We start from the raw sequence: 72,089 nt of genomic DNA, 5'->3' as shown, positions 1-72,089 counted from the left end.
GTGAAGGTGTGTATGGTGAGCTGAGCCATTAAAAAATGGCCTTAAGATTTAAAGATACAAAAATCACCACCATGAATGGAAACTGTCCAGATATTGACCAAGACGTACAACCTAAATAAGCCAGTGTGTGGACCATACACTAATAATGAGTTGAATCCAGCCATTTGGAAATTCTCGCATGTTGTCATATAATTTGCTGGATCCAGCTCGAGTAGGCACAGTGAAATGGTAAGAATACTTAATCCATGGTAATGACGTAACAGTAAACAATTTCTGGCAAGCTTGATTCTTTAAAAATTGTGGAGGGCCTCCCCTGGTGGCGCAGGCGGTTGAGCGCAGCTCTGTGAGGCTGTCCTCAGCCTCCACAGCACCTATTCCATCCTGGCCAGCCAGCAAGGGTCCCACATATTGCCAGAGACCTCTCCTGTCTCGCCTGCTGCTCCCCTCAGCAGTGTATTTCATCAGTCTGCCTGTTCTGTTCCCTGCTCTGTCTCTGGTGAGTCCTCTCACCCTCCCACGCATCTAGCCTATACCCCAGTTCTTGTATAAATAAATAAATCTTTTTAAAAATAAAATAAAAAATAAAAATCGTGGGTCTTGGGCCGCTCTGGTTAAGTCTCAGCACTATCACCGAGAACACCCGCCGCAAAGCCTGAGTGGATCCCCAGCAAGGGAGCTAGCCCACATGGTGCAGCAGACCACTCCTGTTTTTCGCCTACTACTCCCTTTAGCACTGTATTTCAGTAGATCCACCTGTTCTGCTCCCCACTGTCTCTGGTGAATCCTCTCACCCCCTCCCCGGCCCACTCCTCTGGCTTTCACCCCAGTTCTTCTACACAAAAATTTTTTTAAAATCTTTTAAAAAATTGTGGATATTTCATTAGTGAGTTATAAATAACAACTCAGTGTTGCAAAGAGAAAATAAAGGATAAAAGCACCAAGATTTGTTACTATCAGGAGAATAACAGTTTGGATGTGGTGGATATATAAGTGGTGTAAAAAAAATAATCTGCAGCATTGAGTACAAGATCCATCTCAGACCCAGCAAACAGCAGAGGTTGGGGACCCAATGGTGGTGGAGGTGCAGAAGACACAATGGGGGACTCTGAGAAATCAGGTCAGAAGTCCGCAGAGTCAGGCCTTGCCATCAAATGAGTTTGATGCCAAACTAGAGAGGGTCAGCCCACCATCCATTGCTGCCAGGCTAGGAAGCCTGGGCTGCTCGCAGCCCTGGTCAGCAATAGGCACAGCCTGTTAGGGCTCAGGGTTTAGTTTTGAAGTTTGGCTTAATCTGGCCCTTCATCTACTTTCTGTACATGCATATATAAGTATTTCTCTTTTTCCTTTTGACTTATCCCTCTTCCATCCATGTTGCCACAGTGGCATGAGTTATGTTTTCTGACCGTGGATGCTATTTCATTATACAGGGACATACATCACCTGTATATGTACATATATGTATACATGTAATCCCAGCTTCCACTTGATTTGTCACCTGTCTGTGGCATTTAGGTGGTTTCCATAGCTTGGCTACTGTAAATAGTGCTGCAGTGGTGACGGGAGTGCAGGTTTCCATTCAAAGTACAGTATTTTTCCCATGAGTAGATACCGCATTGTGGAATCGCTGGGTCCAATGGCAGAACCACATTTACTCTTTTATTAAAAAAATTTATTTATTTATTTATACAAGATTGGGGTATAGGCCAGAGGTGAGGGAGGGTGAGAGGATTCACCAGAGACAGAGCAGGGAGCAGAACAGGCAGATGTATGGAAAGCACTGCTGAGAAGAGGGCTGTCGTGCCATGTGGGTATCTCCCTGGCTGGCCAGGAATCAAACCCGCACTGCAGAGGCTGCTGACAGCTTCACAGCACTGCGCTCAACCTGCTGCACCTCCGGGGAGGCTCCACATTTACTCTTTTAAGAAACCTCAATACTGTTTCCATAAGGGCCAGTTCAGTCTATATCCAAAAGCAATGCAGGACTGTCCCCTTTTTTCCATATCCTTGCCAGCACTTGAGTTTCTGGTCTTTTGGATATGGGCCATTCTAGCAGGTGTGAAATGATTTATATCAGCATCACAAAGCCACAAAATGTGGGCAAAAGGAAATCCTGTAACACTCAGGCAAATACAAGGCTATCTCACACCATGAAAGAAAATAATCATGAAGAAATTCAGGTGAATTACCTGAGTGTTAACATTATCAATGGTCCACTGCATTCTCAAGATGTCCTCCTGAAAGCATCTCCATCACCTAGTCCCAGCCTCTCTGCCTCAAACCCCAGCAACCACTGCGTCCTCCAGGGTCTCACCTTTACGGTCTTACTTACACTTCAGAGCCCTGGGCACTGCCGCTGCCCAGGGGCGAACACAACAAAATTTGGTCAGAGATGAGGCCACAGGAGGAATTGATGAGGGTGACTCCCCGATGGGCTCCAGCTACACTGTCCCCAGGGGCTCAGGGATCCAATTTGGGATCCACACTTACCTGGAGCCAGAGTGTAGCTTGTCCTTGTCCACCTGTGGGAAGACTCATCATGTACGGCCAGGGAGCAGTCAGGTCAGAAGACCTAAAGGAATGTTTTAATCCAATAGCACAGGGAAGTTTCCAGAACTGTGAGTAAAGACCCAGGTCAGAACTGGGGAAAATGAAGAAAGGACATGAGGGGGAACTGGGCCAAATGCCCTCTGGGCAACACACGTGTGTGGATGGTACTTCCCATTAACCAGGTAGGGCAAGTTCTCCCTGGGACATGAAAACCCCCAGTGGACAAGATCCCCCACTCCCTTCCCCACCTGAGCACTTCCTCCTCCACATCACAGCTGCAGCCACCGCAGCTCCAGTGAGCACAGCTCCAAGGACCAGGCCAGCAATGATGCCCACGGTGGGAATGGAGGAATGAGGAGGGGGCACTGGAAGAGAAGAGGAGATGATGAGCCCCAGGCCTCATCCTGACCCTCTGAAGATCTCCAGAAGGGCTCCTGATTGCTCTGAGCAGAAGCTCAGTGCCCCATGTCCCCTCCTCACCCAATCTCAGAACTTGGGGCTCCAGCAGCCCTTCATGTTGCATGTGGCATGTGTATCTCTGCTCCTCTCCAGAAGGTACCTCCACAGCTGCCCACTTCTGGAAGGTTCCGTCCCCCCCAGGCCTGGTCTCCACCAGCTCTGTGCCCTGGGTCAGGTTCTCCCCATCTCGCTGCCAGGTCAGAGTAATGTCCGCAGGGTAGAAGCCCAGGGCCCAGCACCTCAGGGTGACCTCATGGTCAGAGGTGAGGTGGAGGGTCATGTTTGTTTTTGGGGATCTGAGGAGAAGAGACAAAAAATTTTCCTTCCTGGACACTGAAGAAGCCTCACTCACCATCCCCAGAATGGACACGACAATTGGTTTGGAGGGAAGAAGCACAAAACCCAGAAACCAGCCTTGTCTGGAGAATCTGGGATAATCAGGTGAGAGTCCAGGGTAGGAGGATGCAGGTCTCTAAGGAGAACACAGACTTTTGCTCCTGACCTGGGTGGAGGGTGAATGACACAGAAAGGCAGGAGTCAGGTCTCCAAAAATGTTCTGAGACCAAAAACTAGACCTTGAAAGAGAAACTGATGGTTCCCAGGATGGGTCCCAGGTCAAAAGGATCTGGTGAAGGGAGATTTCAGGGCTGGTCTCCCCTCAGGCTCAGGAGACACTAGATTCCTTAACTGCTCTGAGGAAAAGTGGGGTCCTCTGGGGAGTCAGGAAACCCAGGGGGCTCCTCCTCCTCCCCTGACCAGAGAGGGGGCGTTGCTGTGACCCTGACTCCACCCTCCCCGTGGGCGCCTGCCTGAGGAGGTGGGGAGACCTCGCCGCCCCTCTTACCTGAGCGCTGCAGCTTCTCCTTCCCGCGCTCCAGGTACCTGCGCAGCCACTGCACACACCTGCCCTCCAGGTAGTTCCTATGGTGCTCAGTCACTCCGGCCACCTCCCACTCGCGCCGGGTGATCTGAGCGGCCGTGTCCGCCGCGGTCCAGGAGCGCAGGTCCCCGTTCAGGGCCAGGTAATTGGCGCCGTCGTAGGCGAACTGACGGTACGCGCTGAGGAGGCGCCCGTCGGGCCTCATGTCGCAGCCGTACATGTTCTGGAGGGTGTGAGAGCCTGTCCCGGCCCCGTCACCCCGCTGTCACCCCGCGGTCACTCCGCGCGCCCCCGCCGGGAATAAACCGAAACTGACGCGGGAAACTCGCGGGGAACATCCCGGGGCTCGTCCCGCGTCGAGGGTCCGGCGGGTCCCCCTGCCTCGGGGGACGCTCGGGCCCGGGGTCTGGGGTCCCCGCCCGCCCGCGGGGGTGGGGTCGTGAGCGCCCCGGGCCCGCCCCGCTCATCCGCCGCGCTCTGGTTGTAGAGGCCGCGCGGGGCGCGCAGGTTCTCTCGGAACGTCTGTGCGGTGGCCTTCGCGCTCGGCATCTCCCCCTCCCAGTACTCCGGCCCCTCCTGCTCCATCCAGGGCTCCCGCGGCTCCATCCTCTGGCCCGGGGAGTCGCTGTCGAACCGCACGAACTGCGTGTCGTCCACGTACCCCACGGCGATGAAGCGGGGCTCCCCGGGGCCGGGCCGGGACATCGCGGTGGAGAAAAGCCTCAGGGAGTGGGAGCCTGGGGGCGGGAGGGAGACCCGGGCTGGGGAGACGGGGCGGGAGGGGAGGGGGCGAGGGGGCTCCTGAGATTGAAATGGGGCATCGGAGGAGAAGGCTGGAAACTCAGAGGGGCAAGAGGAGGGAGGCGGGGAGGGACAGAAAGGGGTCAGGGCAGGGTGGGGTCACGGGGGACAGCAGGGTCAGCAGTGGGGGAGACTCGCCATTCCTGGGGCCCCCCCGTCAGGGTTCCTCTAGTTCCCCCCTCCTCAGTGGCCTTTTCCCTTCCAAGCCAGCACTTACCTGCCCAGGGCTCTGCCAGGGCCCGGGCCAGTAAAAGCAGCAGCAGGAGAGTTGGGGGCGTCACCTGTGCCCTGGAGGGAGCTGAGCATTTGAATCTTCGCGGGTCTAGTGGAGACTTTCTTAACTGGGAGCCAGGGTGATGCTGATTGGCTGCTCAGGAAACCTCCAGGCAATGAGGAGTGAGAACTGGGGTGAGTCACCAGTATCCAGGCAGGAGGACCCGACACAGCTTGTGTGAGAGAGAAGAGAAACGCTGGCGGGATGGGGAATCCCCAACAGTGACCTTCCCTGCCCCAGACACAGCCCCGGGTGCTGAGACCCTGAGAACCACACCCGACACCTGGGACTTTGCCGCCCCCTCCTCTCCTGCTCCAAGACCTTTGTCACACTGTGTCCCTTACACAGGCCCAGGGACTGGGTCAGCGATTTTCAAACTTTTTCGTTTCGTTCAGGATCTCCGCACACTTTTACAAATTAGTGAGGACCCCACTATAATTTTAGGAGGTTATAGCTCTCAATATTTACTACATGAGGAATAAAAACACTTTAAAGATATTTTTGTTTCATTTAGAATAATATTAATAACCCAATGTGCGTTCAAAGTGTCTTAAACAAACATGGATATTTAATGAAAATAATCAGGGTCATGCATGGATATTTTACAGCTTACATTTTTACAATTATTTTTCTTCTCTGTCTCACTAGAGGAATGTTGGATAGTCATATTTTCTCCTGCATCTACTCTTCGTTTTGGTTGGTCAATGAAAAGCTATACAGCCTCTCTGAAATATGTGAGAATAGCATTTTAAGTACCTTTCAGATAACTGTGAATATTGAACTTTGTTCCACTTCTACAATAAATTGAAATTATACAAGTGGTGGTTTCTCAAATGTTATTTGCAAAGTGAGTGGTAGAACAATATCATTGAATGTTCTTTATTCTGTTACATTAATTCCATAGGCCTCTATTGATTATTAATCTTGAACTAATACATGATTTTTTTTTTTACTAATACATGATTTTAAAAAGTGATGCATTGTTTTACCAGGTTATATGATCTTTATGATAATTATTCTACAATCAAATTTTGAAAATCATACATGTTTCACATTCCAAAGATCCCCAAAGAAAAGTAAATGGCTACTGGAAGTTGTCAAGTTTATAGCGATGGGACACAATTTGTCATTGTCTGCTTTTCACTTGGAGCTTGTACTTTATCAAGGCAGTTAATTATTATCATTTATCAAGTATCAGTTGACTTTTTAAAAAAAATTTATTTATGTATGCATATAAGAACTGGGTTATAGGACAAAGGTGTGTGTGGGGTGGGGCCAGTGAGAGGATTCACCGGAGACAGAGTGGGGAACAGAATGGGCAGATCTGTGCCCACATTCCCTCCTTACCCCAAGTCAGGACTTGGGGCTCCAGCAGCCCCTCATGCTGCACATAGCATGTGTATCTCTGCTCCTCTCCAGAAGGCACCTCCACAGCCGCCCACTTCTGGAAGGTTCCATGCCCCCAGGCCTGGTCTCCACCAGCTCCATGTCCTGGGTCAGGTCCTCCCAAAGACCTCAAGTGGAAGAGGAGACGGCCTGCAAGGATCAGCCCACGACCTCTGCGGCAGCAGAATCGTCGGGGAAGAAAGGACCACGACTCGGAGCTTGCCCAGTGCTCATGCAGGAGAATACTGATGGACTTGGACTGACAATCCCACCAGAAGGTGGAGGAACTTTGGCAGGGTAATGATCTGTTTGGGGAACCCTGAGGGAGGATGGTATGGTTTGTACACCCCAATCTGGGGTGTACATCAAGGCCAGTGGGTCTTGATGGCAAAAAGCATCCTGTGTACTGCCCAGCAGCTAAGCAGAGGGAAAAAGCCAATTTAGAAAGATAAAAGCTGGTGCTGATATTGGGAAGCCCTAAGTGGCTGCTAAGCAGCCTAAGTATTTTGAAAAAGGCCAGTAAGTCTCTTAAAATCACCTGTGGGTGATGCCTTGCTCATTGTTACGTGAGGGTGAGGAGCTGAGGAGCCCGTCCTTGGGGGACGGTGGGGAACATGGCTTGTGGTGGAGCCCACAGCCAAAGAGGGGACCCAAGAGAGTCGGCATATGGAGCTTGTGTCCACGAATCCCCGACCCATGTGCTTGTGCAATGGGTTGATCTGAGTGCAGGGGCCTGCGTGTCACATTGGTGGCTATGAAAGCCGAGTGTTGGAGCGACCGCAGACAGAAAACCCTGAGGATTGGGCAGTTACCCCCAAAGTACAGAATTGCCAATCCAAGAGTGAGTACATCCTGGGGGTAGATGCGGTGTGAGGCTTGTGGCAGAGACCACAGCCAGATAGGCCCTCCCTTGCATGAGCAGTGCCTTCACAGCAGACATGGTGGATCATCTGCTGGTGCCAACAATTGTCTTTTGCCACTAGGTTGGTACCCTGTCTGGAATTATTTGTGTTCTGTTGTATTTTTTATTTTCTATTGTGGGCCATGGCTGCAGTGTATATATTTGTTAAGGGAAAATTGTATATATGTAGATTGTATGGCAGAAAACCCTGAGGGGGTGCATTGTAGGGTAAATGGTTTTTCAGACTTTTCTCCCCTCCAACCATTAGGATTGCCCAGCCTGATGGAGCACCCGCAGTTATTTCATTGTTGTGTTGTTTACTTCTGTGGGCAATGGGAGGGGTATTGAGAGAGTCACCAAGAGAAGGAGAAGCAAAAGAGAGGCAGGAGAGAGAAGGGGAGAAAAGGAGGCCAGAGAAGCCCAGAGTGAAGCCTGTCGGCCTCCTAGTCCCCTGGCACTCCTGCCTGCCAATGTACCTGGTTGCTGAGATGCATGTGAAGCTCAATAAAAGCCTGAGAAAGCCACTGAGGGCTCCAGGACTCTCCTTTACCTGTCTGCTGGATCATAGGAAACCTGCTCAGTGGCCCTGTCCTGCCACTACACCGTAGTTATGCTGGCGTCCCCATGACACCGCCCTTATAAGCTCAGTCTCTCAGCCTAGGTGTACCCAGTTACGTATGCCCGCACCCCACTCCAGGTACCCACCATTAGACATGCATTCAGGACCTCAGGGATCCATCATCAATCCCAACCATCATTTCCTTACCCTACACACACTAAAGGAATTAAAAGAAACTGGAGATAAATTTACATCTGAAAGAAGTAAATGGCACCAGGTAGTTTTCCTGTTTTGATAAAGTCTTCTGTTTGAAAGTCTTCTAGGCCCTAGTCATAGATTTGTTGGTGATTAAAATTCTAATGGAATATAATTTTATATAGAATATAGTCTTATTAGTTCAGAGAGTCATAGGATACAGTGTAGGGAGACCACACAGCTGCAAAGTGAACAGGGAAATTCTGAGAAGGGAAAGTTTTGGGCAGAGTGGGGAGAGGGGCATTCTGTAGATGTGCTGGCTAGAAACCTCTGGCTGGCCCAGCATGTGTGCTTCTCAATGTGCAGGCAAATGTGATGCTTCTAGAATTTTTGTGGAATTCCTGTAAATATTTGCTTTATGTTTAGATATCATTATAAAATGTTTAGATAGAATGATATGTTACATGGAATCACTTTTAACTTGGTGAGCTTTAGTACTCTGTAGTGCATTAACAGATTTTTGTTTCGTTATTATCATCGTTGTTCATAAAGATGTCCATTTTATAAAAAGAAACTATAAAAAGTCTCCAGCATCAGGGCCTCCCTGGTGATGCAGGGGTTAAGTCTCAGCATTCTCAAGCTATTGCCAGCCACTGTGGCCTGAGTTTGATCCCCAGCCAAGGAGCTAACCCACACTGCAGACCTCTTCTGTCTTACCCTCTGCTCCCCTCAACAGTGTTTTAGTAGATCTGCCTGTTCTGCTCCCCACTCTGTCTCTGATGAATCCTCTTGTATGTATAAATTATATGTATAAATATATAAAAATAAATCTTTAAAAAATATCTCCAGCATGTTTGCAGCTGTCAGCTGACTGTGTTAGGGGAGGTATATTCCCTGCCCCATTTACACACCACCTTGGACTAGGGACCTGGAACGAGGTATGTTGCTGAGTGGTCAGGTGAAGCTATGTAACCCGGACAATCAGGGGGAAGAGGGAAGTTGAATACTTTCTTCTCCAGCTTTGACTTGCACCCAGGACTTGGGGTGATTTGGGGAAGATGCGTGGAGGAGAGACATGTTAGAGACACTTGGAAGAGACAAAGGGATGACAGAACATGGGTATGTTGACAATAGCAGCCATTATCTTGATTCATTTTTTTTTTAATAGAGGCATGTTTTATTTATTTATTTTGTTTGTTTGTTTTTTGTTTATACATGCACTGGGTACAGTCAGAGGCGCGGGAGGGTGAGAGAATTCAACAGAGCCAGAGCGGGGAGCAGAGCAGGCAGAAGGACTGAAGCACACTGCTGAGGGGAGCAGCGGGCCGCAGGAGAGGACTGCGCGCCATGTGGGACCCTCCTCTGGTGGCCGGGGAGCAGCCGGGGATCGAACAGGCGCTGCAGAGGCTGCGGGCAGCTTCGCAACCCAGCGCTCAACTGCTGTGCCACCGGGCAGGCCCTTGATTCATATTTTTATACCTCTCCTTTTGTCCCAGACTGGCCTGGCCGATTTGCCCCTTCTTACTATTCCTTGCCAAAAGGTACCATAGACTTGTAGCAAGCTCTCAGCAGCCCCACTTAGGCCCACCCTATTGGTTGGGCATTTGCCCATGAGGAAATAGGTACTTCAGGGTATTTAATTGGGAAAATTTTATTAGCAATATCCTTTTCTCTCTTCTTTCTCTATGCACACTAACTAAAGATCTTTCACACTAAGAATCTGCTTTCTTTTTTAGGTGGTGGATGGCAGTACCCTGTTTTAGAGAGTGCACCCTTGTGGGTTCAGGTCTCTGGTGCCCCTTGATCACAGACTAACAACTGCAGAGTTGTGTTACATAAAAAGATGGAAAATATTTTATGTTTATTATAAATATTTACTTGAGGAAGCAAGGAATTTGGCAAGCAAACTTGATATTTAAATGACATTTCCTGTGGCATTCCACAAGGGCTCAATAGATAATCTAGAAACTCAATTAACCATTGCAAATTGCTATCAAGAAATACTTAGTGTTCCAGCAATGAAGCACATTATTTAGGACTTGAAGGCTATTTTCTCAGAACAGTACCACACAGTTCTAAAATGCTCATCTCTTAATATACATAGAGAACCCCAAAAACACCACAGAAAAACTAATTCAACTAATCAATCAGTTCAGTAAAGTGGCAGGATACAAAATCAACATGCAAAAGTCAGTAGCCTTCCTATACACAAACAATAAATCTGAAGAAGAAGAAATTTAAAAAAAAAATCCCTTTTATTATTGAAACAAAAAAAATCAAATACTTGGGAATAAATCTAACAAAAGAGGTAAAGGACCTATACAAAGAAAACTAAAAAACACTGTTAAAGAAATAGAAGAAGACACAAAGAAATGGAAAGACATTCCCTGCTCATGGATTGGAAGAATAGACATTATTAAAATGGCCATCCTACCAAAAGCAATATACAGATTCAATGCTATCCCAATCAAAATTGCAATGTCATTCTTCAAAGAAATAGATCAATTATTGATGAAATTCATATGGAATCACCAAAAACCCCAAATAGCCAAAGCTCTCCTGAAAAGAAAAGAAGGGAATGAAGGCATCACACTCCCAGACTTCAAACTATACTACAAAGCCATAATCATCAAAACTGCATAGTATTGGAACAAGAACAGACACACAGACCAATGGAATCAAATAGAAAATACAGAAATAAACCCACAGATTTATGGTCAACTAATCTTCAACAAAGGAGCAAAGAATATGCATTGGAGCAAAGAAAGTTTGTTCGATAAATGGTGCTGAGAAAACTGGGTTGCTACATGCAAAAGAATGAAGCTTGACTACTACCTAACACCACGCACAAAAACCAACTCAAAATGGATTAAAGAACTAGACATAAGACCTGAAACCATAGAATACATAGAAGGAAATATAGGTGAAACACTCCATGATATGCACATCAAAGACATCTTTACAGACACATCACCCAAAGCAGTGATAGTGAAGGCAAAGATCAACAGCTGGGACTACATCAAATTAAAGAGCTTCTGCACAGCAAAAGAGACAATCACAAAAACAAAGAGAAACCCCACCGACTGGGAGAACATTTTTGCACACAACACTAATGATAAAGGACTGATGACAAAAATCTACGAAGAGCTGATGAGACTCAACAAAAACAAAGAAAATAATCCAGTCCAAAAATGGGCAGAAGAGCTAAAAAGAAACTTCTCTGAAGAGGAAATGCAAATGGCCAACAGGCATATGAAAAAATGTTCAACATCACTTGTAATCAGGGAAATGCAAATCAAAACCACCATGAGATACCATCTTACACCAGTGAGAACGGCACATATTAAAAAAACTAGCAACAACAAATGTTGGCGAGGGTGTGGAGAAAAAGGAACTCTCCTGCACTGTTGGTGGGAGTGCAAACTGGTCCAACCATTGTGGAGAGCTGTGTGGAGATTTCTGGACCTACTAAACATAGAGCTTCCATATGATCCAGCAATTCCACTCCTAGGTATTTACCCAAAGGACACAGAAACATCAATTCCAAAGAGCACATGCACGCCTACGTTTATAGCAGCACTATTTGCAATAGCTAAGCTTTGGAAACAACCCAAATGCCCAAAAATAGATGACTGGATCAAGAAGATGTGGTACATATACACCATGGAATATTACTCAGCATTCAAAAAAGATAAACACATGCAATTTGTAGCAACATGGATGGCACTGGAAGGGATCATGCTCAGCAAAATAAGCCAGAAAGAAAAAGAAAAATACCAGATGGTCTCACTCATAGCAGGAATCTAGAAAACTTAAATAAGGGACCAGGAAAAAGAATAACTATAAGAAAGAAAAAAATCAAAATAAACAAACAACTATGAACCAGAGACACTCTAATGGGGGGAGGGAGGAGGGGAAAGGAGGACTTGGGGTCAAAATAAGGGGGTTGTAATTGTATGGGGAATATAAAAAATAAAATTTAAATTAAAAATATTAATTTATTCCTTTCAAATGTTTCTGAGCATCATTTTTAGTTTAACTTTGAATTTTTATGTACAATATTTAAATATGCTTAAATAGAAAGTAAGTTTCTGAAATATGCAATAAAAAATGAAATGCTCATCTCTGGTACCCTGTCATAGAACAGCTGACATGTAAAACCATGCTAACATCGGCCAAAGAGAATTATCCAATCACAACACACTCTTTGCTAATCTTTGCTATTGGAAATTTAAGCCAGAATGCAAAGGGATAGACATAGAGCTCCCTTCCAGCATGTAGAAGACCCCTCTCCCAACACAGCTCGTTTGTTTCATTTCAAGTAAAGGTTTTGTTCTTCCTTTTTTCAGATGACAGCTCTGAAATTGCATTAAAATATCTTAAGTATAATTATGAAATATTTCAAGAGACCAAAGGTCAAATAACTTTGCTTAACACAAATCTTGATATAAAAGATGACAGACATTCTGCAGGGGTGCAGGAGGAAGAGGATCAAAACAGGGCGGGACTAACACCAGGGACTATGGTGCTCAGGTGAATTGGTGGGAATTTTTACGGGGACTGCACCTGAGAGAAGAAAGCACACATTGTACAAAAAAGAGCAATGATGCAATATATATATATATATATATATATATATATATAATATATATGAAAAAGATGATCTTAATTTAATGGTTGATACATATATCAAACTATACATTGAAGCCAGAATTTTTTAAAAGTACTTCAGAAACAACCAAAATACTTAGGAGAAGGTTTGGGAATAGTTTTTATGCTTCTATTGGATATTTGGAGGGAAAACTGTAGATATCTATGGATATAGGCCACCTAATCATCAAATACTGGCTCATTCTAGTTAATATATTTAACATTGAAAAATCTGCCTATTAAATGTTTGATTTACCTACCTACTATAAGGTCACTGAATTTTTCTCTTTGAAGACATTACCTTTCTGAAGACAGTATTGAAAGAACATTTCATTTCCATGGGATTTTTGTGGGTGGCACTCTGGAGATTTTTAGATATCATTTTGAGCATAATATTCTTATTGCATAATATTCTAATTATCAGGTGTTACTAGTTCTTTGAAGAAGTAAATGTTGGGGAGGTGTGGGAGAATAAATATATCTTCTAAAATATTACAATAAAGTTCAGGACAGACCACCGACTAGAAGGTGTTTCTGTATGTTGTGAAACTGTGAGTTCACAAAAGAGATTTCAGTATTGATTTTGTCTCCATTAAGTAAATATAGAAAGAAAATTGAAGTTTGAATAGAAAGCAATTCACGAGTGTTCCATATCTGATTATTATTTACATTCACTTGCTGAATTCACACCTAACCCAACCATACACGTCTAGCAGGTGTGTATTGAACACTTATATTTCATGGTCAAAACAGAATCAGAAGCCAAGGCTACTGACCATCTATTTGAATGAATCTATATCTATTGCCTTGTTTTGATTTATAAGAATTATCTGGGATAGATAGGAACTTTGCTGTTTATATAGTAATACTATTGTAGTTATAGCTGTTATTTTGGTGAGAAAAATTAATTTCCTCTAGTAAAATGTGAATTTAATTTTTTAAAAAGAAAATTACAAATAACTATTCATAATCATAGATACAAAAATCCTTAGTTAAATATAGGCAAATTCAATGCAAAAATTTATTTGCAGACTGATATATATATCATGATAAAACAGAGTTTATCCCAGAAATGCAAGGTTGGTTTTGCATTCAGCAGTTGAACAATATTTGTGATTATATTAACAGAATAAAGAAACAAAATCATAGGGTCTTTTCAGAATATAAATGAAAAAGCACACCACAAAATTAAAAATCCAGGGCCTCCCCTGGTGGCGCTGCGGTTGAACACCTGTTCGATCCCTGGCCGCTAAGGAGGGTCCCACATGGTGTGACAGACCTACCTCGCCCACTGCTCCCCTCAGCATTATTTCGTCAGCCTGCCTGCTCTGCTCCCCGCTCTGGCTCTGGTGAATTCTCTCACCTTCCCGTGTTTCTGATTGTACCCAGTGCTTGTATAAATAAATAAATCTTTAAAAAAAAAAAAAAGTAAAAATCCATTCATGACAAAAAAAAAAAACCTCTAAGAAAACTAGGAATCAAAGAGGAATTTCCTCTATCTGATAAAGGGTATTAATAAAAATCTTACAGTTGATATAATGCTCAAGGATACAGTAGAGTTTTCCCTCTAAAATTGAGTACAGGGCCAAGATAACCTCTCTTAAAGTGGCGTCCCTCACCCATGGAATAGAGCAAGAAAATGAAGTAAAGAGGATAATAATTACCTGCATAGAAAATTCTAAGGAATTCACAAGCAATTACTAGAGATAACATAGATATTTGAAAATTTGCAGGATTATGACCATATGCTAAGATCAGTTGGTCTTTTATGTACTAGCTGCAAAACAACTGCTTATAATGAAATCTTAGAAAACCATTTATAGGGTTAGGTGGAAGAGTATTGGTTGTTTGGTATACATTTGTAGAGGTGTGAGCCTATATTCCAAAAGTATGCAAAAGTGTTATATCCAAAAGTGTTATAAATTAATGTTACCGCAATAAGCATAATTAAAAAATAAAAAAAACATTTCAAGAACAATTAGAAAAATCAACATTCTCAGAAATAAATTAAACACAAATATAAATGACCTCCACACTAAAAGTATTAAACGCTGCTGAGAGAAGTTAAGGAAACACAAACAAATGGGCATATATACCTTTTCCTTTTAAAAAAGAACAAATTGAAAAATTTACCTGAATTCAAAATCTACTAAAGCTGCATTAATAAAGACAGTGTGATACTGCCATAAGTACTGGCAATTACCAGCAAAACAGATTAGAGTGTCCAGAAATAGATACAGATAGGCAATCACTTAATTTTTAACAAACACAGCAAAGTAATGCATAGGGGTCAACGAAAACCTTTTCAATGAAAGGTACAGGAACAATTGGGTATTCAATTGGAAAGTTTATTTAAAAGGAACCTGAGGGCCTCCCCAGTGGCGCAGCGGTTGAGCACTGGGTTGCCAAGCTGCCCGCAGCCTCTGCAGCGCCGGTTCAATCCCCGGACACCAGGTGAGGGTACCACATGGCGCACAGACCTCTTCTGAGGCCCACTGCTCCCCTCAGCAGTGTATTTCGTCAGTCTGCCTGCTCTGCTCTCCGCTCTGACTCTGGTGAATTCTCTCACCCTCCCTCGCTTCTGATTGTACCCAGTGCTTGTATAAATAAATAAATAAATCTTAAAAAAAAAAATAAAAGAAACCTGAATGTTCTTCACCATTGCTTTTATCCAGCACCACACTCTGCTTTTACCCTTTTCTAGTGACATGTTAGTAACGTATCACTGCTGATTAGTGTCAGCAATCACTATTCCTGTGCTAGTCTTACTACATGGATAGCACCTTATCTTTATAAAAATAACCTTTTTAAATTATTAAAATAACAGTAGTCATTAATAACATTTCCAGCATTAAAGTAAAAAGTACGTGGTAACTCTCCATTATCATACAACCCAGGAATCACTGAAATTGAGATCATATTTTTAAGCTTCTACAAATGATATAATAAAATTTGTATAGTGCGTTTTTTTTTTACCTAATACTACTTTGCATGTACTTCTCTTTTTTATGATTCCTTGCAATTTTATTATTTTTGTTTGAATGTAATGTGACAATATTAGTTCTCATTTCAACTTATTCTCATGACATTTGTATGTCATTTTCATGACATTTCACTTCCCAAAGAAATAAATTTTAACTGCAAGCTATGTCGAAATTCCATATCTAATAAACAACTATTTCTAGAGTATCTAACAAACTCATGACTCTTCTGTGGAAATTGCCCATTTCACAATCCTCTATCAAAAATGTAATTTGACTGTTGACCAAGCAAGGAAGTAAGGGTGGAACAATTTTTTGGTCTTTTTTTGTTATGTTAGACATACTTTGTTTTGTATACCTAGTTATCACATTGACTGTGAGGAAATTTAGGTCAGGTTTCAAAACGGAGCATTTCAAAATTATATTTAAGCATCCTGTTACAAGAAAAACCACAGAAGAGTCTCCAGGCAGTAAAATGGATGACAAGTAAGATGGTCCATGGCCACTGTTGATTGTTGAAGTTCTGGCAACATGAACTAACTGGTCAACTATGGTCTCATCCAGGAATTTCAAAAGTATGTACAAGAATAAAGTTTGCCTCTTCATGTGGTCTTCAACTATAGCCCACTTTGTGAAGTGAAGACCAGAGAGAGGCAAGCTTCAGGGAGAAAGAAGACAGGAGGAAGTGCAAAAAGGAGAAGCATATATGGACCAAGAGCACTTCCTAGAATCTGTCGACTTAGTTGCAGATTTCACATCATATGAGAACACCAGTGCATTCCTGCTTTTGAATTTGGTGAACCTTCTCAATCATTGCAATACCCAGCTCCCAACTTACTTTATGTCAGATCAAGTTTCTGTTAAAGAGGCCCATATAATACAAAAAGAATATTACTTGTGGGACATATTCTCTCATCAGCAACCAACCCTCCTCATGTTTAGTATACTCTTTGACTTTGCCCTTAGAGAGATTTAGTCCTTCAATCTAAGAGTCCCTGTGATCTATAAGCTTAGTGTTTCCAGCTCACTTACTGAGGTGCTGATAGAATTACCCATTTCATCTGTGCTCTCCTGAAGTCTCAGTGTCAAATCTGCATGCATATTTTCCTGGCTTGAGAGGATTTCTTGTCAGAATGCACAGGATTCAATAATCAGTGACTCCTTCAAGTAGTTTAATTCTAGTCCCTTTCTAATCTTAGAAATGAAATACATTTAATTTGCTCTATTATTGTTCCCAATGTAGTCAATAATTTTAATACTCTGAGAAGGAAGTAACTGAGGATTTTTGAATGTCAATCTTCTCAAAAATTTTTTGTTGGGCAAAACATAAATTTACATGGCATATTATCAGTGACTACAACAAAAGGAATGCCATTCACTAACAATGTTAAAATATTTCAGTATTACTAATACAATTTTTATTGGTCCATATTGCTGAAGGGTATGTCTAGAAAGCCAATAAAATCACAAAGATATGTCTAAAATTAACACAACTCTAAAATATCCTGATAGGATTTTTTCTCTCACATGACCAAGAAAATTATCTTTACAATTCATTTGGCAATTCTGTCTACTTTGTATGAGATATTTTTGACTTAGAAAACCAGTTTATGGATATATTAGGTTTTAGACACTTCATTTCTCTGTACTTCTGTAAAACACCTACTCTTAAACTATTGTGAACATTTACTAAAACAAGTAACTCAAGCAAATATTGTTCATTAAATATTCAACACTCCTCTAGTTGCTATGGGTGATAACAGGAAAAAAAAAGGTGAGATGTGTTCTTTGTCCTCCTTTACCTGGTAAAGTAGCTGGGGGAATATATAAAGTAGCTGGGGGAATATATTATCCTGATAACACGGGACAATATAGAGTGAGGTGTGCTGACTTTCTTTTTTAAGTTATGAGCTGAGGAGACAGAAACAAACAAAAAAAGGAAACAGAAGCGAAGAACAATACATGAACAAAACTACACCTTTCACTTCTGGCAACTTTTCTGTTCTTCCCTTTTTGGGGCGCCACTGGAATGAATCCAAGCTGAAGTGGTTAGAGACAACTTCCTAGAGAGGTGGATTTGACTTGGGGAATGAAGGTAAACATATATCTTGAAGGGAAAAATGACTAAATACAACCTAAGTCAAAGTATGTTGTCAGTCACCATAATTATGTCGGCCAATTCCTTATAATACTTATAAGAAATTTACACACACACACACACACACACACAATCTATAGGACTATTTGTCTGGACAACTCTTAATACATCTACCCTTTCATTTTTAACTAAACTGCTGTGTACAGTTGGGCATCAGTGGCGCCCTCTTTTCCACCAATATTTCTGTATCTATCCCATGTTGGGGACAGGGCAGGGCTCTGTGTTTAATGGTCATTTTCATTAAACTCGTTTTTCTCCTGTTCTCAATCTCCTCTTAGTTCTCTTTTCTGAAACTACGTTTCTTCTCTCCTGTGTTAAACTCCTCCTCTGTGCCCAGCATTCTCCCCACACTGTCATCAAAAGAAACATAAGGTGCTGATGGTGCAAGAAAAGCAGCAACTCACTGGCAACACGGATTTTAGGACATCGTCATCCATCTTCCCGTCACAGGGACCTTCTCACTGGCCATTTCTCTTCTTGGGCCCTGTCTGTCGCCATTGTGCTTAACTCCCCTCTATTTTTAAAACTTGCTCCCAATCTCTTCACTCTTAGAGGAGCTCCACTTTGCTGACCTGTCTCCCCAAAAGGGTTGGGTGAGCTTTGAAACGTTCGGCGAGGTAAAGAAAAGGAGAGCCAGGCTAAATTTCTCAAAGGAAGGGAAAGTTTATTGCACCCCGGGTGGACCTACGCACCCAAGGTGGAGGGGTCAGTGAAGCCACGCACATTGTCAGGGGGAAGCAGGGTTTTATAGGGTGAGGAGCAATCAGGTGGGAAACTGGGCTCCTAGGGCAGGAAAAAGTTTGTAGGGGGGGGGAAAGGTTCGTGGGGCAGGTAGAGGTTCTTTGTCTGAGAAGAGACTCGTAGGGGGAGAGGGGAGGCTCATTGTCTGAGTCCTCCAGGCATGTTTCCGCATTCTTGCCCCCCAGGTGGGCTTCCTGGTAGACTTTTGCATTCCGGCCTCCTGCATGGACCTTTCAGGCTTCTCCCCACATGCCCAGGGAGGGTCTCCTCCAGGGATGTCACCAGCGTGGAGACCCTGTGCCTAAGGAAGCTGTTACTGTCACTGCAATATTGCAGAATATTTTAAATAGTCATGAAGGACTTAGGAGCTTTTTGTCCTTTTCCCTCTACCTGAAAAGAAGTGATCACGGTTCCCCTTTTTAGAGCCCACAAGAATGTGTCAGTAGTTTGGAGGGAACCATCCTGGTCATGTGTATAGTGACCATGTCAGCTCCCCAGAGAATCTCATCTTTACTCTCAGAGAGAAGATGAGTCTCCCCCTTCACATGCATGGGATGTCTCTCCCACTCTGGGTGATGCCTCGGGGCCCGAAACACAGAGTAAACATCACAGGTTCACACCATTATTCTTTACAATTCATAAGCATGTAATTCTCCATACATATGCTATTAAATTTTTGTCTGTTTGCCAACAAATTTAGTCATCCATTTAGTCTTAGAAGAACCCAGATGGTGTCGGGGGAATTTTCCCTTGCCCCAACACAACTCCCTCATCTGGAAAAAGCCTCATTTCTGTTACCTTAGTGGGCCAAGGAATTTATCTCTTTTGTCTAAACCTCTATCATCAAAAGTTATCACTTTAATAAATAACAAAAGATGTGAATTTTAATCACCTCATTAAAATAGCTTTTTGTCTATTAGTTTTCGGGGTACCAGTGAGATGACAGTAATTTATTCAAGAGTTTTTGATATACGCTTTGCCAGGCATGGCCATAGGTGCTAGGGATAAACCAATCAGGCAGTCCCTGCTCCCATGAGGAAAGTGGCAGACCCTAATGTTTGCCTGTCACAAAAACCATTCAACCCTCTTTCAACAAACAACTATGTACCAGAGACACTCTATGGAGGGTGGGGGGTGGGGAGGGGAGGGATTGGGGTCAAAATAAGGGGGTCGCAATTGTATGGGGAATATAAAAATAAAATTTATAATAAATAAATAAATAAATAAATAAATAAATAAATAAATAAAAATAAAGATGCTAATTTTATTTGGATCCAATATGCCCATGTGTAGGGTAAATGGTTTTTCAGGCTTTTCTGCCCTCCCACCATTAGGATGGCCCTGCCTGATGGGGGTGCCTGCACTTGTTACATTGTTGCAAACTTTCTTCTGTACTTCTGAGGACCGGGAAGGGTATTGAGAGAGTCACCAAGAAAAGCAGAAGCTGCAGAAGAGGCAGGAGAGAGAAGGGGAGAAAGAAGAAGCCAGAGAAGCCCAGAGTGAAGACTTGCTGTAGGTCTGGAGGCCAGTAGGAACCCCTGCCTGCCGTGTACCTGGTTGCTGCTCTATATGTATAAACAGCTCAATAAAAGCCTGAGGAAGCCAATGAGGGCTCCGAGACTCTCCTTTACCTGTCTGCTGGATCATAGATAATCTGCTTAGTGGCCCATCCTGCTCCTACACCATGTTTTTTCAAAGTCACATTTCCCAGTTCCCTATGTACTTATAACAGACCACATGACATTATTTTGATGTGAAATATAGGTGAAAAATGTATATTCTGAGTTAGCATTGGTCAAATTTAAGGAGAATTAGTGAGTGGGCAATTAGTGTGGCCCTCTAGGAGTGGAGTGTTCAAGAGAAGATCAGTGATTGCAAGAGTCCTGGGAAGGACCATGTCTGGAGGGTCCCAGGGAGAGTAAGAATGGCAGTGCTGCTGGAATGCAGATGTTGGGGAAGATACGAATCTTTGTCCATCCTTGTAAGTCCCCATGACAGGAAACTTATTAAGCAGCCACAAGATAGAATAGCAGTGCTGCTGGAATGCAGATGTTGGGGAAGATACGAATCTTTGTCCATCCTTGTAAGTCCCCATGACAGGAAACTTATTAAGCAGCCACAAGATAGAATAGCACAAGAAAAGATACATCTTAGGGCCTCCCCTGATGGCGCAGGTGGTTGACAAACACAGCGCTGTGAAGCTGTCCGCAGCCTCTGCAGCGCGAGTTCAATCAGGCCGGCCAGCGAGAATCCCACATGGTGCAGCAGACCTCTCCTGCCTCGCCCGCCTCTCCCCTCAGCAGTGCTTTTGGTCCCTCTGCCTGTTCTGCTCCCCACTCTGTCTCTGGTGAACCCTCTCAGCCTCCCACGCATCTGGCCTGTACCCAGGTTCTTGTATCCATGAATAAATAAATCTTAAAAAAAAAAAAAAAAGAAAAGACATCTTAAGCACATGGGCCCATGTGGCCACACATGTGGCCCACAGAGGCCCACACATGGCTAGTGGAACTTCTTGGTCAGTCCAGTGAGGTTATGTAGAAATAAAACTTGAAAGGAAAGAGATCTTGGATCTTCTGTACTTCAATTTTCTTCACCTCAAAATAATCACCTCAACACTTTAGCACAACCTGGGGCAGCCTGGATGGTCTTGAGAAGCTGGCAAAGAGGGCAAGGTGGAGAGTTCAGATAATGAAGGGTAAACAGATAATGCAGGGTTTTCCAGGCCCTGGTAATATAGACTCTAAAGACTATAGAACTCTAAAAAACTGATATCAGAGATGCAGAGATATGAGAGTTTAAAGAATAGTTGTCCAGAGAACAGAAGGAGAGGACATATTACCTGGCAAAACATGGCACATAATAAGAGAAGTCCACACTGAAGAGCCAGTGGGGTGGCATAAAGGATAATGGGCTCTTCTGCAAACATAGGAAAGGACATGAGGACATGATCACCGTCCTTAATTAATGTGTAAATAAACTGAACTGATGTATACAGCCAAAAAGTATTAAGTAGAAATGATAGCTAAAGAAGACAGACAAAATCCAATATAGGGCCTCCCTGGTGGCGCAGGGGTTGAGGACAGTGCTATCAAGCTACTGCCAGCCACTGCAGCAAGAGTTTGATCCCCAGCTGGCCAGGGAGCAGCCTACATTTTGCAGCAGACCTGTATCACTTGCTGCTCCCCTCAGCAATGTTTTTCAGCCGATCTCCCTGTTCTGTTCCCCACTCTCCCTGGTGAATCCTCTCACCTCCTGCACCTCTGGCTTGCACCCCAGTTCTTGTATGCATAAATAAATACATCTTTTAAAAAACCAATATATACCTACTATTTCTGAAGAAGAGAACAAACCAAGTACAAGGGGAAATTATTCAAAAGAATGATTTAATAAACTACCTTCAGAGGAAATGAAGGAGATTTATCACTGTAACATGTTTTAGGGAATTGTTGATACAAAATGATCACCTCTCAAATGCGTCTTTGGGCATCCAGGCAAAAATTTCAAATACCGTAAAGACAAAAAAAAAAAAACAAAAACAAAACAGGCTACTCTCAGCCACACTCAATTCCTGAATAGTGCAGAAATACCTGGAACTCCTCATTAAAGAAAATGTGACTAATTTTTTAAAATTCTGTATTGAGGTTAACTAAAATAGAGCTTTTTGATGTATAGTTTATGAATTCTAATGCTGGTATTTATTTATTTCATTTATTTATTTATTTATAAAATTTAAATAGTTTATTTTATATAATTCTTACATCTTTTTTCATCTTTGCACAATGCATGCATTTTCATTTTGGTTATATTCCCCATACAATTGCACCCCCCCTTATTTTGACTCTAGTCCTTCCTTTCCCTGCCCCTCCCTCCCCCCCCAGTTGATTTACATACAATAAAATTACAGAGCAACCAAAACAATTCCCTTCTGTTAAATCTTTTGTCACATGCTCCTTCACTGCAAAATATAAGAACTGAGCAATTTTCAGTTGCTACCATTTTGTCTGGAAGAAGGGGTCATACAAATGGAATCATGAAACAGGCAACATTTTGAGACAGACTTTTTTTCCCCTCTGCATGTCGCCTTTAAGCTTTGTCTTAAAGCTTAAAGGTTGTTGAGTGCATCAATAGGTTTTTATCTATTTACTACCGAGTAGTATTTGGATGGATTGTATGCATTTTTCATCCATTTACACATTGAAGGATACTGTGTTGTTTCCAGTTTTTGTGCTTGTGAATAAATCTACCATAAGCTTTATATAATCAAGCCCATTCAGTGAGCTTTTAATTTTAATTATATATTTTTTGATATATATTTAAATATCCTTTATTTTGATAGCAGTTTTAGGTTCATATCAAAAGTGAGCAGAAAGCACAGAGTCTCCACATACTCTGCCCCCCAACACGGCAGCTCTCCCTACTCTCAACATCCTGCACTGGAGCGGCACACTTTCATACAGCCAACCAATGTTACCGTATTTTCAGTTCTAAAATTTTCATTTGTATCTTTTTTATATCTTTTATTCTCTCATTGAGATTGTCTGCAATTACTGGTTTGAGCATTTTCATAAGGGCTACTTTAAAGTTTTCAGATGATTCCAAATTCCACGTGTAGGGTAAGTGAAATAATCAGGCCCTTTTATGCCCTCCCGCCTGCATGGATGCCCAGGCCAATGGGTGTGGGCAGGGCATGCACGCCTTTGGTTATGGACACCTGGGCCTGGGAGCACAGGGTATGCATGTATAAGCACTACAGGGCAGCGACACTACAACCACCACTCAGTTTGGGGGACCACTTTGAGGCAAGGCCACGAGATGACAGGAGACTGAGAATGCCAGAGAACACCAAAGAGAGGTCAGAGAAAGAGAGCAAAAAGTTGCCAGGAGCTGTGAGGCTTGTCAGCCTCCAGTTCCCCGGGGCCCCCTGCCTGGCCCATGCCTGCCTCCTTGCATGCCAGCCTTCCTGCCTGGTGTACCTGTGACATGGTTCCCCGAGAGAGCATTAAAACCTGTAAAATCCACTGAGGGCTCTGGGACTCTTGTGACTCGTCTGCCTGAATCCACAGTGAACCAGCCCTGTGCGTGTTTGCACTAGACCATGCCCTCCTGGAGTTGACATCTGTTGATTGTCTCTCCCATGAGAACTGAAATTTTCCTGCCAATTCACATGTTTTCCAGTAATTTTGGATTACTATTCAGATTACTTGGCTATTTTGATTAGACTCTGCACCTTGTTTAAATTTTATGGAGAATATTGACTTTTTTTTTAAAGTCGGAAATCGGTGTGGTTAAGTTATAACTATAAATTCAGACCAGTTTTCTGTGGATTATGTTGTCAAAGGCTTTGCAGCACTAGTTGGACCTATCCCCCATGTTATCACTGCTGGCAGCCTGTCTGGTATTTAGGTGGTGATTTCTTTTAGTCAGCCCATCCTGCTATAACAAATTCCATAGACTGGGTGCTTAAACAACAAATGTTTATTTCTGACTGTTCTGGAGGCCAGGATGTCCAAGATCAATTCACATTGGTGAGGGGCCTTTTAGATAGCTATCCTCTTGCTATATCCTCACCCGTCAGAGGGAGATCATCTGTGGCAAGTCTCTTCTCATAAGGGCACTAATCCAATTCTTTTTTAAATAATATTTATTTATTTTTGCATACAAGAACTGTGGTACAGGCCAGAAGTATGGGGGTGGTGGTGAGAGGATTCACCAGAGACAGAGCAGGGAGCAGAACAGGCAGAGTGAAAATACACTGCTGAAGGGAGCAGTGGGCAAGGCAGGAGAGGTCTGCTGGGCCATGTGGGTTAGCTCCTTGGCTGGGGATCAAACTCATGTTGCAGTGGCTGCTGATTGCTTCATAGTGCTGCACTTAACCCCTTGTGCCACCAGGGAGGCCCACATACTAATAAAATTCTTTTTTTATTCTTTTTTTTTTTTTAAAGATTTATTTATTCATGCATACAAGAACTGGGGTATAGGCCAGATGCGCGGGAGGGTGAGAGGATTCACCAGAGACAGAGCAGGGTACAGAACAGGCAGACTGACTGAAATACACTGCTGAGGGGAGCGGGGGGTGAGACAGGAGAGGTCTGCCGTGCCTTGTGTGATTCTCTCCAGCCGGCTGGGATTGAACCCATGCTGCCGAGGCTGCAGACAGCTTCACAGTGCTGTGCTCAACTGCCTGCGCCACCAGAAGAGGCCCCTCATGGAGAATAATCTTAGTGTCTCAATATTAGCAGACTTCAGAGATTTTTATTTTCAAGGAAATACTGGAAGAGAGCTGTATTTAAAATTATTCTAGACCCAAATATGAATCCTTCATTCATTGAATATTTACTGTACATTAGACACAAAATATGACTGTGAAACCTCCTGTGCTCAATTTGATTTAAGTATATGCCTGCCTGGAGTAAAACAAATATGCAAAACAAATGTTTTCAGTGCTTTAGGGGAGTATGATCAAAGAGTCCCCATGTAACTCCTTTTGAGTAAAGACTTACTCCCTTAATCTCTTTTTTTTTTATTTTAAATTTAAATTTTATTTTTATATTCCCCATACAATTACAACCCCCTTATTTTGACCCCAAGTCCTCCTTTCCCCACCCCCACCCCCCATAGAGTGTCTCTTGTTCATAGTTATTTGTTGATTTTGATATTTTCTTTCTTATAGTTATTCTTTTTCCTGGTCCCTTATTTAAGTTTTCTAGATTCCTGCTATGAGTGAGACCATCCGGTGTTTTTCTTTTTCTTTCTGGCTTATTTTGCTGAGCATGATCCTTCCAGTGCCATCCATGTTGCTGCAAATTGCATGTGTTTATCTTTTTTGAATGCTGAGTAATATTCCATGGTGTATATGTACCACATCTACTAATACAATTCTTGAGGGCTCTGCTCTCATTACTTAACTATCTCCCAAAGGTTTCATCTTCAAATACCATCACATTGGGGATAAGATCTTCAACATCTGAAATTGAAGGGGGGAGGATGAGAAATACCACACCATAGAATGCATATTCTAGCCCCTAGTTCAGTTTTCCAAGTCTACTGCATACTGTTTAAGGTTAGATCCACGTATGCACAACTCAGCAGTAAGTCAAGTCCAGAAGTTTACTAATGTTATGGCGTTGTTTACATGAGCTCCTTCTCCACTATCTCCCCAATAATTTCTGACTTCCCTGGACTTCCCTTTTCAAGCTTACAGCCAAAGCATGAAGTTTATTTATCCTGTTTTGCAGTATACTTCCTGTTGAAGCCAGATTTCTACTCATAGACTGGGGTGGAACTGGCTACTTCCGGCCACCTGGGTGGTGGAATGTGCTGGCTTTTTGTTGATGTCTCCCCATCCCCTCAACCCCAGCAGGAATAGTCAGAGGCCTAGCCAGTGGAAGTGACTGAAGGTGGCTGGCTGGCATCAGGAGTGACATTTTCCAGCCTGGTTGCACCATGCTAAAAGCAGCAGCTGCAGACTCCCACCCACCAGCAGATCATGCTGCCTTCAGGCAGTCCCTCCTCCCGTGCTGGTTGGGTTGGGTGTTGGAGTCTGTAAGGCTGCAAGGGAAGCAGTAAGAGTTCATGCTGGCTGCCGGGAATAGATGTCTCCACAGCACTTAGGCTGCCCAGCAGCAGGAGGTCTGCAGAATTGCTACATGGAGGCCCACCACAACGTGTCAGATTTGATGGCCACCCCAGCTAATCAGATTTGAGCATAAGGGCCTAACGCCCCCCTTCAGGGTTCTAGCCCCAGAAGTGTGCTACAGGCAGTGCAGGCTGCAGTGGGCAGCAGAGAGTGACAGGTATTTTACCACCTGCCACCTGCGGTTCAGTCTGCTGGCAAAGCCCAGCAGTCATAGCAGCCACTAGCCCCAATGGAGCTGCAGTGGCAAGGTTGCTCCAATATAGAAGGCAACAGCAACACTGGTTCAGGGGTGCAGGGAGGAACCTGGGGACCCACTGGGTCAGCTCCAGTGCTGCGGCTTGCTGGAGGCACAGATAGAGAGGCCCAGAACTCCATCAACTTTTGAGACCCCCGTAGACCTCTGTAGAATTCCACCAACCTCTATATCTGATCTCCACTTCAAACTGCAGCCTGACCACTGCTCCTGCTTTTGGCCCTTCCTCCAATATTACCTCCTGACCAATAATGTGGTACATATTACTGGTCATCAGGAACTACCTTGAAAAGTGCTATCTGCCACTGCTTTGTATCTGACATTTTTAAGAGCCATCACACTGGGGATAGGTGCCTCTAGCACCACTGCCTGCTGACTAGTGTTGACTGGCACTGCTGACCTGTACTGGCCATCTCTTAAATGTTGTCCACAGCTTCTGATCCTCTGGCACCATGCCTGACTGCTGCTCCTCCCTCTGGCTCGAACAGCACACCTACTGGTGCCATTGCCTCCAGCGCTATGTCCAGTCTGGTCTTTGGATTTCTACTGCACTGCTATGGTGCCGTCTCACCAGAAACACCTGTGACTACTTCCTGTGTTTTGGATCCTGGTCCAGCACTTAGTGATGTGCTACCAGGTTCAGGCTCTCATCAAGTAAACAGCACCATCTCAGTGAGAGCCTTTTCTTTGGGCTATTAGACACTGCAGACACTATCTAGGGTAAGACTGTTGGCCTTTTGTGATCTTTGATACTCTTTGCTTCCTCCCAACTTATCTCTTTCATATTTTGTTAAGGAACTTCATCATTATCGTATCCTGAGCCCGAGTCCTGTCTTGCAGTTGTGAACACACAAGTGAAGACCACCAACTATAACATTAGCCCCTCACCTGCTAATTGTCACAGGAGGCCCCAAACAGTGAACTTTTGTCTCAAGACTCTTGTCAATCCATCTAGAAGTTTCTGAATAAATGAAATAAGTGCAAACAACTTCCTGACTCTGTAAAATTCCCCCTATGCCCTGACCTTGGTGGAACACCCCTTGGCACTGCCCCTTGGTTGTGGACCCAGATAATGCTTCCCATTGTTCAATAAAAACTTTCCTATTTAGCCTGATTATTTTTCTTTTCTTTTCTTTCTTTTTTTTTTTTTTCTGTACAGGAAGTCGGATTATACATTTTAGTAACTGGCGAGAGAAATGAGGCAGGGGCAACAGTGCAGGGGCCACAGGGAGAATAAGAGATCGAGAGCTAGGGTTTGGCGTAAATCTTACAAAGTGTATAAAGAATCTGTGTTTCTCTACAATAACAAAAAAACAAAGGCTACAAGAGCAGTTATATATACAAAACACGGAGATATTGCTTCACTTGCAAACGGGTTCCTGACCAGACAGGGAGACAAGACAGAGAGGAGGGCACAGGGAGAGTGGAGAGCGCGCCACGTGCAGAGGAGGGGAGGTGGGGGGAGGGTTTCTCCCAGCTGAAATCTACAGGCAGGAGCAGTCGAAGGCGTGCCGCTGCTGGCTGCGTTGGGGGGGCGGGGGGAATAGGGGTGCCGAGGCTCAGAGTGTCCACCTGCCCGGCCCCCTGGTGCCTTGCTCTTCGGGCTTCAGCCTGGAGGAGGGTTCTGGGTGGGGGCTGGGGGCCAGCTGGGCCAACTGGCCAGAGAGGGAGAGAGGCAATCACTCCCTGGAGTCTGCCGTGGGAAGCTGGAGGAGCCTGCTCAGTGTGCCCGACTCCTTGCTTCTGGTCGGCCCTGTCCATCCTGCCACCCTCCCTGCCCTGCTGATATGCCCACTGGGACCCAAGAAGAGCAGGTGCAGCAGCCATAGCCTGATTATTTTTCTATCAACTCTGGTATAAAGAAGGAACTCTGTGTTGATTATTGATATTAAAGAACACCAAAAATTGTAAAGAGATACTATTATTATTCTGATTTTAAAGCTGGTAAGTGTTCAAACATATTTTCCAGACAACATATCTAATGAACCCACCCTACCACTCAGAGTTTAGAATTACTGAAGTGTGCAGTAAGATGAATCAGATTACCTGTGCAATGTGACTGTAATATAGCAAGCAGGAAAGAAGATAATAAAATGGAAAAAAATGTTCTCCATAGTTAATGCTTTCCTCAAAACGATCAATATCACTTTAAATTCTAATTGATTTAAAAAGCTTTCTTCTGGGCCCTCTCTAGACAATTAATAGGATGCTGTAAACTTCTGGGTGTTTCCTCTCTTGTGTGTGAGATAAACCAGGAACTTATAAATTATTGCTTATTTCGCTCTCAAGGGCACCTGGTTGAAAATCACTCTAGGATTCATTTAGGATGTTCCCTAATTTCTGCAGGAATTTTACTAAACCAACCCTTGACTGGTGTAACAAAATCTTCCAGGAAAATCTTCAAGGAAAAAAAATCTTCAAGGAAAAAAATCTATACAACTTTTATTTGCATTAACTCAGTTTTGGGTTTAGCCAGTTAGGCTATTAGGAAAGTGTCCATTTTCCTTAAGAATACCTGTAAGTTTCCAACATAATAGAAGTTTTAGGAAAGTGGCACAAGTGAAATACAATGAGTTAGCCAAGAGATCAGAGATCTTTCTGATTTTCAAAAGGTACAGGTAATGCCTAGTGTAGTAAATTACAAATAGGAGAGAACAACAACAACAACCAAAAAAACTCATTAAATTAAATGGTTCCTTCCATTTTGAGCACATAAGGCTTCAGTGCCAGGTTACTAGGAAACAAGTATCCCGAGCCACCCTAAATCAGTTCCTAAGTTGTGCCCTACAAAAGAATTGCAGAGTTTCCTAGCTGTCTGAGACACATTCAAGTTTATGACTGTATGTGGGTCTTTGCATATTTCAAACATGATTATTCACAGAATTTTGTAATAATTTTACTGAGCCAAAATTGTCAAGAACCACTGCTCAGGGAACCCCATAGGAAGTTCCTGGACAGTTTTTATGATATGTAGTGTTCCCAGGAAGAGAGTGTAGAGCCCCAACAAAAATTTTTTTTAAAGATTTATTTATTTATGCATACAAGAGCTGGGGTGTAGGCCGGAAGTGCAGGGGATGAGAAGATTCATCAGAGACAGTGGGGAGCAGAACAGGCAGACTCACTGAAATACACTGCTGAGGGGAGCAGTGGGCAAGACAGGAGAAGTCTGCTGTACCATCTGGGTCACCTTCCTGGCTGGGGATTGAACTCCTGTCACAGTAGGCACTGACTGCTTCATAGTGCTGATGCTTAACTCTTTGTGCCACCAGGGAGGCCCCCACATAAATTTTTATTTATTTATTTAAGTAATTTAAAAAAAGATTTATTTATTTATACACGGATTGATTGATTGATTGATTGATTTATACAAGCACTGGGTACAGTCAGAAGCGCGGGAGGGTGAGAGAATTCACCAGAGCCAGAGCAGGGAGCAGAGTAGCCAGAAGGACCGAAGTACACTGCTGAGGGGAGCAGTGGGCGGCAGGAGAGGTCTGCGCACCATGTGGGACCCTCCTCTGGTGGCTGGGGAGCAGTAGGGGATCGAACCGGCGCTGCAGATGCTGAGGGCAGCTTCGCATGCCAACGCTCAACCGCTGCACCACCAGGGAGGTCCCACATAAATTTTTTAAATGCTAAAAAAAAAAATTGAATAGAACTGAAAAGCAGGGGATAAAGTTGTGTTATGAAAGCCATTATCAACTAAGGGCTTCATGACTATGTCTTACTCATTTCCTGAAATCAACACTTGGATTCCATTTAAAAAGATTTATGTGAAACAAGAAAAATGCTGACTTTTCTATGAGGTTTATTCAATTATTCATTTAGTGATTAAGTGAACATAATGTGCTATGCACTGTATGCTATTATTTTAAATAATAGTGTGTAATAATGTGAACACTAATTGATACCATGTAAAATAAACTAAACATTCTAGAGATGAGAGTTTAACTTACTGCTCCTCAGAGAGTTTGCTTTAAGTCCTTCACTGAGTGTAGTGATAATAATACCACCCAACATATAATGATCAATCTCTTACTCTACCACTAGGTGCCCTGCACCTCCCCATCCAGGATCTAAAAGTTATGGAACTAATAGTGAGTTAATAAATATAGTGTAGTTGCTAGAAAGAATTAAAAGACTAGGAATGCAGAAATTGGTTTCTGAAGTGATGTCAACTGTTAAGTCACTTAACTGCAGAATCAATTTCCCTATCTGCAAAATAAAGTGAATTAGAAAAATGTTAAAGCCTCTTTTAAGTGTGATATTCTGTAATCTTAAATTAACAGCTCTAATTCTAAATTCTAGAAGGAAAATAAAGTTTACTTTAGTAGTTCTTATCAATGCCTATTAATGATGCAAAAATCTCCCATTACTGTCTTGTGACATTGAATCCACTATACATTAAATTATATATCTATAAATTAATTTTCATGCAAATCTGTAACTATTCACCATCTCTGTAGCTACACAATGTGTAAAGTGGTTGCTAAGAAATTCAGTTGCTCTGCTTTGCCAGATAGTCTTCATTTAGGTACAGCATAAACTCTTTTCAGATGGCAAAGGAGGTGAAAAAGGATGGGGTTTCATGTGTGGAGAGTGGGGTAGGGTGGCTAGTGTATATGTATTTATTGCCCAAAACAATTTTAATTTTTCAAGTTAAAAGGTTTTGTTTGCGGTAGTTGGATTTTAGATAGTTCCTCAGGAAAACGTTGAACATGATGAAAAGCAGCCAGCAAAGAGGATGGGGGTGAGGGGCAGTTTTATCACAATTTAGATAAAAATATTGCAACAACAACAAAAAAAGAGATAGACCTGGGATGGCATCAAGGATTAGGACGCCTGTCCAGAGCCAGGTCTTGGTCTCCTAATGTCACAGGGGGCCCAAGTTTTTACTTCAGAAAGGACTGGGGAAATGAGAAAACGGGTTAATTTCTGTTTTAACAGCTTTAAGATATATTGCAGGTACTGAATTATCCAGGTAACCTGATTCAGGGGAAAAAAAAAAAAACCTCTCAAATTAACAAAACTATAATGTTTAAATACTTAAAACGCCTAAAATTAAAAAAAAAGGTTGCATACAAACATCTTTATCAATAGCATTTCGTCGGAAGCCAAAGCTCTCAACTTGCACTCCCATGCAGTTTAACTGTCACGCAGCTTAACGCCCCTCGCTCCCTCTGTGGGTCTCAGGCAGCGACAGCCCCGCACCCCGGCGCCGACCTCCCTCCCGCCAGAGCCGCCACACCTCCCGCGGCGCGCCTCGGTCTGGCGTCTGGGGACGGGAACTGGGGGCTGGCAGCTGCAGACCGGGAAGGCGTGGACGTGGTTCCCTAGGAGCAGCCAATCAGCAGCAAAGCCCGGCGGTGGCGCTAGTGACGTAGCCACGCTTTCCTCCGCCCACTGCGGGGCTGACGCTCTGCGCCGTCGGCCACACCAGCTCTAGCGCCGGGCAGCTGGCGAGGGAGGAGGGCTGTGGGGACCAAACGGCTGTCGGGAAGGGGAGAGTGAGCATGCGCAGCAACTCCGGGGCGGGCAGCGGAGGTGGGGCCTCTGCGCACGCGCTCTGGAGGCCCGCCGGCGGCCGCGGGCGGAGGGGGCGGTTCCTCGAGTGTCGGCGGCCGTCAGGGCGGACAGGCTGGCGGCAGGTGCCGCCGCGGCCGGCGCCGCAGCCTCTTCCCGGTCCCGGGTGCCCTCGTCCTCCTGCGGTGATGCGCTGGGCCCCGCCGGGGCCTGCACCTGCTGGCTGCCCATCATCCCGGGCCTCCCGGCGTGACCTGGGCCTCCTCGCGTGCCGGGCGCCCGCGGCGCGGCGCTGCCCCTGAGGGAGCTCGCGGCCTCCTCGCCCTGAGTCCGCCGCGCTCGGGGGCCGCGCGGGGAGAGCGCCCGGCCCCTCCCCCCCGCCGTCCTCAATGTCTCCCCGGCGGGGAGGGGGCTGCCTGGGAGACGCGCTGAGCGGCCCCCCCCGGAGGCCCGTCGGCGTCGACAGCAGCGCCCAGTCGGGCGCCCCGCAGCCTCCCCCGGCGGCGGCGGCTTGGAGGAGCCGCGCACCCGCCGCCGCCCCCGGAGCACCTCAGCCGCCGCCGCCTGGCGCCCGAGGAGAGGGCGGCGGGCGCCCCCCGGGGAAGATGAAGGCGGAGGGAGGCGACCACTCCATGATCAACCTGTCCGTGCAGCAGGTTCTGAGCCTCTGGGCCCACGGGACGGTGCTGAGGAACCTCACGGGTAATTGCTGCGCCCGGCGTGGGGAGGGGGTGCGGAGCCGCCCTGGCCTCCCCCCGCGGAGGCAGCGCGCCCGGGGAGCTGGCGGCGGGGCCCGGCCCGGAGGGTGTGAAGCGCAGCCTCGGCGCCTGCGCTCCGGGGCGCGGGGGTCCAGGGGGTGTCCGCGCCCCGCGCCCCCTGCCCGGCCCCGCGCTGTAGTGCGCCCCGGATCGGGTCGGTGAGCAGAAGCGCAGCCTGCCGTAGCCCCACGCTCCCGCGCGCCGCTCGCTGTTTAGGGCTATTTTATTTTATTTTTTTCCTGGTTTAGCTTTTCTGCTCTCTGGCGAATCGCAAAGGAATGCAAGACTTAAACTCTCTGCTCCTAATTACCTATTTGTCAACTGTTAATTTTTCTCACTATAGAAACTAATTAATCGATTATAGTGGTTGGGGCTGGGTCAAGGTCTAGTGCGTTCTTGAGCATTTTAGCTGTAACCGCTATAGCTTTTCCCTCTCCCATTTCGTGATGTCTCTCTGGCCTCAGGCGGCCTCTTCTCTGTCATTTGATATTTTTGTGTATTTCCTTTTATTCTCCAAGGCTATCCGAAGGGGAGTGGACTTAACTACATTATAATAATTAATAGCAATTTCTAGTTGTAAAAGTGAGCAGTAGTACTCATGTTTTTATAGAGTCTGTTTGCTTTGTGAAAAACTCCTCGTTAATTGGAAATGCTTCGGAGTTCTGAAAAGGGTAGTGGTTACAAAAGATTCAGTTGCAATTTGGTGACTCCTTATTACCTGTTTCTGAAGAGAAAAAAACTTTGGCGCTTACTCATGATGTAACAGAATGTTACTATTTCAAAATGCATTATGTCAAGTTGGTTAAGAACGTATTTTATAAATACAACCTGTCTTGACAGGACACACATATGTGTGTGTATATACGATATAGCTACATATCTGTGTATTTGTTATATAAAAGCTGGCATGTTATGGAATTCAGATATTCATAATGAAAAAATGGATGAAATTACATACCATAAGGATGACTTTAAAGATATCCCTTTCCTTGAATGTGGAAACTATCAAAATCAACATAGATTCTGGATTGATTCATGTTATCCTCATTTTTAATCTGTGGTTATTTAACTGACCTTACATGATGGTGGTTGCAGGTTAGGAAAATGTTTTTGGTGTTGAGAAACTGCAAGAGACCATGATTCATTTGAATTTAGAGATAGATTATCTTATGACTTTGCTTGTATTTATCTGCTCTTTTAGTTCATATTATTATGAATTGTTTATTGGAGTGAAGTGAAAAGTAAGGATTCAAGAATGTGTATTTGTATATGTCAATGATCTACTTAACTCATTATTGAATATTTCCAAATACTAGCTTTAGGAGACAGAGTAAATGTAATTTACCTCTTGGCAAGATTTAACAATATTTTTAAAAGACTCTGAGTATGCAAAATTCTGTTTGTCATTGTGAAAATGGAGAAGAAATAGATTAGAAATCTGCTGCACTGGGAGGTGAGTGTACAAATATTAGCAACCATATTCTTTTAAAAAGTGGATCAAAAAGGTGGTGACATTCTGATGTGGTTCATTATGTTCCTCTTCAGGTGGTGACATTAGTGATCCCTTTTGTAGTTTATTCATTAGCCAAGAGATGCTGCCTACTGTGGTATTTAGAATTTTGTCTAACAAGTTCTAAAACAAGACAGCTGTTAGTTGAGTACTTGCAACATGTCGAACATGTTCCATATATTATTTCTAAGCTTCAGGATAATCTCTAAAGAAGATTTACAAAGAATCTCAGAGAGGTAAATTAAGTTGTCCCAAATCATGTAACCATTAAGTGACTTGGGCTTAAAGCCTTAATACCAAGTATTTGCCTGGAGAACTACTCTTTTCCCTTTTACCAGACCTTTAGCACCTTCTTTACCCTCTTACTTGCTTCATCTTTTTACTGCTCCTTGTACATGCTTCAGTTACATTATAATCTTTATTTGTTTCTTCTAGATGTGAGCTGTTTGAGGATGGGTCATTTTCTTAATATTGAATTTTGGAACTCTGTCTTTATAGTACTTGGTACATAGTAGATGATCAATACATCTTGATTGAGTTGAATTGTTAAAAATACTTAGCAGTTGTTGGTTTAAATATTTAGTTGTGTTATTTTCATTTCCATCTGTTGGAGTGAATATGCTATTTGTTAGGGAGTGAGTTGTTTAACTTTTACAGATAATTGTCTACCTTTAAAGCACAGAATTGTTTTTGCTTTATTGAATGCTCATTTTTTCATGCTAATTACCATGCTGTCATGTATTTTATTTAATATTTTCAACAGTCATGAAAGAGATTATTATTTATCCTTACATTACAGATTATGTTATTGAAGTAAGGAGAAAATTAAATATGATAATAAGTGAAAACTATCTTTTTCAGATTGTGATAACACACGAAAGTCGGAAGGCATTTTTGGACGTGAAAGAAGTAATAGAAAGGACCATAGTGTAGAATCAGACTGACTTGGTCATAAAAATGACTCTGAAGGAGTTGCAGAATCTGGCTAATAGGAATTCTAGTTAATTAAAAAACAAAAGGGTAATGCACTGTCATCTTTCATTTTCTTTCATACAAACTTAAGATTTTTTTCTTCTCTTTGTGTCTTATCCTGTGGGTGAAGCAGGAACATTTTTATATTGACCTTTTTATCTTACAGACCCGCCTTACATTTTTTAAAAGTGGGGAGAACTAGAAATTAAGACTTGATTAACATTTTAGAGGTAGAAGTCATGTAGTTTGACTCCATTCTAGAAATATGAAAATACATAATTGAAGTGATATGGCTTGGGTCATATAGTGATAAGGACAAAGATAAGACTAGAAGTAACCTTCCCTGACTATCAGTTCTGTGTCTTTTCCACGCCCCCCCCCAATAACTTCTTAACTCAGTTGGTCTGGTAGATGATAAATCTTAAAATGCTTAAGATTGACCTGCTAAGTATTTGCTCCACTGAGCCCAAGACCATGTGAATGACATTAATATTTGTCCAGCAAATAAAAGATAGTGGAGAATACAAGATGCTATTGAATAATAACGCTTTATAAAATTTTAAATTGCCTTTGCCAAGTAAAAGTTATGTGATGTATTTATGATATATCTAGTTTGGTCTGCTCTTTATTTTTCCTCCTTCCTAGAAGACCTTAGTATGGGGATTTCATATAGAGTAGATTAATATCTGGAGACCCCACCTCTGTCACTTATTAACAATCCCCAAACTTCTCTCTCACTTTCCAAAGTATGTAATTCACAGGATTCCTAAATTGTTCATTGTGTGTAGGTGATATGCTGCTTCTGTTTTACTAAAGTAGAAAAATAAAGGGCTTTTTTTCTTTCTCAATTTTTTCCCCTTATGAATATGTTCTCCTAGCCCCATCTACAATTAGAGTCAGTATATATCAGTTTTATGGGTAACAAAGTTTAAAAAATACTACAAGTAACTATTCTTTCGCTTTGCTTCTATTTGCTTCAACTACTTCAGGCTCCCAGTTTTGTGTTCTGACCCAAATTTGGTTGCCAAGAGCATAGAGAAGAATTTCTTACTTAGAAAAGGCAGGATCCCTAGACCCCTGGATAAACACAGAGCAGGCATGGGGTTGGGGAAGGGATAATTGGTCCCTGGGAAAAGAGGCAAAGGGTGACTTCACGCTCATCTCTTGCAGAATTAGCAGCAAATGTGGGAGCAGGTGCTCTCCTCTTTCTATTGGCAATTAACTTTGGCAAACTGAGACTTCAGGCTGCAATGAAGGTCAGATAGGTGTGTGTATAAAATATATATATGTGTCTATTTTTATGATATGCATACACTATTGTAATTCCCCTTTTCACTTTACAGTTTCTAAGAAACTTTAGTGCTGATATTGATTGTCAGCAAAAATAAAAGGAAAATGTTATTTACTATATCTATATAGGATTGTTTACACCTCACACTGGTATGACTGTTAGCTTTTAGCAGTGCTCCTAAGTTGTATGCTTCACTTAATGTTACACCGTATATTCTTATTTCCTATTAGTTTAGGTTCTTCTTAACCTATTCGATGCTCTGGTACAGGCTGTGAGTCTAGACAGAGAAAGTTATTTGAAATGTCCACTCACAATATTTAGGTTTTGTAAATGTAGCCCAGAAGACAATATGCTACTTTTCAGGCCTTAAAATTTACTTTTTCTGAAGTATATGTGAAAAATTCCTTATTCTTTTCTGTTGCAGGGCCAGTTAATAAGTACTGCAATGATTTATAGGAGTTTGCTTTTAGGGAGGCTTACATGTATATCTTGTTGAGAATGGAACTACTGTAATATTTCAAAAATCAGAATTATCACTGTAAGATTTTTACTTTTTTAGCTGCCATCTCATTATATTTGAATTGTATATTCTTATCCTATAGCAATACCAGGTTCACGGTCCAGATGACATTTTTTAAACTCAAAACAATTTCCAGTTAAGTCTTAGTTCTGCATTAGTGATTGAAAGGAAGGGTCAGGAAGGTAAGCTGTTCATAAAGAGTCAGAATAACTAAGGATATTTTTTCCTGTAGAATGGAAACCTAAACAGAAGAGGAAGTGGAAGGAAAGGATGGGAAGGAGGAATTGGGGCCAGGGAAGGAAATTGGAATGAAGAATGTCAGATATAAGAAGGGAGCCAGAGTATGGAGCATGTTGAATTTACTTTAGTATCAGGTGAGGATTTCTAATAATGGCCTTATTTATTGAGTACTCCCTGAATGGCAGGTACTGTGCAAAACATTTTATATGCAGCTTCCTATATTCGAAGTGGCTGTGTAAGCTTTTATTTTAGTAAGTTTGTAATCACAAACTGAGATGTGCTACTTATTTTTTAATAACTGTTTTATCAATTAAAATAAATTACAGAATAAGCAGTGACAGTAGTAACACATTTGAAAGAGTTCTCATTAGACCATCAAATTCCAGTTACTTTAAGTAGATTAAACTTTTAAAGAAAAAGATTTTTCACTAAACCTTATGCAAATAGGTAGAAACAAACTTTTACCTGTCCAATTGCTTGTGTTCTTTAATGTCCATTTTGGAATATAATCTAGGAGCATATGTGTACTTTTTGAGTATAATTAGAAAATTAAAATAGCTTTGAAGAATGTGGATTGCTAGAGCTATAAGATTCAAGTGTTGCCTCTTATTTGATATGTGATGTGTTTGAAATTAGTTTTAAAAAAGTAGTTAATTTTCTAAATTTTCATAATCCTGACATGGCTTATAAATAATTCTTACAATAAAGAAATTCATATTCAGGATTTCAATACTAAGGAAAGAGCATCAGTTTACTTTTTTAGAAATTTTGCTTTTAGTAATTAATGGCAATTTAACACTTTTTAGTGTGCTAGGCATTGTTCTAAGAATATTACATGTTTTATTTTATTTGAACCTCACAATAATCCCATGAGTGTTAGGGATGATTATTAATTCCGTTTACGGTCACTAACAGTTTTTGAAGGGAAAGAAACAGTCATAGACAATAACTTGTCCTACTTACAAAGTGTAAGTGAGAACTTGAAATATCATCAGTCCAATTCAGCAAATATTTGAGTAATTATAATGGACACGAAGATACAAAGACAACACATGATGACTGTTTTGAAGAAGCATGTTCTAGTGAGTATTAACTTGCAGCTCTTTGACTAGTTATTTATTGCCAGATAAATTATTCCCAAATTCAGCAGCTTAAAATGAGACACATTAATTTTTTTCATGGTTTCTGATAGTTAGGGATTTGGGAATGTTATTGCTCGTTCTGACTCGGGGTCCTACAGTATTAACAGTTAAGCTGTCAGCCAATGCTGCAGTCTCTGCAAACTGGGATTCTCTGAACTGGGATTCTGCTGACTCCAAGTGCATTCATGTATCTTTTGGTGGGAGACACTAATCCTAGATGTGTGGGCCATTCCATGGGGCTGCTCACAGTGTGGCTTTACCCATAGCCAGAGAGAGAGCTAGAGGAACACAGAAGCGATCTTAGAAAAGATGCATCACTTCTGGAGCTGTTGGCCACACAGACCAACTCTTGTCAATTATTGGAGGAAACTACAAACTGTCAAGTTGAAAAAAATTACTGCTTGTATAAACTTGTTTCATTAAAATTAAGAAACTGTAAGTAGGGCTTCTTTAGACCTTTAATATGCTAATTTGTAGGGTGAGGTGTCCACAAAGAAAATGTTCTTTGAACACTTTTTAATAGCTCTTAGAATTAGGACCTCTTAAAACTTGTTTAGGGAATTGGATTAATATATGGAGATCTCTTTCACTTCTGAATTCATCTGTTTTCATGCTAGTGCAACATAACTGCTTCCTGTGGGACTGTTGGGTTGCCTCCTAGAAACTAGCTACCTCAAACCTAAAGGGCAGTATGGGGAGAAGGGAACGAGGCCCTTACAAGGAAGACTAGGGGCAACATGGTGAGGGGATGAAGTATCTGTAAGAGAAACAATGGTTAGAAACAGGCAGTTACCATCTTGATTCATAGAAGAATTATACTAAACAGCAGTGGCTAGGGTTTTCAAGAGTAAATCTTGGTGACTGTTTCTTAATCATAAGTCATGTCTCTGTGGTAAACACTGATAAACAAAGATGAAAATATCAGCAATGTCCATAAGGTATCCTTGGATACCTAATATCTAGCAAAGATGTTTTTGTCAATAATGTGAAACTGGTTTTCATTAAAAAATTCACTCCTCTTGTATTAGAATTTATCTTGTAAAAATAACTTAGTTATAGAGAATAATTCCTGGTAAATGATGCTGTTTTAAAATTTATAGAGCGTCTATAATATTAAAACTGAGTATATAAGAGAATTAAACATTAGCAATGTTTATGTAAATATTTACATAATAACAATTGTTGGAATTGTCCTCCCTGGATAACATAGATTTCTGTTTGCTAAGAGACTAGGAAGCAGTAGTAGAATCCTTGAATTTATGAATCAAGAAACTGAGTTTCTTATCTGCTAATTAACTTCTGTACTATGGACGAGCCTCTTATTTCCCAGGCCTCATTTACCCATTCATAATATAATCTCGTGCCAACGGGTTTTATAATGATGCTAAGGGAAAGCTCATCTAGAAAGTAATGAATTAAGAAAAAAAGTTCAGATATCTTACTGTCAAGTTGAAAAAAATTACTGCTTGTATAAACTTGTTTCATTAAAATTAAGAAAACTGTAAGTAGGGCTTCTTTAGACCTTTAATATGCTAATTTGTAGGGTGAGGTGTCCACAAAGAAAATGTTCTTTGAACACTTTTTAATAGCTCTTAGAATTAGGACCTCTTAAAACTTGTTTAGGGAATTGGATTAATATATGGAGATCTCTTTCACTTCTGAATTCATCTGTTTTCATGCTAGTGCAGCATAACTGCTTCCTGTGGATCACTGCCAGTAATACGGAAGGCACTGACTGCTCAGACTAAGCGTGTGCATTACTGGCATCCTGGTTGTGCTTTTATTTTCTGATCTGTCTTTCATTTGGTCTCTTATTTGGATACGATTTTAGGCATTTGTTATCTTGAAAGTGTCATTGTAAGTTACACTCATTGATAGAAAAAATTCATCTTTTGATAGTTAGTGTAAATATCCTTTGGGAATATTGTATTGTGATATGCGAAAACATTTTATCAATTCCTAAGAAAATAAGTCAGTGTCTGAATCAAGCAAACATGTTGTTAACTACTTTCTGGTATAATCTGAGATGCTTGGGGCATACAAGTAACAAAACTACTGTGTAACTTTTTTATAATTTGATAATAGATTCAGGTTCAGACCTTTAATATTTTATAACTGAGTAGCTAATCAGTTAAGAGGAAGAGCAAATTAAATCACACCTTTTAGAAAGATAGTGCTGTGGCTTAAATATAGAACATTTTTGAACTATTTAAATAACCTTAATCTGATTATTTTAAGGGAAGTGCTATTCTGATTGTTTCAAATTAAAACCTTGTTTTTCTGAGATTTTTTTTAACTGTTCAATGATGAGTACTGTTATTTACAGTTTGAAATTATGTAATTAGTTAGCAAAAGGGTAATTTAGTTTAAGTGGCTAATAAATAGTACTGCCATAAGCTTTAAGAGAGGCAGTATATTAAAGCTGTTCTTGAATGTGTCACAATAAATTTAAAAACTAGTGTTTTTACTCTTTTAAGAAGACGCAGCAGACAACTGTTTAAATAACTATAATAGTTTTAACTTCTGTGCTAAATGAGGTTTCAAGTGGAGAAATACAGAAATTTATTTTTAAATACGGTTAAAATATTAGAGTAATTAAAAACAAGAAAAACAGTCTCATATTTGCCATCATTTTACCTTCTTTGTTGCTCATTTCTTTATTTAGAGTTATGTTTCCAAATACTAGTCCATCTCCTTTTTGAAGAGCTTCCTTTTGATATGTCTTCTTGAACAGGTTGACTGACAGTGAACGACTCAGTATTTTTCTGAAAAAAGTCTTTATTTCACCCTCATTTGTGAAGGATATTTCTCCTGAATATACATTTCTTACTTTGTGGTTTCTTCCCTTTCAGTCTTTAAAATGTTAATCTATATAAAAAAAAAATAATAAAATAAAATGTTAATCTATATCTTCCAGTTTGATAGTTTCTGATAAAAAGTTTGCTGTATTTTTGACCTTTGTTGTTCTGTATGAAATAATGTCTTTTTTCCTTTTAACTACCTTCAGTAATTTCCTTGTATCTTTCATTTTCAGTCATTTCACCATGATGTATCTGGTATAAATTATTTTTGTTTTACTACGTTTCTTTTGAGGGGGAGCTTTATCTTGTTGAATTCTCTGAGCATCTAGATTTGTGGTTTGATATATTTCATTATTTTTAGAAAAATTTTAGCCACTTCCAAGTATTTTTTATTCCATTCTGTTACTTCTGGGACTCCAGTTACTGTTTGAGATTAAACCATTTGAAATTGTGTTTTGTAGCTGTTAGACGGTACCTCATTTTTTTCCTCCTCCCTTTCCCCACTCTTTCATCTCTTGTGTTTTAGTTTGAGTCATTTCTGTTGGTCCATATTTAAATTCACTGATTCTTAGCTTAACTCTCCATTAAAGAAATTCTTTGTCTCTGATTTTTTTTTTGTTTATTTTGTTGTTTCAATTTCTAGCATTTCCACTTGAATTTTTCTTGGAGTTACATTCCTCTGCTAAAATTCCCCATTCCTTGAAATCTTTGCATTTCAGGTTACTTTGTTGCCTTGTAACCTCACCTCACAGATGGGCTAAAGAAAAGTTGTGATTTTGTATTTTGTATTTTTCCTCATTGTTAGGAGGAGAGTGAACTTTCTTTACAGCTTCCTTATATCATATCTTATTACAAAAATTTAAATCTAATGATAATTATTTTAGTAATCATAGGTTTTAAATTTGATAAAATCAATCATGAATTAAGGAAAAAAATTGGAGGTATTACAGACTTGAGGTTTACTTTTTTTTCTAACATGGGCTGTAAGTGTCTAATAATAATATAAGTGTCTAATAAGCACCCATGTGGGACATGTCCCCAAAATGAGAAGTCACTAAAGGAGAGTAATTTCTACACTCAGGTGTGCTGGAATTAAAAAAAGCTTGAGGTACTAGATTATTTATGGTTCTTTACTCCTTGCTTGTCACCAACATTTGAACAATTTTGCAGCTATACTAAACATACTATTCATGCTTTCAAACCTATCACATTGTTATCTGTTCATCTGCCTGCGTTAGAAGTCTGAGGCAGGCCAGACCTCATATGTCTCTTAACTGCCTTATCCAGGCCATCAGCACATGGTAAATATTTCTCAAACTCTTCTAACCTAAGGCCTGTGCCTAAATCCAGGGCTTCATTTTACTTTACTCTGACAGTCTCTCAACTCTTTTCAAACTCAACTTTCCCATATCAACCAGGGTAATCAATCTTTAAAAAGGTGAATTTTATTGAATCATTTCCTTAATGATGTCTCAATGACTCCTTTTGATTTCAACCTTCATGATAAAGTCCACGTCTTTGGAATTTATAAACAATATCTCTCATTTCACCCAAGAGCTACTCAGACTTCTATAACTAAATCCTCATCTTTGTGTTTCTCATCTTTGTCTCTCCATTTTTCTTAGCTTTAGCCGAATCAGAGGCCAAAGTTCTTAAAATTTCATTTTCCATTATGCATAATTCTATGTTTGATCGTTATGTCTTAGAGCAGTTGTTTTTCATTTTTGGCTGTGGGTGAATGGGAAACTTTATTTCTGACACCCAGTTAAATCAGAATTTCAGGGGTTGGTGTTTCTTTTAGTTTCTCTTAAGTGACTCAAACACCATACAGCTGAGGATGAGAATTATTAGCTTAATGTAAACCTTTCCCCTCATTCCATTTTCAATGTTTATCATTTGATTAAATCCTGTTTATTTTTTTTTTAATTCAGCCATTGCAATGAATTCTCTTGGGATCTTTTTGACATTCATCCCCCTTGTTCAGAGTTATGTACCATACAGTGTCAGCTGCATATTGTGCTCTGAAGAACCTGAGATAACGGAACAGATGCCATTGAAGTGTCTTTAATTAAACACACAAAGTGTTAATTGTTGATAATATATGAAAGTATTGCGACTGTAATTTTCAGTGAGGCACACCTCAGGCACAACACAGGGCCCCCTAGACATGTATGAAAATCTTGTAGACCTGGAGTCAGCAGGCTTTTTCTGTAAAGGGCCAATGCTTAGTACACTCAACATGGAGTAACTGCAGTGAGTGTTTTTGGTTTTGTGGGCTGTGTGGTTTCTATCATAATCACTCAGCTGTGAAAATGGAGCGTGAAAGTAGCTATAGATGAACAAATATGATTGTTCCTATTAAATTTTATGGACACTGAAATTTGAGCCCATATAATTTTTACATGTCATGAAATACTGTTTTGCTGTTTTTCAGCCATTTCAAAATGTTAAGACCATTCTGAGCTCACAGACTGTACAGAAACAGGTGGTAGGCCAGATAAAGTTCATCGGCCCTACTCTGCTGACCATTAAAATAGAAAACTTTTTCAAATTATAAATGTATTGTCTCCCTGAGTATTGAATAAGCCCCCATGTGGGACATGTCCTCAAAATGAGAAGTCATTAAAGGAGAGTGATTTCCAAACTTCAGGTGTGCTGGAATTAAAAAAAGCTTGAGATAACAGATAATTTAAACATATAATGGGAACCGTTTTTATGAAGAAAATGGAAAATTGTGAACAGTCTCAAAATACAGTCTTATTGATACGATATTTTTTAGCTTCAAGATTATAGAGTTGAGTACTATCATGTTTTTAGTGTCTAATTACTAATGATATTAATAGGAAGGTAATGTAATTCTATAGAAGATTAAAAATATATGTAGTTGTCTAATAAGATAGGTTTTGTTTTTATGACTCATAATTTTTAAATAAATACCTCTTATGTAACTTTAGCCGAGAGGAGTGATTTCCATCTCAGTTGCATGTCATGGTTATTTGGTAGAATTGGTAAATACAGATTTTTAGTCCCCACCTCCAGAGATTGTTTTAGTTGCTCTCAATTGTTGTGAGCAAGCTGGTGGAGAATCATTGACCTAGCAGAGCGTCTTTTCCTTTGATGAATTCTGGAGTGAAAAACTATTTTTAAAGACAGTCTATTTGCAATATAAAGTTTTAAAAAATCAGGCAAGATTGCTAAAAATAAACAGTAAAGAATGTATGAAAAGAAACATTCATTTCCTATATTTAAGATAGCCATTGTAAGTCTTCTAGTTATGTATTTTCCATACATGTAACAAATAACTTTTTTTTAAAATTTATGCATGTAAGAGCTGGGGTACAGACCATAGGTATGGGGGGTGAGAGGATTCACCAGAGACAGAGTGGGGAACAGAACAGGCAGACTGACTGAAATACACCGCTGAGGGGAGCAGCAGGCGAGACAGGAGAGGTCTGCCTTGCCATGTGGGTTTCTCCTTGGCCAGCCGGGGATCGAACTCATGCTGCAGAGGCTGTGGATTGCTTCATAGTGTGGTGCTTAACCCCTTGCGCGACCAGGGAGGCCCTAACAAATAACTCTTAAACAGATGAAATCATATGATATGTACCATTCTTTGACTTGTTTTTACTTAGTTAATATTATCTAGATACGTAGAGAAATCCACTTCTCATAAATAATTTTGTCTAAAGATTACAAACAAAAACAAAGATAATTTTTGAGTGACTTGGCAACCAGAACTGATGAGATACAGATTGGGAGCAGTATTATTTCTGGTATTGTTTGGAGAATGGAATCATAGCACAGCCCTTCTGCCTCTTATCTCACTTTAAAGTAAACAAGCACACTACAATAATCCAGGCAAAACTAATTTAAAATGAAGCTTATGGGCAGCCTTGAATAGGGAAGAATTTTGAAAGTGTTTTATAAAATTGCCCAGGAAGAAGGGGTGTCTTTTGCCAGTGAAGTTGGGTGATTGTACGGATGGTATGCTTCAGTGTTTGTTTTTTTCACATTATATTTTTGAAATTTTGTACTTTGTTTAGCAAGAGCAAAGTCTCCCTTTGGCTTCCGCCTTTTATTGTTGCTCAGTTGTTAGATGCTTCTATTAGATAGGATGTTAGTGGGCCTCTAGGTATTCACATAGCTGTACAGCCCAGTCAGCTTAAGTAAAAAGGTGGTGCTGTTCCACTTCTGTCCTCATTAGTAGCCTGTTTTTCATCTAGGGCTCTTGAGCATCTGTTCTTGCTTTAACTGTTCCCACAGTTCTCTTCACCTGAACCTAAGCCAGTGGGTTTTCTGTGTTTGCCAGTAATGAGTAGGATCTTGTGCGGATCTGTTTACCCAAAGTAGACCAAGATCTTCTGACGCCACATTCACTGACAGGGATACTGATCTATTAGGTAGTCCTAAATAATAAGGATAACATGAAACCTAAAGTAATTGTAGATATTCTAATCAGAATTCAGTATTTTTTTCCATGAGAAGTAGAATGACATTTTTAAAACACAAACACATAAGTTTGAGTTTGGGTAGTTGTTTTTGCTTAGTCTACCTAAATGATAATTGTAGAGTGGTCATTAAAAGACCATTTGAGATTCTATTTTAATTATATATATTTTTAAAATATCTTGGAGCTTTATAACATTAAATTTCCAATTTACTTTTCTTATTTATAAGTCATGCAAGTCAGTAGTGATGATAGTTGTTGAAATTTACTTAGTATTGCTATGTGTCAGGTACTGAGTTTGATATTTTTATATCATACCATTTAAACTTCCCTCAAAGCGTGAATGGTCACTGTTAAACTGAATTTTCTGGGATGTGCTTCAACAGAATTATTAACACTTTGCTTTTCTTTTCAGAGATGTGGTACTGGATCTTTCTCTGGGCTCTCTTCTCCTCTCTGTTTGTCCATGGTGCTGCAGGAGTGTTGATGTTTGTGATGCTGCAGAGACATAGGCAGGGAAGAGTAATCTCTGTGATTGCAGTCAGCATCGGATTTCTGGCTTCTATCACTGGAGCAATGATTACTAGTAAGTTGATTTTGATTTTGTTCAAGGACTTAATTTTATATACACTTATGGTTTGGGTAGCTTTATTTTTATAACTATTTTGTAGAGTATTTTTCAGAGAAATCATATTTCACCTATGTTAATTGGGAAAAAAAAAATCTCAGGGATACTTTGACAAAGGATGTATTAGATAAAGTATGGATTCAAACGGGGAAGCATCCCAAACCTTGCTCTGTGATAGCTGTTTGACCATATCCAAATCTAGCTTATTAGCCAGAAGTAGTTATCGGCACCAAAAATGTAACAATTTTTGAAAGGAGCGGCTTCCACCTCTAAATTGTCCTGAACCAAAGATACGCTAATGCTCGAGGAAGGCAAGAAGGATCCAATCTTCACCCCTTGGAAGATTTGTAAAAGCTAGGAGCCCATTGTTAGATATTTTTGTGTTTTTTTTCTGAGCAGACTGACTTACACCTTCAGGCAAAGTAAATTTTTGTAAGAATAAAAGATGAAAACTGGGGCCTCCCTGGTGTTGCAAGGGTTAAGACGCAACTTATGAAGCAATCCGCAGCTACTGCAGCATGAGTTCAGGTCAGGGAGCTACCCACATGGTGCAGCAGACCTCTCCTGACTTGCCTGCTGCTCTCCTCAGCAGTGTACTTCTCTTAATCTGCCTGTTTTGTTCCCCACTGTCTCTGGTGAATCCTCTCACCCCCCCACACCTCTGGCCTGTACTCCACCCAGCACTTGTATGCATAAATAAATAAATCTTAAAAAAAAAAAAAAAAGATGAAAACTGAAGATGGCTTATTACTTTGCTCACCACACTAGAGCTGGGTTCCCAGAAAATTTTACCCATGTTTATATTCACCCCTTTTTTGGTCAGAATTAATCTTTGTTATATTCTTGAATAATATATTTTCTGTCAAAAGTCAAAGTCACTCTTAAAATCTACTTCTACTCACCTAAAGAGGTTTGTCAGTTCATTGTTTACCTTCTTAACTATTATGACTAGTAGCCTTTAACCCTTTGTTGCCCTCTTGGCACCATAGAGTCTGCATAGAAACACTATGGCTTACATTCTAGTTCTTGTATGTATAAATAAATAAATCTTTTTCTTAAAAAAAGAAACATTTATTGGGAGATTTTAATTTAATCTTCCAATTGTTAGAGCATGACTGAGGGGCAACCAGGGACCCCAATTTGTTAAAGGCTGTTTGTTCTAAAGGGATCTGGCTATCCCTGAGCACAAAGACAAAGAAAGCATGCTTTTTTTTTGGCTTAGAAGAACTGGGGTATAGGCAGAGGTGCGTGGGGGTGGAGGGGCATGAGGATTCACCAGAGACAGAGTGGGGAGAAGAGCAGGCGGATCTACTGAAATACACTGCTGAGGGGAGCAGTGGGTGAGACGAGAGAGGTCTGTGCTATATGTGTGTTAACTCCCTGGCTGAGGATGGAACTCAGGCCACAGCAGTGATAGTGCTGAGACTTAACCCTTATGCCACTACGAAGGCCCAGAAAGCATACTCTTTTTTTTTTTTTTTTAAATTCTTTCTTTTTTTTTTTTTTTTTTAAAGATTTATCTATTCATACAAGCACTGGGTACAGTCAGAAGTGCAGGAGGGTGAGAGAATTCACCAGAGCCAGATCAGGTTGCAGAACAGGCAGACTGACGAAGTACACTGCTGAGGGGAGCAGCGGGCAGCAGGAGAGATCTGCGCGCCATGTGGGACCATCCTCAGGTGGCCGGGGAGCAGCCAGAGATCGAACCGATGCTGCAGAGGCTGCGGGCAGCCTTGCAACCCAGCGCTCAACCGCTGCGCCACCGGGGAGGCCCAGAAAGCATACTCTTAATGTGATAGATCTATAATAGAATTGATGTGCTTAAGAGATGAAAGGATATTTCTAACAAAACTCTGAAAATTACACATCCCCATGTACACAAATGCCTAGCCAAACACAGTTGGCTTGTGGAAGGCCTGCTGAGGCCTGAAAGCCTGCCACAAGTTCTTAGATGACCACCTTGCTGGTGGGGAACAGCAAGAAAGAAGGCAGGTCTAGGACAGAAGGAAAAATACAAACATACAAATCAAAATAACAGCTGCCATTGTGTCTGCCTCCCCACATGTCTCTTACTTATGTCTCGCTCTTTTTTTTTTAAGATTTATTTATTTATGCATATAAGACCTGGGGTGCAAGCCAGAGGTACGGAGGTGAGAGGATTCACCAGAGACAGAGTGGGGAACAAAACAGGCAGATTGACTGAAATATACTGCTGAGGGGAGCAGTGGGTGAGACAGGAGAGGTCTGCTCTGCCATGTGGGTTAGCTCCCTGGCTGGGCATTGAACTCATGCTGCCATGGCTGTGGATAGCTTCATAGTGCTGCATCTATGCGCCACCAGAGAGACCCTTACCTATTTGTCTCTTCCAAGTTTCCTACATGTCTCTCCTCCTATGTCTCTTCCAAAGCTCCTTTTCAGCAATACCAGGGTATAAGGTTGCAGAAGCAAAAGCCTCTGAGCCTGCATTATTTTTATATATATGCACACCCCACATACACACACATACATACACACACACACGCATAAAGCATAGTTTTATATATACTTTCTGGGCCTCCCTGGTGGCTTAGGGGTTAAGTCTCAGTGCTATTGCTGCTGTGGCCTGAGTTCCATCCCCGGCCATGGAGTTAACCCACATATGGCACAGAGACCTCTCTTGTCTCACTCAATGCTCTCCTCAGCAGTGTATTTGGATTTAAGTGGAGCTACTTAACTCCACTTCCAGTTCCCAGTAGCTCCTCCAATCAAGAAGTGTGGTTCATGGCCTACAGGGCCTTGTAGTCCAAGGTGGCTGCATGTAAATCGGGGAGAGGAAAATAGCACTTCCCAATACTTTTATTCATTGTGCCTTTGTTAGATGGTTCAGAGTGCAATTAAACAGTTGTGTTTAATTTCTGGCAAGCAAAAAATCAAAGTCAGTTATAAGGAAATGAGAAGAACAAAAGTTATAGATTGAAGCAAACCCCAGTTCAATTGGCAGGAGTGCAGGCAGCAGCATGAAACATGAGAAGACTTGTAGATGTCAGGCTAGAAGCATCTTCAGCTATTGTGAGGAAAGGCAGTGGTATCCTCCTTTGCAATCTGATCTCATCAGATAGTCAGGAAAACAGTAACTGTTATGTTTAGGCACACCATCTTGGTAATTTTTCTGAAGTTGACAAATTTTCTATCTCCATTTTCAGAACAGGTAGTTCAGTTTCAACCCATCCAAGTCAAAAAGATTGGGAGGAAAAAAGTTGGAAACCTTAGTTTGGAATATCAGAACTGGATATTAGAAAAATTTAGGATCCATTCAGTTTGCTGGTAGGAATGCAAACACTGAAAAATAATTAAGAGGATCAGAAAGTGATGTTCAAAACCAGATATGTTGTTGAATCAGTTTTTTTTTCCTTCAACTCTCCAATTCTACCAAATACAGTAAAATTTTGTTTTACTGTTAAGTCTAGTTCTAATAAACTTGGCCATTTCTTTTGCATAAGCACAGTACGAACAAAATGTAATCATGCACTTTCTTAAAATCTATCTTGTTGGAACTTCTCATAAGAAATCTTTTTTTTAAATATTTATTTATTTATACATACAAGAACTGGGGTACAGGCCAGAGGTGCCAGGGGTGAGAGGATTCACCAGAGTGGGGAACAGAGCAGGCAGACTGGCTGAAATACACTGCTGAAGGGAGCAGTGGGGAGTCAGTAGAGGCCTGCTGAGCCAAGTGGGGAGCTCCCTGGTCACTGGGGGATCAAACTTGTGCTGCAGAGGCTGTGGATAGCTTCATAGTGCTGTATTTAGCCCCTTGCACCACCAGGGAGGCCCTCTCATAAGGAATCTTTAGTTAAACTCTTAATGACCTCTCAGAGTTCAGGACCATGCCAAGGTCTCACCATCACTCCTTGCTTGTCTGTGTCTTTCAGTAAGTTCCTTTCTTCTTGAGTCCCCCACCCCCACAAAATGTGCTGAGATTTCTGAGTCTACCAAGTGGTGATCCCTGAAAGCAAGATATCAGCCTGTCTTTTCTTTAAAGACTGAAGTCAGCCTAGACTCACTCCTGAAAGCAGATTGGTATATTCTAGCCAAACCCCCAGGAATACAAACATGTTTTCCAATAGCTTATTAGGGTAAAAAAAAGCATTTTATTGGATTTATGCAAATATATTGCCATTACAAATGTAAACTTAAGGAAAGTTTACATTTTTGGGGTATCAGGGGAAAAAGCACACCTTTCAGTTCTGCTCACAAAAAGACTGAATTTGCCATTGCTGCAGATCATGACTCAGCTCAACAAAAATAAATTTTCTGGAGAAAGCAAAACAAAAAACTACTATTTCAAATAGTCATGAGAAATATTAGTTCATAGTTTATTCATTCCCATGTAGGAGATCTTGATATTAAGTTTTTTAAGTCCAGTTTTCTCCTGTAAATTCTTTAATTCTTTCCTTAGTTTCATGATAAACTGTATTTCCAAAGTATCTATCAGAGTCCTTTTCCTGTGAATTTCTCCAAATACAAGCAGAATAAGTAACTTCTGTGAATGGCAAAAGACTTTAAAATAACCATATAAAATTTGATGATACTGCGGTTGACAAGGAAGTTTGCCTAATTTTGTGACACACAGTATTTCAGAATAACCAGAACTAACCAGTAACATTTCATCAGAACAGACTTTAAGAAATTTCACTTAATTTTAGAATAATCTTATTTATTTAAATACATGCCAAAATACCCAGGTTGGACCAATTTGTTTAATATTTCTCTTTCACAAGGACAGTTTTATGGGTGTCTTAGGAGCCCTTCTATGATCTTCCATATATTTTTTTCTTTCAATTAATTACTATTTGAGAGTTTTGATATCAGGAAGGTTCTGTCATGGACTTAACATACTTGCAGAGACTTTGTAAAGTAAGGGTAAGTGACTTACCCTTATATTGACAAAGATTTAAGAGCAAAATATATCTCAGACAAGACTCAGTAATGCTAACTATCAATACATTTCTTTCTAGCTAACCTGAGGCCTTAAAGTACCAAAGTGTAAATTATTTAACAGTTCACTAAAAAGATGACAACGGTTAAAAATTTTTTGTTCCTTAAGCAGATAAAAAAATTAAAGTTTGGTTTTCGGTTTCACATAAGTACACTACTGATATTAAAGCTTAGGTAAACAAACAAACAAAAAAAAACCCTGTGAACAGGTCATTTTTATCCAGCTTGGCCATATAAAGGTCATTTTTTTAAAGATACCTCTCTTAGATCATCAATACTTTCTTTGGCTTTTCCATCTTTGATGCCATTCTAAAAACCATTTTCATCTTGACATGCAAAAAGTATCACTGTTCTTTATGCCTTTAAAAACATACATTCTGTCTCCTCACCTAGTTATTTCCATTAGCTTTAATTTTATATATTAATTAACCTCCTAACCCTTACAACCTTTGTTTCCTAATTTCTAGTTTATAAGCATTTGTAAAACATAACCTGTTTACATCATTGTCCCTTTACATTGAAAGACTTAGATTTAATTTTTAGACATGATTCAGTTTTTTTAAAGGTGACTTAAGACATTTTTACTCAGACATTAAATTCTTTAGTTCTCTTACATAAGGGCTTGAAAGTAAATCTAAAGTTCAGTTATTATTATTCAGTGAACTCCCATTGTCAAAATAAAACCTCAATTACCATAAGAGATTTGAGAAATTACTTAAATAACAGTGAAGAACAGGTTTAAATGGAACTACTAATTGCAAAGTTATAGAGACAAGTTTACCTTTCAGCTGACATTTCTAACTTCAGGATGCCATTGCTAACTTAAGGTAATTTTGATGTAAACATAGCATAAAAGTATAACATCCAGTATTATGGTTTGAAGGCATGTATGCTTCAAATTAACCCATTAAATCTTGAATAGTTCTCATCAAAAAATCCTCAAATTGTAATTTTTTAAAAACTATTTTGGACAGTTTGTACTATATTTCAGGGTTTAGAATTTATATAGGCATCATTTAGAAACCAGTTGTAAAATTTTAATAGTACCATTGAGAGGTAAAAGGCATGAAAGAAAAAAAAAATAGATATATGAATAAAATGTGGGCCAGGAGAAAGCAGAGGCAGAACCATAGGGTGGAAGTGGATCCCTGCAAACCTCTGTCATTAGCCATCAGCAGAAACTACAGTCTGAAGCCTTGGTCCTAGAGAGCCCCATAGACAAAAATGGGATTTTTCTTTTGTAAAATCTTTAATCTCCTAGATTCTTGTAACTTTCTCACATGCACATTACCTCTCAGAGAGCAAAAGTTAGGTATGCACATTGTCTTATCTGTGAATTGACAGATGTGCCCCCAAAATGATGCCATGGAAAATAAGTTCCTTATTTCTGCCTTGTGCTTATCTCAATGTACCCTCTTTTCCTTGCTGCTTTCCCTTTCTTCCCCCTTCACACATTATAAATTGCACTCCTAAGAATGACTCTTGGACTCCAAAGAAGGTAGGGGCCAAAAACTTGCATTACAGTTTCCTAAGGGCAGGGTTATTTTTTTCTCTTTCCTTACCACAGTTATATATTTTTTAAGACTACATTTGGGGCCTCCCTGGTGGCGCAGGCAGTTGAGCGCAGCGCTGTGAAGCTGTTCACAGCCTCTGCAGTGCCGGTTCAATCCCTGCTGGCCTCGGAGCAACCCACACAGCGAGCAGACCTCTCCTGTCTCACCCACTGCTCCCCTCAGCAGTGTAGTTTGTCAGTCTGCTTGTTCTGTTCCCTGCTTTTATCTCTGGTGAATCCTCTCACCCTCCTGTGCCTCTGGCCTGTACCCTGGCTCTTGTATAAATAAAAAAAAAAAAACTTAAAAAAAAAAAAAAAGACTGCATTTGTAAGGCAAAGATACCCTATCCCCCCAAGAACTTGGGGTGAAGTGTAGATATTCTTTATTCATTGAACTGCAGTTTTCTCTAGGGAGATGTCCTATGAAAGATGGAAACTAAGAATTATTTTAATATATACTAGCATAGTATATGCATTTAAATCTTTAAATATGCATTTAAACCTTTAAGACCTCTAGGGACTAAAAATAGAACCATTTTAAAGGTAAGCAAAGAAAAGTCAGATAGTCTTCCCAAGGATTGGCAAGAGACATTGGATAAAGTAAAGTTCTTATTTCTGGTCAGTCATATTGAGACAAAGTGTGGTTCTCTGAAAGGTAAGGTAAGAGCCAAGGAATACCTTATCCAACCCTGTTATTTTACTTATGAAGAACACAAAAAGTAGATCTGTGGTAATGGCCCATGAGGACGATAGGGGGAGAGTTCTCATTTGTGTTCTGCAATTCCAATTAGCTCTTTCAAAAAAAAACCCAAAACAGGAGAGGTCTGTTGTGCCATGTGGGTAGCTCTCTGGTCGGCCGGGCATCAAACTCAAGCTGCCTTTAAACTTGAGGTTTTGAATTTAGCCTGCAAAAAGACACGTTTTGTAAACAAAAAAAGAGAGTCTCTTGAAGCCAATTGACAAGAATTTGTAAAAGCAAGGCCATGATCTTTGTTAAGACCTGATTTTACGTCAGGTTCCTGTACTTTACTTAAAATTTCCTAAGGTTAGCCAAAAAACATTTCTACTTTTCTGCAGTTCTCTTTTCTTTATTAATTCAATTTTTCCAATAAGAAATTTAGATTGAGAACCCTCTGAATTTCCACAAGTTCAGTTAGCAAATTAAAAGTTTTTTTCAACCAACCAATTTTAGGGGATATTGATGGTGCTGATTACCTCAGTTCATGACCAACGTATACCTTACATGGGAGACATCTGTTTTTTTGTTTTTTTTTTTAAGATTTATTTATTATGCTGGGTAAAGGTCAGAGATGCGGAGGGTGAGAGGATTCACCAGAGACAGAGTGGGGAACAGAACAGGCAGATTGACTGAAGTACACCGCTGAGGGGAGCAGTGGGTGAGTCAGGAGAGGTCTGCTGCGCCATGTGGGTTTCTCCCTGGCCAGCCGGGGATGGAACTCATGCTGCAGAGGCTGCGGATTGCTTCATAGTATGGTGTTTAACCCCTTGCGCCACCAGGGAGGCCCTTGGGAGACATCTTTTGAGTTGGAAAGTGTTCTAATAGCTTTTAAATGCTTGACCCATGCCCACAAGAGTTTGTGGCTTTGACTTCCAAGATTTCCTAAGCAATAGCTGTTAACTCAGTGCATATTCTTCTTTTAACACAGAAGACAGTGTCTAAAGATGGTGATTCCGTTTACCCAAACCTCAAGATTAAAAACAAACAAACAAACAAACAAACAAAAAAACCAAGCAAGCATGGTGAGTAGGGCAAGATTTGGAACCCAAATGTCCTACCCACAAAATAGCTCAGAACAGTTATCTAATCTCAAATCAAATTTAACAATTGATCAAACAGCATACAACACATAACATGAACAAAGCATGGCCCACGGGAATACGAAAACAGTATGTGGATCATTTAGTAAAAGTCTGAGAAGCCAGAATTCATGAGACTGTATCCTCTGACTAATTAGGGTCCTTTTTTTTTTTTTTAAGATTGATTTATTTATGCATACAAGAACTGGGGTGCAGGCCAGAGCTGCAGGGACCGAAAGGATTCACCAGAGACAGAGTGGGGAACAGAACAGGCAGACTGACTGAAATACACTGCTGAGGGGAGCAGCAGGCAAGACAGGAGAGGTCTGCTGTGCCATGTGGGTAGCTCCCTGGCTGGCTGGGGATCGAACTTGAGCTGCAGAAGCTGTGAATAGCTTCATAGTGCTGTGCTTGACCCCTTGCACCACCAAGGATGCCCTAATTAGGGTCCTTTAGTTTTAAGTATTCAAGTTAGTTTTGAGATAGTCACAGTCATTCCATTTTTTTTTTTATTTCCCTTGAGCCTGCTTTTCTATATTGCATACACAAATATATTAGAGTGAGATCTCTTTAGTAATGTCCTCCCATTTAGGGAACCACTTGCAAGTCCAGGGTGCGCCTGAGTTAATTTGAGCTGTAAAATACTCCCTTAACCTAAGCACTAGCCTGGAATTCCATACCTCCTCTGGGAGAGCAGAGGGTACCTGCCTTACCTGAACAACGTGAAACAATTTTACAATAAACTCAAGAACCATTGACCATGAACTTGGAGGTCTGAGATCCAATAAGAACTCGCCTTCACCCAGGCTGGACTCAGCCACCACCCTGAGGGAGCTGGATGGGCTTTCAAAAAGCCCACAGGTAATTAGGTATATACTTTCAGTCCTCTTACTGCTCCAGGTGGTCTCAGGCAGACCTTTGGGTCCCAGTTGTGGTTGCCAAACTGATAACTGAGAAACGAAATCTCAAGAACACTTAGTTTATTAGATGATCAAAGTGAAAACCAAACCTGGGAAGCAGCCCAAACAAACTTTATTCTGTGAGAACTGTTCTGTCAAACACAAACTCAAATGTAACTTATGTAGCCAGAAATAGTGAGTTATCATCACCAAGAATGTAACTATTGAAAGGAGGGGCTTCCAGCTCTAAATTGTCCTGAGCCAAAAAGATGCTGATGCTAGAGAAAGACAATATAGTATCTAATCTTCTCCCTTTGGAAGTGATGTAAAGGTTGGACCCTCATTAAATCCTATCTTTTGTTTTTAATCTGAAAAAGACTGACATCTTAAGGAAAAGTAGATTTCTACATAAAAGATGGACATTGTGAAAATGGCATGTTAGGTTGTCCACTAGACCCAGGGTTGGGTCCCTTCAAAATTTAACATTATGTTTATACCTAAAAGATTAAAATCAGTTCATTTATTCATTGAATAAATAATTTGTGTACCATGTGATGACTCGTTATGAAAGATTTTGTGGGGAAAAAACAAAACCTTGTAAAAATTGGCAAGGGTAAAGCACCTCATGAATATAGGTTCTGCTGTACAGGAGTTCACTCTTATCTAGTTAGGGGGAAATGTAGGTGCACAAATGATAGTGATAGTTCTCATTTTAAAAAGTGAAAATACCGCCAATTGGTCCTTAATAGTGTGTGCATATACAACAAAACATTGATAAAATTGCTCTTCCTTATATACAAATCATGACACATATCTACCCTGGTCACTCTGGAGTATGGAGCTCTTTGCAGGTTTTCGACAATGCTGTATTATATGCATTTCTTTCAAGGCTTCAGGTTCATTCCCTCTGGTCTGCTCAACGTTGTACTCAGGTCACAACTCCGGCTTTGGGTTCAAGAGTTAATTCTGGTTTCTGCTGTGTTTCTTGAGCCAGAGCTTAGTCGTATCCTGTTGAGACTGGAGGGTGCCACACCTGCTCTCTTAGTTTTTGTTTTGCCTGCAGCTGACTGCTTCTCTAGGCTACTGTTGGTTCTCTAACTGCCAGTTAAGAGTAGATGCTTACATTACCAATTCTGGTCTATTTTCATATGTCTGTGGCCCACGATTATCCCTAAATTTGTTTGGAGACTCTCGAAGAAGCTCTTCCTTTCTAGGTGGTCTTCAGCCCCAGGATCAGATGAAGACCTCTGTGAGTTGAAAGACCTCCCTTTTGTGTCCAACAGTCACCTTTTCCCAGACTGATTGATATTCCTTGCCTTGAGAGGCAAGCCCAATTCCATATCACGAGGCATAGTTGTGGCAGGTATTGAATAGTCTATTTATTATTTGGTTTTTCTATGTTATCTTTTTAGGTTTTTATTGTTGCTTTTGTTGCTACAGTTAGTCTGTAAGTTTATCAGATGATATCCATTTTGCTATAGATAAGGTTCAAAACAAGTACTCAGATTTACCTGAAGTACAGAATAAGTAAGCATAGTGGAGGAGTAGTAGATTCAGGTGGAAATATAGAATGGACATTATAGAAGATCTTGGAAGACAAACCTGAAAGTCTGAACTTTATTCTGCAGGCCATGGCAACCAAGTAGATATTTTTGAATGAGGTTGGCAAGGGGCAAAGCAGTTCAATGACAAAATTTATTTTATAACTGGATATAGCATATATGTGAAGAAGCAAGAGAAAACTCAAAGAACTGGGACTTTGTTTTTATCACTGCTGTATTCCCCTACAGTAAAACTTAATGCTCAAAATGCTGGTTAAATGGATGAATGCAGTGAAGGAGGGGGAGAGGAAGAAAGGACAGAAGAAAGTGGGGAGGCAAGAAGGGAAAGGCAGACTAAGGCATGAACTATAATCTGAATTTGAGGGCAGATCTGAACTAGAGTAGTGACAGGGATTGAAAAAAGAGTTGATAAAAGGACTATGCAGAGAAAAAAGACCCAAATTAGTTACTCATCATGTTGTCATACAGAGAGGCAGGAATGGGACTGCATATTGCATTTAATAAGGATCTGTTTTAACTGTGGCACCATGAACAGAGGCGGAGTGAAGAAGGAAGATCTCATTCAGAAGCCCTAAGTTGTATGTGTATATGTGTATTTATTGGCATGAATTCTTGTAAAACTTAGAGTGCTTGAGAAATACAATTTTACTTTCATTTCTCTCTAATAATGTGTGTGTATATAGCTACTTTAAATTCAATCAAGAATAAAATAAACCAGTGATTTTAAAATCCATGATGAGATTTGGAAACAACCCAAATGCCCAAAAATAGATGACTGGATCAAGAAGATGTGGTACATATACACCATGGAATATTGCTCAGCGTTCAAAAAAGATAAACACATGCAATTTGCAGCAACATGGATGGCGCTGGAAGGGATCATGCTCAGCGAAATAAGCCAGAAAGAAAAAGAAAAATACCGGATGGTCTCACTCATAGCAGGAATCTAGAAAACTTAAATAAGGGACCAGGAAAAAGAATAACTATAAGAAATAACTATAAGAAAGAAAATATCAAAATCAACAAATAACTATGAACAAGAGACATTCTACGGGGATTGGGGGGTGGGGGTGGGGAAAGGAGGGCTTGGGGTAAAAATAAAGGGGTTGTAATTGTATGGGGAATATAAAAATAAAATTTAAATTAAAAAAAAATAAACAACAAAAAAATAAAATCCATAATAATGATGTATTTTAAAACCCTTATAAATGTAAGTCTGACACATTTTCAAGTAAAAATTTATATTCAAGTTCATAGTAAAACATTTATATTTCTTCTGGCCAATTTCCTGACCTGAAAACCCTTAAATTAACAAACTAGCCAATGTGAATATTTAACTATATTAATGCAATTCCTGAGGACCACAACATTCATAGCTGTATATTCAACTCAGCAAATGATTGCTGGATCACTTGTGAATATTACCGATTGTAGATACATGTCTATTATATGCTGCTACTTCTTAGATTTTTATTTCCAGAATAGAGTGTTTTATTTTAATTTGCATTAATAGTTAATACCAGAATTGGATCAAACTGGGTCTCTGTCCACTGCCATTTTAGCAAGTCTGAAGATATCAAATAACATTTCATTGTTAGTTTAATTTTCTTTTCTATGATTACCAATGAGTTTGAATATCTCTTATTATACATGATATATTTAGATTTCCTTTTCTGCAAATTTCCTCCTTAAATTTTATGCTTTTTTTGTAGTTTTTGTTTTCTTTTTATTAAATTATAGATGTATATTAGAAACATTGGTCTGTGTTGGTTTTAATCTTTGCAAATAACTTGTTTCGGTGTTTCATCCATGATGGTTATTATTGAGGAGAAATTTTTAATTTCTGTGTAATCATATTAAAGAATTTTGCCCTGTTATTTATAATTTAGTTTTATTTAAGAGAAAGGTTTTGCCCACTCGTAAAAGATATTCTGACATATTTTCTCCTGTTAATTTTGTAGTTTTATCTTTTATATTAATGTCTTTAATTCATCTCTAGCAAGAGTCTACAAATAATTTCTTAAAAGCCATTGTAGTAAATATTTTAAACATTGAAACCAGAGATCTAATGTTACAACTGTTCAACTCTGCTATTATGTTATATATTGTTAAAAAAGCAATGTAAATAAATAGCATGACTTTTTCCAATAAAACTTTATTTACAAAAGTATTTTTATAGCATTCAGGTCATAATTTGCCCCTGGTCTAGAGTCTACTTCTGTATTTGGTATCAGATAGGTTTCAGGTGTATTTTGTTTTCCTCCCAAATAGTAGTAAGTCAGTTTTTAATATACCAAAAAATTCATCATTTATTTGTAGTGGTTTGTAGTGGCCTGTTTTTTTTTTTTGTGTGTGTGTGTGTGTGTGTGTGTGTGTGTATTATCTCCTTAAGTTACATGGATCTGTCTCTGAACTCAGTTCTGATTCATTAGTCTTTTTAACTATCTTTGTTGGCAGTAAGGTTACATTTTTTTAATCCCAAGGTTTTATAGTATGTCTTAATGTCTGTTAGAACGGGTACTCTCTAATTCCTTTTTATTTTTTTAAAGTTAACATAACTATTCTTGGAAATTTATTCTTTCATACTGTTTTTAGAGTGTATCTACCGAGTTCCTCAAAAAGAGTAACTCTTCTTTTTGTTTGGGAAGGATTAACATGTTAAATTTATCCAACTCAAAAACATATAAGGCATTTCCATTTCTTTAAGTTTAAAAATGTTTTCTTAGTAGGAGGGTTGTATGTTTTTTGTTAAGTTAATCCCTAAATTCATTGTATTATATATGGTTATCTTGCATGTGGTCTTATTTATTGCATTGTTTTGTCGGTGTAGAGAAATGCTGTTAAGGTCTGTAAATTAAGTTTATGAGAGATTAGAAAAGAAAAAAAAAACTGGCTCTGAAAGATAATACGATATATAGACCACAGGAAAACCAACTTTAAAAGAGACTTATGGTAGGAATGCAAAATACAGACTAAAATAGAATAACCACAGACCAAATAATAAAGGTAAGAAAAAGAATAAGAGAATTACAGAAATGACAGTTTCTTTGAACAAATCTATTTTCTGACATACAATAAGTAGTAGAAAATATGAATAGGACACTAAGTAATTTTAAACACTTGAAATGTTATCTCCCAAAAGAACTACATGGTCCAAATTGGGCTTATAGAGGAATTCTACCAAGGAACATCTAGTTCCTATTTTATCCAAATTATTGTACAAAATAGAAATAGTAAAAGCTAGGGTGAGATCTGTTTTTTAACATGTAATCCTGATGCCAAAGAAGATAGACTGTACAAGACCAAAACTACACACACTGTAAATGTTCAATATCAGAAAGGAGTATGCCAATAAAACATTTATTGATACTAAAATTTCAATTTCATATAATTTTCATGTAACATGAAACATTCTAAAGAATAATTTTTTTTCCAACCACTCAAAAATATCAATATAAAAACCATTCTTTGTAGGCGTGTTGTACACAAACGGGTGGTAGGTCAGATTCAACCTGTGGATGGCAATCTGCTGGTGCTCTAACTGCACAAATTGGTGGACTCAACACACTTGAAATTATTATTTTTTATATTTATTATTTATTTTTTTAATTGTATTTTTTTATATTCCCCATACAATTACAACCCCCTTATTTTTACCCCAAGTCCTCCTTTCCCCGCCCCCCACCCCTCATAGAGTGTCTCTTGTTCATAGTTATTTGTTGATTTTGATATTTTCTTTCTTATAGTTATTCTTTTTCCTGGTCCCTTATTTAAGTTTTCTAGATTCCTGCTATGAGTGAGACCATCCGGTATTTTTCTTTTTCTTTCTGGCTTATTTCGCTGAGCATGATCCCTTCCAGCACCATCCATGTTGCTGCAAATTGCATGTGTTTATCTTTTTTGAATGCTGAGTAGTATTCCATGGTGTATATATACCACATCTTCTTGATCCAATCATCTATTTTTGGGCAATTGGGTTGTTTCCAAAGCTTAGCTATTGTAAACAGTGCTGCTATAAACATAGGGGTGCAGGTGCTCTTTGGAATTGATGTTTCTGTGTCCTCTGGGTAAATACCTAGGAGTGGAATTACCGGATCATATGGAAGCTCTATGTTTAGTAGGTCCAGAAATCTCCACACAGCTCTCCATAGTGGTTGGACCAGTTTGCACTCCCACCAACAGTGCAGGAGAGTTCCTTTTTTCTCCACAACCTCGCCAACATTTGTTGTTGCTAGCTTTTTAAATATGTGCCATTCTCACTGGTGTGAGATGATATCTCATTGTGGTTTTGATTTGCATTTCCCTGATTACAAGTGATGTTGAACATTTTTTCATATGCCTGTTGGCCATTTGCATTTCTTCTTCAGTGAAGTTTCTTTTTAGCTCTTCTGCCCATTTTTTGACTGGATTATTTTCTTTGTTTTTGTTGAGTCTCATCAGCTCTTTGTAGATTTTTGTCATCAGTCCTTTATCATTAGTGTTGTGTGCAAAAATGTTCTCCCAGTTGGTGGGGTTTTTCTTTGTTTTTGTTATTGTCTCTTTTGCTGTGCAGAAGCTCTTTAATTTGATGTAGTCCCAGCTGTTGATCTTTGCCTTCACTATCACTGCTTTGGGTGATGTGTCTGTAAAGATGTCTTTGATGTGCATATCATGGAGTGTTTCACCTGTATTTCCTTCTATGTATTTTATGGTTTCAGGTCTTATGTCTAGTTCTTTAATCCATTTTGAGTTGGTTTTTGTGCATGATGTTAGGTAGTAGTCAAGCTTCATTCTTTTGCATGTAGCAACCCAGTTTTCCCAGCACCATTTATCAAACAAACTTTCTTTGCTCCAATGCATATTCTTTGCTTCTTTGTCGAAGATTAGTTGACCATAAATCTGTGGGTTTATTTCTGGATTTTCTATTTAATTCCATTGGTCTGTGTGTCTGTTCTTGTTCCAATACCATGCAGTTTTGATGATTATGGCTTTGTAGTAAAGTTTGAAGTCTGGGAGTGTGATGCCTCCATTCCCTTCTTTTTTTTTCAGGAGAACTTTGGCTATTCGGGGGTTTTTTGTGGTCCCATATGAATTTCATCAATAATTGTTCTATTTCTTTGAAGAATAACATTGCAATTTTTATTGGAATAGCATTGAATCTGTATATTGCTTTTGGTAGGATGGCCATTTTAATAATGTTTATTTTTCCAATCCATGAGCAGGGAATGTCTTTCCATTTCTTTGTGTCTTTTTCTATTTCTTTTAACAGTGTTTTTTAATTTTCTTTGTATAGGTCCTTTACCTCTTTTGTTAGATTTATTCCCAAGTATTTGATTTTTTTTGTTTCTATAGTAAAAGGGATTTTTTTTTAATTTCTTCTTCAGATTTATTGTTGGTGTATAGGAAGGCTACTTATTTTTGCGTGTTGATTTTGTATCCTGCCACTTTAGTGAACTGATTGATTAGTTGAATTAGTTTTTCTGTGGAGTTTTTGGGGTTCTCTATGTATATTATCATATCATCTGCAAATAGTGATAGTTTGACTTCTTCTTTTCCTATTTGGATTCCTTGTATGTCTTTCTCTTGTCTTATTGCTCTGGCTAGGACTTCCAGTATTATATTGAAAAGCAGAACACACTTGAAATTAAATAAGCCTTTTTTAGTTTTTGTATTTGCTTTCACTAAGGAAATATGGAAAGCAAATCTAATCACTTCATGGTATACCTCTCAGCAAGCACTTTGTTACTGTATATTGACATCTTTCCGCCTGCAATTGTTTTTCTATTCTCCCTTGTCCATGTAGGTTTAGATCTGTTTTCGTTGTTGTTCTTTCTTTTGTTTGGTTTTAATAACTATATTGGGATATAATTCCATTATCATAAATTTCACACTTTGAAAGTATACAGTTAAGTAGGTTTTCGTATATTCAGAGCTGTGTATAACATGGTGTAATTTTAGAACATTTTTACTACTTCAAAATGAAACCCTGTGTCTATATTAGTCATCCCCATCCTCCCTGCCCTTAGCCTTGGCAACCCCTTATCTGCTTTTTGTTTGTGTGGATTTGCCTATTCTGAAATACATAAATGGAATCTGAAAATATGTGTCTTGATTGGGTTTTTGCACTTATGCATACTGTTTTCAAGCTTTGTCCATTGACACTTGACTGTAGATCAGTACTTCATTTCTCTTTACTGTTAGTTTCCCAGTGAAGATAACACATTTTTTTTTTGTATGAATTCATCAGTTGATGGGCATTTGCATTGTTCCCACTTTTTTACTGTTAATAATGCTCTATGGGAAATGCAAATGGCCAACAGGCATATGAAAAAATGTTCAACATCACTTGTCATCAGGGAAATGCAAATCAAAACTACCATGAGATACCATCTTACACCAGTGAGAATGGCACATATTAAAAAAACTAGCAACAACAAATGTTGGCGAGGGTGTGGAGAAAAAGGAACTCTTCTGCACTGTTGGTGGGAGTGCAAACTGGTCCAACCACTGTGGAAAGCTGTGTGGAGATTTCTGGACCTACTAAACATAGAGCTTCCATATGACCCAGCAATTCCACTCCTAGGTATTTACCCAAAGGACACAGAAACATCAATTCCAAAGAACACCTGCACCCCTATGTTTATAGCAGCACTGTTTACAATAGCTAAGCTTTGGAAACAACCCAAATGCCCAAAAATAGATGACTGGATCAAGAAGATGTGGTACATATATACCATGGAATATTACTCAGCATTCAAAAAAGATAAACACATGCAATTTGCTGCAACATGGATGGCGCTGGAAGGGATCATGCTCAGCGAAATAAGCCAAAAAGAAAAAGAAAAATACCGGATGGTCTCACTCATAGCAGGAATCTAGAAAACTTAAATAAGGGACCAGGAAAATGAATAACTATAAGAAAGTGAAAATCAAAATCAACAAAAAACTATGAACCAGAGACACTTTTAGGGGGGCGGGGGCGGGAGGGGAGGGATTGGGGTCAGAATGGGGGGCTGCAATTGTATGGGGAATATAACAATAAAATTTATAAAAAAAAAAAAAAAAAAAAAAAAATTAAGTATAATACAATGCAAAAAAGAATACTGGAGAGGGCTGATGGAATGAGTGTTGCAGTATATTCCCACATATCCACCAGTTGCTCCATCATTTAAACTTTAAGGACTTGAATCTATAAAATGAAGAATTTGTAATATCCCACTGGTAAGCTACCTTGAAAATATGTAATAAATAAAACTGTAACTGGTTTATATAATTTGGAGTTAGATGTAGCATTTAGTATATAGACATTTAAAGCTTTTTCTTTTGCTGAAGCAAATGGCTCTGTGTTTAGTCAAGGTTGCTGTCATCACACTATGTAAAGTCAAGGATATTTGATGCTATTTAGTTTTCCTGATAGGAAAAATGTGTTTCAATTGAATTATGACATGCTTCTGCAGCCTGTTTCCTGCAAGACAGCCCCAGTACACTGTCTGTTAACTCTGCCAATAAAAGTGATAAATATTAAAAAAAAAAAAAAAAAAAAAAAAAAAAAAAAAAAAATAATGCTCTATGAACATATGTATATGGGTTTTTGTGTGAACATGCAGTTTCATTTTCTTAGATAAATACTTAGGTATGAAATTTCGTGGTCATACAGTAATTCTGTGTTTAATAATTTGAAGAACTGCCACACTGTTTTACATAGTGGAAGCACAATTTTATAATTCCTCAGCAATGTTCAAGGCTCCCATTTCTCTACATCTTCACCAGCACTAGTTATAATGTCTGTAAGTTTCAGGTATCCTCTTAGGAGTGAAATTGTACCTCATTGTGGTTTTGATTTGTATTTCCCTAATGCTAAAGATGTTGAGCATCTTTCCATGTGCTCATTGACCAATGATATATGTTCTTTGGCAAAAATCTTTTTTCTTTGAGCCTTCCTGGTGTTGCAGAGGTTAAAATCTTGCACTATCAAGCTATCGCCAGCCACTGGTGGCCTAAGATCGAACCCCTGCCAATGAGCTAACACATATATGGTGCAGCATACCTCTCTTCTCCTCTCTCACCTGCTGCTCTCCTTAGCAGTGTATTTTCTTTCCTTTCCTTTCCTTTTCCTTTCTTTTCTTTCTTTCTTTTTTTAAAAAGATTATTTATTTATACAAGCACTTGGTACAGTCAGAAGCGCGGGAGGGTGAGAGAATTCACCAGAGCCAGAGCGGGGAACAGAACAGGCAGAGTGATGAAATACACTGCTGAGGGGAACAGCGGGCGCGGCAGGAGAGGTCTGTTGCACCATGTGGGACCCTTACTGCTGGCCGGGGATTGAACCCAGCCGGGGATCGAACCGGCGCTGCAGAGGCTGCGGGCAGCTTCGCAGCCCAGCGCTCAACCGCTGCGCCACCAGGGGAGGCCCTCTTTTCTTTAGATTTATTTTTATTTTTATACAAGAACCGGGGTACAGGTAGATGTGCAGGAGGGTGAGAGAATTCGCCGGAGGCAGAGCGAGGAACAGAATAGGCAGGTGGACCGAAGACACTGCTGTTCCCTCAGTGGGTGTCACCCCTGCAGTGGTGAGACAGGAAAGGTTTGCTTCGCCAGGTGAGATTCTCGCTGGCCAGCTGGGATCGAACCCTCGCTGCAGAGGTTGTGGACAGCTTCACTTCACAGCATAGCGCTCAACTGCCTGTACCACCAGGGAGGCCCAGCAGTGTATTTCAGTAGATCTGCCTGTTTTGCTCCCCACTCTGTCTCTGCTGAATCCTCTCACACCCTGCACCATTGTTTCTAGTGAAAGTCCCAAAGAGGTATCATTTATTTTAAACATCCTGTTGGCACTTTTGTCTTCTTTATTCTTCCATATTTTAGCCTCATATTTCAACAAGAAAACAAAAACCATACTGTTTGTACTCTTTCAACTGTCTGTTCAGCAAGACCTGTTAAAGAGAACACTTAACAAGCAAATCGGGGACAGATCTTTGTTAACATATACTAAAAAGATTAATATCCAAACTATATAAGCTATTCCTGTGAATCAGATAATCCAATAGAAAAGTGGACAAAAGATTTGACAAGCATTTCATAGAAGTAGAAACACTAGTGACCATTATATGTGAAGGAAAACTGTCACATTAACTATCAGGGAGATGCAAATAAATCACAGCAAGAACATCCACCAGATTGACAGATTTGTTTTTTTTTTTAATTCTTTGCTACTAAAGATGTGGACTCACTAAGTATATAAATTGTTACAAATATTTTGGAAAGAAATTCAACATTAACCTAGTAAATTTGAAAATGCCCATAAACTAAGCAATTGTGCTTTTACCCTTGTATGACAAACTCTTGACTATGTGTGTGCCAGGGGTCAGTGACAATACAATGGATAAAATAAGTTGTGAAATTCTGTGCAACATTGAACATACATGAATTACAGCTGCACACAAACAACACATAACTTGCATGCATATACTAAAGAGCCAAAAATTTTAGAATATTTTGTGTAGCAATTTATATAATATTCAGATGTAAAAAACTCCTGTCTATTTTAGGACTGTAAGCAGGTGCTAAAGCTGAAGGAAAACAAAGGATGATGAAAACCAAATTCAAGGAGAGAATTGGTTACCATGAGGAGGGGGCCACAGGAACATCAAGGGAAATAATGTTTTTCTGTTGGAGGATGGGTACTTGGGGATTGTTGGTATTTTTGTGATCTATGTAGACCTTTATAAATACTCTTTACTATCTGCTCAGTATTTAATAGTAGTGTTTCCAAAGTGTTTCAGTAAACACACAAAATTGTTTTCTTTCAGATCTTTTAGATTAAGAGTTCTACTGGAACTCACTTTTCTGACTAGTGCTTCTGGGTTGTGAACTGGTACAACAGAGTAGGAACTTCTATAAATCTACTTATTTTGGGGAACATTGTAACTTACAAGTTGGTTCCTAACTGATTATCCACTATTTCTTCATATAGAATGTGTCTGTATTCTGGAAGAATAGTCATTGGCTTTCTTTTCTGTGTAATACTTTGAACAATTCCCATAGTTGTAGAAACTCTGGAGTTTTCCTTTTTTTGTCTTTGTGTTACTCATTTTTCTCTGAGAACCTCATCATTCTAGGTTTTACTTTGTTCCTTGAATGATTATAAAGAAACATGAATTATGAATTATTTAGTAGTTTTGTTTTTCTCAGTAAAACCCTTTTTTCCCTCACCGGAACAGCTAAGGACTAAATAAAGGAGTCAGCTTATTTGGAAAAGATGACAGTGAAGTGTTTTGAGTATTCACTTTTCTGTTCCTTAAAATGCGTCTCTTATTCTTTTTTGCTTTGTCTCTTAAAGTACTTTTCCATGACTGCTCACCTCTAAAATTCTGAACCCCCTGTAGGATATGTCCCAGACACTGTTTTCCTGGCCTCCACATTGAGCCAGTCTTTAAGCCCCAAACCCTGAGTGTCAAGGATGTTGCGTGAATGATAGATTTTAAGCTCTTTCTGTGTCACCTCTCACAGTTCTGTATTTTACTTTTGAAATTACACAAGTTTCTTTGGATTTAGTGTAGATTAGCTATTACTGATTGATGAAGTTAGGGGTTTTTCCTTTTGTTTTTGTTGTTTTGCTATTGTAAAAATATATTACATTGATTATTGTTTGTGTGTTTGTCCCTGTATATTCTGGATACGAAACATTGTTACACATGGCAGAATTTTTCTAGTCTGCTTTGGTAGTCAAATCTTTGTGGTTATTGCTCTTTTCTGAGTGCTAGTAGGTAGTCCTCTGTTCCTAAGGTTACAAGCATATTTTCTTAAGGTTTATGGTTTTGGTTTTTTATTGAGGTAACAGTTTACAATATTGTTTGTGTTTTAGAGGTATAGGATTTCCTCCTTCAGGTGTTGTTACTACACCACACCACCAAAGCACCCTTATAATTTTATTTTTTAATATTTAGTTCTTTGACACAGCTGAAAATTTTGGGGGGAATAGTGTGAAGTAGGGACCTAGATTTATTTTTTTTCCCAAATGGCTACCAGTTATTTCAGCACCATTTATTGAATGGTGAATATCTTTATTATGAGAACAACTAACCAAAATTTAGAGTACATATCAGGACTAGACACTATACTTACCAAGTATTATCTTTTAATTTTCACACTAACCCATTTTATAGTTGAGGACGTATAGTGTACAGAGAGGGTAAGTGGTTGCTCAGGGTAACAGCTGGGTAAGTAGTGGAACTTGGATTTTGATCTGAATCTAGCTCCAGAGCTAGTGCATTTAAATGCAAATCTGACATTTAAATTGACAGATTTGTTATTTCCAAGGCAGCCCGGGCTAGTAATTGCTTTGATTTTTCACTTCTTGACTTTTGAAAAGTTAGTGCTGGAGAGATGGAAGTCAAATACATGTTTTATAAAATTGAAGTTGGTTATGGAAAATCTAGGGTTAAAAAAAACAGAGTACTTGTCAGGTTTATTTTAACATAATTTCTAAAAACTAAAAAGGGCTTAAGTTCTTTGAAAAAAGATTTATATATGTCATCCAGTCCTAAAATTGATATGACCAATTTTATTAGTAAAGTTCATTACTTAAGAGTGTGTTGGTGCCACTCTCAATATTTACATAATATTGAGATGGTTATCAGTTATTATCTTCTGAATTCCTTGTTCTTGATAGAACGACGTTCAGATTTATCCAGTTAGCCCAACTAATTGGACTGAAATTCCAATTCTTTTTTTTTTTTTTAAGATTTATTTATTTATTTATTTATTTATTAGTCATTTATTTATACAAGCACTAGGTACAGTCAGAAGCGTGGGAGGGTGAGAGAATTCACCAGAGCCAGAGCCGGGAGCAGAGCAGGCAGAAGGACCGATGTACACTGCTGAGGGGAGCAGCGGGTGGCAGGAGAGGTCTGCGTGCCTCGTGGGACCCTCCTCCGGTGGCCGGGGAGCAGCTGGGGATCGAACCGGCGCTGCAGAGGCTGTGGGCAGCTTCGCAACCCAGTGCTCAACCGCTGCGCCACTGGGGAGGCCCTGAAATTCCAATTCTAATACTTATTGTATTCCCTTGTGCTCTAAATGAACCTCTGAACTTCCGTTTTTTCACCTTTAAATTAGATTGTAATATTCAGGGTGGTATGATATTGAAATAAGGTATTATTTGTAAGTTACCAAGTTACCTAGCAAGATACATAGTATTCAGTAAAAATACTGTATATTTAAATTCCTTCTTCAAATACGAAAGTCCTTGGCTTAGGTTCGTAATTTGCTATTCCCATGTAGGTCTCTTATAGAAGAATACTATTCTTTTTATTTGGGAAATTTGAAGTAAACTATTTAAATAAGAATTCTTTGCTATTTTTTTTAAAGATATATTTATTTATTTTATACAAGAGCTGGGGTACAGGCCAGATGCTGTGGGAGGGTGAGAGGATTCACCAGAGAGAGCCGGGAACAGAACAGGCAGACTGATGAAATACACTGCTAGGGGAGCAGTGGGCTCAACAGGAGAGGTCTGCCGTGCCATGTGGGACCCTCATTGCCGGCCAGCCGGGATCATCTGGCGCTGCAGAGGCTGCAGACAGCTTCAAAGCACAGCGCTCAACCGCTTGTGCCAACAGAGGAGACCCTTTTTGCTATTTTTTATGAATAGATTTCTATCTTCAATAACTGTCAATTCAGTGTCTTTTAATAATTTCCTTCTGTTCTTACTCACTTCTTTTCGCCATTCTAGGATATATAGATACTTTTTTTCTGTAGAAATAGTTGTAGGACCTCCCTGGTGGTACAGCGGTTGAGCGCTGGGCTGCGAAGCTGCCCGCAGCCTCTGCAGCGCCGGTTCGATCCCCGGCCACCAGCAATGGTCCCACATGGCGCCACGACCTCTCCTGCCACCTGCTGCTCTCCGCAGCAGTGTATCTTGTCATTCTGCCTGCTCTGCTCTCCCCTCAGGCTCTGGTGAGTTGTCACCCTCCCACGCTTCTGCCTGTACCCAGTGCTTGTATAAATAAAAGAAAAAAAAAAAGAAATAGTTGTAAGGACATTGCAATCTGTGAGAAGGCAAAATATAATTTAAATATTTTCTCCTTTATGATTTCTTAGTGTACTTTTAAAATCAGTCATTAGATACCACACCATACTGTGTTAATCAGATGGGCTCTGAGGTGCCTTGTAACTCTGAGATTGTCTCATTCTCGCAAGTGTATATTGTCTAAAAAAGTTTCCTAAATAGATGTCATGTTCATCTTCCATTTTTTAAAAAAGATTTTATTTATTTATACACAAACTGGGGTATAGGTTAAAAGTGCGGGAGGGTGAGAGAATTCACCAGAGAGAGCTGGGAGCAGAACAGGCAGACGGGGCGAAGCAGGAGAGGTCTGCCACGCTATGTGGGTTTCTCCCTGGCTGGCCAGGAATCGAACTGGCGCTGCAGAGGCTGCAGACAGCATCACAGTGCGGCACTCAACCTGCTTCGCCACCGGGGAGGCCCCTCATCTTCCATTTTTATTAGATGTTAAGATATTAGTCTCCAAATAACTTTATAGTTCTATGATACATTAAAAAGCTTAAATTATTTTATATGGTCGATTGTGAGTGAATTAGCCTGCTATTTTATGACATCTAAGCATTTATTTTCCTGAAAGAAGTTCCTTTAATATTAAATTTTCTTGAATAATTTAGAAATTACATTAAATTGTGTGACTTTCTGTAATTATCAGTATATTGTGTTGTATTTCTATAAAAATGCTGATGCAGTCTGGCCAATCCAATGCCCAGGTAAGAGATGTCAATAATGAATTACTCATTTTTTAGAAATATATTTGTGTCAAGTAAGCAGCATATACAATAAATATTGTTCAGTTGAATAAACAGCCCTTTTTTCAATTAGGTGGGTAAATGTGGTATGATAAAGTATAACCAGTAATACAGAAGTTCTTTCATTGAAAATTTATAAAATGGGATTGTTCGATGACATTTTATTTTGATAAAATGAGAAGAAATGATACATTACAACCGTGCGGTGTGTTATAAATGACTGGGTGTGTTACTTTGTCTCTCTTTTCTCACCTAGGTGCAGCAGTTGCTGGCATCTACAGAGTAGCAGGGAAGAACATGGCCCCTTTGGAAGCCCTGGTGTGGGGTGTTGGACAGACAGTTCTGACATTAATCATCTCTTTTTCAAGGATCCTTGCTACACTTTGAGGTTTCTATGGAAATGTCTTTCTTCATATAAGGAAACAGATTCTCTGGAAATGGCGTTGTTAACAAATAGGAGATGAAGTTGTACAAGAAAAGTGGAAGGAGCAGGTCTAAAGAACAGGCCCTGAGCTGTGTGGAAAGATTGCCCTCTGGTGTTCAAGTGATTGCACTACACCACTGCACCTTATGTGCCTCCGTCCCAGGCAAGGCGCAATATGCTATGTGAAGCTACAAGAAAAGCACCTTGTTTAGTTGCCAATCAGGTTAACATTGGTGTTGAATCATCGTTCTTAACAGTGTTGTGTTAAGTTACAGGACGTTTTGAGGAATTGATATATGTGCCAAACTTTTTTTTTTAACATTGATCATGCGACAATTTGCAAATGTAGATGTTAGATGAGTGCTGTGAACATATTTGACATGAATTCAGGTAATGTAGTGAGATTTTTGTTTTGTAATGCTAAATCCTGTATGAGTGCTGAATACCCAATCATTTAATATGAGATAAATTATTTGATTTTTAATGTTGAATGTTTATGGGATTTAGGGCTTTAATATGTTTAAGGCATTATTGTTATTTAATTTATGTTGAAAATATACTTAGCGGAAAACTAGTTAAAATCTTTTAAGAACTTAAAGTAGATCTATAGGGAGCATCCTTTTCACTCACTTAAATAATACTCTGAATAGTTTCCCTCCTACATGAATATTCTGTTGATATGAATTCAGAATTGTATTGGTCACATACATTGGTTGTAGTTTGTGTGTCATAAAAATATCATTTGAAAATTTCTTATAAATTTTGTAAGGAAAGAAGTCTGAAATGCATGTTGCATTCTTTGACCCTTTTGAAGAA

General features: G+C 40.1%; 2 protein-coding genes across 3 annotated transcripts in view; one reads left to right on the top strand and one right to left on the bottom strand.

The window, feature by feature from the left end:
* The window catches only part of LOC311167897 (popy Class I histocompatibility antigen, A-1 alpha chain-like), a gene marked incomplete at both ends in the record, with an annotated part of 193,204 nt that extends 188,613 nt beyond the window's left edge, over window positions 1-4,591 (bottom strand). The window contains one exon of the mRNA XM_084229053.1: window positions 4,354-4,591. Coding sequence (XP_084085179.1) covers window positions 4,354-4,591 — 238 coding nt within the window. The remainder of the gene's footprint in view (window positions 1-4,353) is intronic.
* A 27,955-nt stretch (window positions 4,592-32,546) lies between these two features.
* On the top strand, window positions 32,547-71,236 carry TMEM170B (transmembrane protein 170B; the record flags this gene model as incomplete). Of its 2 annotated transcripts, XM_084227755.1 has the most annotated exons (3): window positions 32,547-32,643; window positions 46,038-46,208; window positions 71,106-71,236. In XM_084227755.1, 3 exons carry the CDS (start codon window positions 32,547-32,549, stop codon window positions 71,234-71,236), a joined length of 399 nt encoding a protein of 132 aa, XP_084083881.1. The 2 variants fall into 2 exon arrangements, with proteins under 2 accessions (XP_084083881.1, XP_084083882.1); XM_084227756.1 differs by lacking the exon at window positions 46,038-46,208.
* Between the last annotated feature and the right edge of the window lie 853 nt (window positions 71,237-72,089).

This window comes from Talpa europaea (assembly GCF_964194135.1).
Source record: "Talpa europaea genome assembly, chromosome: 2".
NCBI classification, from domain to species: domain Eukaryota; kingdom Metazoa; phylum Chordata; class Mammalia; order Eulipotyphla; family Talpidae; genus Talpa; species Talpa europaea.
This window is presented reverse-complemented; position numbering and strand designations above follow the sequence as displayed.